The sequence below is a fragment of the Camellia sinensis genome, chromosome 15 (assembly GCF_055761805.1).
Source record: "Camellia sinensis isolate YWXY chromosome 15, ASM5576180v1, whole genome shotgun sequence".
NCBI classification, from domain to species: Eukaryota; Viridiplantae; Streptophyta; class Magnoliopsida; order Ericales; family Theaceae; genus Camellia; species Camellia sinensis.
Window position 1 is genome coordinate 94,289,480 of NC_138975.1, and position 72,089 is coordinate 94,361,568.

The 72,089-nt window shown below is 38.4% G+C and overlaps 1 protein-coding gene and 1 non-coding gene across 3 annotated transcripts; both read right to left on the minus strand.

Moving 5' to 3' along the window:
* Nucleotides 1–24,541: 24,541 nt before the first annotated feature.
* On the minus strand, nt 24,542–29,013 carry LOC114309530 (protein KINESIN LIGHT CHAIN-RELATED 3). 2 transcript variants are annotated; one of them, XM_028255272.2, is made up of 3 exons: nt 28,459–29,013; nt 25,958–27,966; nt 24,542–25,023 (listed from the first exon to the last, which is right to left on the minus strand). In XM_028255272.2, the coding sequence occupies exons 2-3, from the start codon at nt 27,916–27,918 to the stop codon at nt 24,810–24,812; spliced, it is 2,175 nt and encodes a 724-aa protein (XP_028111073.1). In that variant the 5' UTR covers nt 27,919–27,966; nt 28,459–29,013; the 3' UTR covers nt 24,542–24,809. The 2 variants fall into 2 exon arrangements, with proteins under 2 accessions (XP_028111073.1, XP_028111074.1); XM_028255273.2 differs by lacking the exon at nt 28,459–29,013 and having other exon boundaries at nt 25,958–28,442.
* Nucleotides 29,014–52,862: 23,849 nt separating this feature from the next.
* On the minus strand, nt 52,863–52,942 carry TRNAL-UAG (transfer RNA leucine (anticodon UAG)). The gene has a single exon. It is a non-coding gene; the product is annotated as a tRNA-Leu (tRNA).
* Between the last annotated feature and the right edge of the window lie 19,147 nt (nt 52,943–72,089).

Genomic DNA, 72,089 nt, shown 5'->3' on the forward strand with positions numbered 1-72,089 from the left:
GCTTCAAATGTTTTTATACCAACTCCCACTACTTCTTCATTGACCACATTTCTGTGGCCACCACTCGATCCTTGGATCAAATCTCAACCCGTCGAGTTCATACCCAGTATGAAGCAGAGAACCTCATCGATGAATATAATGATTTCAAGAATAAAAACTCTGCACACTGGAATGACTTGGACATGGATGAGATGGAACAAGGGCTGAAGGAAACAGAATTCGAAATAAAGGCCGAGAAACTCTTTTATCAAGCTAGAGCATATCAACTTCAGAAGCCTAGCTTGAAGAATATAGAAGATAGGATAAAGAAAGAACAGAAGTTCATTGACCACAGTTGGAGCAAATTTCATGACCTTGTTATTTATTTTGTTCCTTATTTTTATGAGCTTGAATATGTAGCCAAAGAAGGCCTATGATGTAATTGCTCTTATTTTAATAAAGCTAAGACGTTTTCTTTTTATTTGGCATGGTCTGATTTTACACTATTTGTCAAAGTCAAACAAACTTAAGGCTTTGAAGTCAACAATTTCATCTTTCGAATCTCAATTCAATCATTCCCAATGGCAACACTGAAAAAACCAACTTGAACTTTTCCAACTCATGGAGTGTAATTAACAACTTTTGCCAGTTTCCTTTTAGAATTAGAGCTCTGAATTCACCAATTTTGCCTTTCGAAACTTGATTTGATCATATCCAATTCCCCAACCTATGGTTAACACAACCAAGGACTTTCAAATCAATTTTGTTTCAAACAAACAGTCTATATTTCCCAAAGTATGGAAACCTCTACTAAATACTGCACTGTTTTATTTGGAAATAGTAATTTCTTCTATATACTATCAAACTAGCTATTGGTTTGAAAACTTGGAACAAGCAACTTCCAGCCATAAGGTATTTCAAATTTTGCCTTGAAGGACCTTCCTCTCATTAAGAAACCTAAAACAGGTCTCTAATCTTTTTGAAGTAAACAAATACCTAAGCATTCTTACACCGTTAAGCATGGAATGTGCTTCGAAGTCGGCTTCCTACTTTCGGAGTCGTTTGTTATTTGAATTTCGCGCCAAAATTTGGCTTCGAAGCCAAATATTTTATTTCGAAGCTGACATCAATATTTGAGATGCGTTTCCCTCCATAACTATCAATATTAAGGGAAACTTTTCACATCTGTACCTTTAGCACTTTTACAAATTCCACCTATATAAAACGATTAGATATATTTTTCAGGCACAAAGGTTTTAAAACCCCTTTTATTTCATGCTCTGAACTCACTCGTTTGTCTAACACACAAACCCTTCATCCCTACTGACCCTCTCTTCCTCACTGCTTGTTATCAATGGAGCCCTCTTCTTTGAAAGTGCCAACCGGCGAACGTATAAGCCCAATGATGGCTTTGAAAAGATATGTTGAGGAAGAGATTACTAAGTTTAAAGCTAATGGATCGAGTGCCATAGACGGATGCATTTTTGTCCCTCGCCATAGCGACAAACAAGAATATGTCCTAGGTCCTATCTTTCGAGAGACTCCCGCTCAACTCCCTGCTTTGTATCCACGCTTGGAGGACCATTTTCTTCTCTATGAGGGCTTGACTGGAGAAATTGGAGAATGAACCGCCCTCATCGTTGCTGGTCAACATTGAGTGCTGAGTGGGAGGAATGGTATGACAGGGTTGTGCCTGCAAGAGAATGGGACCTGCAAGAATGTATTCTCGACGCCCTTCATCTTTCCAGGTTTATCATTCCTGAAGACCCTTTTTTGATTCCTTTCGCTCTTTGCTTTTGGAACATGGCTTTTAATTTTTTTCAGTTTTGGTATGGCATGATGGCCCCCACCGTTCTTGATATCTGTCATCTCTTAGGGCTTTCACCACTCGGTACTCCTTTTACACCCAGCTATCTAGACCTTTCTGTTAAGTTTTCCCTTCCACCTTTACATTCTTCCTTCAGTGACTTTGTAAAGGCTAAAAATAAAAGGGAAGGCCCCGTGAGTGATCGAGAACTCTTTTCCTTTATTTTATACTGGTTGTGTAAATTTCTCTTTTGTACATCATCTCAGTGGATCATGCCTGAGTTCGCCCCACTTGTGAAGGCCCTTGTTTTGAAGAAACGAATAGCCTTGGCCCCTTACCTTTTAGGCCATGTCTATAGAGCCTGCTCCTAATTTTGTGAAAGACCTCTCGACATCAATCAGGGAGGTCCTCTCTGGGTGCTTCAACTCTGCCTCTTTGCATACTTTACTGACCTGCATCCAAACTAGAGGAGGCAACATTTAAACTGTTGAAAGACTTGAGTGAGTTCAAATTTACTCCCTTCATCTCCTTCGGCTTAGCTTTAAAGAGATTTCAAAATTGGTGGACAGCTAATATGAAGGTGCATCTAGCAATACATCCTCATGATTTACTAATAGGGCTAGGTGTACCTTCTAAGGCTAAATCAAAAGAAACCGGGACCGTCTCCTCTCTTTCTACAGCTACCAAAACTATTCTTGCAGTCTCACTTCCTCCCTCCAGAGTCACCAGAGCTGCTTCGAAAAAGGGTATGCATTTTCATATTTCTTTTCTTTCAAAATTTTATGTTTGTTTTCTTAATGTTCATACTACTTGGTGTAGGGTCTCCACAAGAAGAATCCCCCAAGAGAGCTGAAGCTCTAGTTATTCTGAAGGATAAACATTAGCAGAAAAAGAAGAGAAAACTAATACTCACTTATGAGGAATCTGAGCGAGAAAGAGACAGAAAAAGAGCAGGAAATACCTTTGCAGAGAAAAAAGAGAAAGAAGATGACCGTCTCTCCTTCTGACTTGGTCGAAGACCCCACTCATGAGGCAGTTGTCAAAGCAGTAGATGAGGAACACTCTAAAGAAATAGTTGTTTTTCAGAGAGCTGAGAAAAGGCGACAGCAGCAACTACTAAGGGATGAAGCAGCTGCCACTGATGCAACTCAAAGGAAAACTGTGAAAAGGCAACACATTGCTGAGCATTATTCCCTCCGTAATTCTCCCATCATTGCCACCACCTCTGAAACCAGTAATTTCCTTTCATGCCTCCACTTTCTTTTCCCAAATTGTTGATACTGAGACTTAACATTGTTTTTGTACTTCTTCTTTTGCAGCGACAACTATTGTGCCTATTCTCCCAATAAGGACTCTTTCAGTTTCAATTGAAGTCGAACAACCTCAAAATGTAGAGCCCATTCAGGCAATACTCCCACTTCCTGGTCCTATATTTTCCATACCTTTCTTGAGGCCAAGTATTCCTGCATCTCTTTCTTTTGGCTTAACTCCATACTTCCCTCATTTATCTTTCAATTCCACTCAATTTACTCCCCCTATAAGCCTTGCTGCCTCTTCTCCTCCTGAGAAAATTCCAACTAATACATTATCTCCAATGATAGCTGATTTCCATAGAGAAGACACTGGTAGCTCTCCAATTCCTTGCTCATTATCTCTGTCTAGCTCCAGTCCCTCCTCTCTCGATTTACTAGTGGCCAAAGCCATAGAAACTGCTAAGGATACTCCACCTTCTCCTCCTATTCCTATGCAGTCATTTCTTCCTTCTACCAGAGCTCTTTCTACACCTTCCATGTCAATGGATGAGGTGGATATCTTCGAAGCTACGCTAGCTAGTCTCTTTGACATACCTTCCACATCTCCAACAGCTAGCAGTGAGACTGAGCCATTAATTCTAGCTGATTCTTTATTAGAAATTTTTGGGGGCTCTTCCTCCAGTGGTAAGACTTCCTTGCCTCCAATAGACTTGGACAGCTACCTGGAACTGCTAAAATCCTTTTCAAGGATTCCTTTTGAAGCCTTACAGAGGCCTATAATAAAAAATGGCTTCCTCCAGTGCTACAAGATTGTTGAGCAATCCGGCATGACTGTTTCAAGTCATTTATCTCAGGCAGCAGCCACCATCGATTTTTACATCAACATTTGTCATGCTGCCAAGGCTGCAGAAGAGAAATTGTTGAGAGATCTGAGTTTTGTTTCCAAAATACATGTTGAAATATCAAAACTGAAAAAGCTACGTTCCTCTGTTTCCTAATTTCAAGCTCAACTGTTAGAAAAGAAGGCTCAACTTGAGAAAGAGTTATCAGTAGTCAACCAAGCTTTAGATCGAACTGCCACCAAGTTGCAAATTACTAATCAAGAGCTAGCTGATTGAAAGCAGGAGATGACCACGGCCATTCAGTTGTTCCTATCTCTCAAGAATAGAGCATCTATTGTAAAAGAACAACTGAAACACTGTACTGATTTTTGGTCCAATCTATGGCTACATGTACTTAACTTATTATGAAATAAAATCCTTATTCATCATTTGAGTGTTTTCATGTTCTTTTACTTACCATTTATTCTATTCATTATGTTTCCCATATGGTTGGAAAATGAGGCTTCAAATATCTGTCATTAATCCTCTTGGGAGGTACATATCCATTCAAATTTTTCAAATGATACGCTCCCGAAGGCAAGACTCTACGAATTTAATATGGTCCTTCCCAGTTAGGTGACCATTTGCCAAACTTGTGGCTTTTAATCCCTATTGGGAGTATTGTCTTCCATACCACATCGTCTTCATCAAAGCTAACGTACTTGACCTTCTTATTATAATTTTTGGCTACTTTCTTCTTTTGGAAAAAAAATGCTATTTAATGCCAGAATTCTAGCTTCATCTATACTCTCTAATTCTAAGCACATACTCTGATGGTATTGCTCAAAATCTAACTGATCATGGCATCTCACCCTCAAGGACTTAACATTAATTTCCACAGGTAACACCGCATCATGCCCATATACTAAGGCATAAGGAATGATTCCTATACTTGACCTTGGAGAAGCCCTATAAGCCCACAATATATCCAACAATAAGTTATGCCAATCCCTAGGATTGTCTTACACAACTTTCTGTATTCCTTTTTTCAAAGACTTATTGGATGATTCAGCTTGACCATTGGCTTGTGCATAATAGGGGGTAGAATTAACAAGGCTAATTCCAAACTCTGCCACAAAAGACCTTACCATTTTCCCATCAAATACAGTCCAATTATCAACAATTATAGTCTGTGGGATGCCAATTCTGTGAATCAGTTCTTTAATGAATCCAATCACTTCGATCTGGTCTACAGCCTTATATGGCTTAGCTTAGACCCATTTAATGAAGTAATCTGTGGCCACTAAAATGAAACAATGATGCTTCGAAGAGGGTAGGTGTATTTTCCCCATCATATCCATGGCCCATCCTCTAAATGGCCAAGGCTTCACAACTGCATGCAGGTCAGTTATGGGCACGTGCCTTATTGTGCCATGCTTTTGGCATGCTTGGCAACCTCTAGCATATTCTATGCAGTCTTTAAGGATAGTTGGCCAATAGTAGGAATGTCTTCGAAACAGCCATCTCATCTTCACACCAGGCTGATGAGCACCACAGATGCCTTCATGAACCTCAGCCATAGCTATCAATGCTTCCTTTGGACCAAAACATTCCAACAATAACCCATCTCCCCCCTTTTGTAGAGAGCATTATCATACATTATGTTTTGCATAGACTGCAATTTAATTTTTCTGTTGGCTTTCGAAGATGGGCCAGCCAGATACTGCATTATTGGATGCCTCCAATCTTGTTCTTGTAAGTCATTATGATTGACTTCTAAGACCATGTTGCTTTTATTCAAAGGTGGTATTACCTTCTGATATGTTGTTTGGCTTATGTTCCTTTGAGTGTTGTCCATTCTCTTGAAATTCAAAGCTTTCTGAGCCACATCATTAGCTTTACTGTTCAAGAATCTGGGGACATTAGTTACATTTGTTATCTGAAATTAAGACAGCAAATACAATGCAACAACATAGTATGGCAACATGCTTACACTTTAACATTTGAAAATCCCTTCCACCTGGTTAACTACCAATTGAGAATCTCTAAATATGTCAACTGCATGTACTTGTAATCTAATAAGTATTTCCAGTCCTAATACTAAAGCTTCGTATTCAGCTTGATTATTGGAATAAGTAATTTCATCCACCCTGAAACCATGTATGGTTTCTACCCCTTGTGGTGACTTAATCACCACACCAATTCCAGTTAGACCATTGGCTTTTGATCCATCGAACCACATTTTCCATGGTTCAATACTAACCATATCAAGTTCCATTATCTCTTGGCTTTCTGTTCGACATGGATAGTCTGCCAAAAAATTAGCTAAAACTTGTCCTTTTACTGCTTTTTGGGGGACATATTCTAGATGAAATTCTGATAAAGCTAGTATCCATTTGCCAATTCTTCCCCTCAACATAGGTCTAGATAACATATATTTAACCAAATATGTGGTTACAATTACCAAGACAGTTGTAGGCAAAAGAGAGTATCTTAATTTCATTGCAGCAAAATATAATGCAAAGCACAGCTTTTGTACAGCTGAGTATTTACATTCACAAGAATTTAGAAACCTACTAAGGTAATAAACTGCTTGCTCTTTGCCTTCTTCATTGTCCAAGAAAACTCACAGTGAATCTTCTGCTGCAGCTATGTATAACTTCAAGGGCTTATCACCCTTTGTTGGCATCAACACTGGAGGTTTGGCCAAGTAGGCTTTGATTCCTTCGAAAGCAATTTGATGCTTTGCTGTCCACATAAACACCTCTTCATCTTTGAGCTTTAATAAGGAAGAAAATACTTTAGTTTTCCCGCAGTGTTAGAAATAAATCTTCGAAGGAAATTAACCTGTCCAAGGAATTTTTGTAATTCTTTCTTACTTGATGGAGTCTGGCTTCAATGATAGCTTTGGCTTTATTCTGATCAATCTGTATTCCCTTCTTGTGTACTACATAGCCCAAGAAGTTTTCAGCTGATACACCAAAAGCACACTTGAGAGGATTGAGTTTCAACTTGAACTTTCTCATTCTTTCAAAAGTTGTTTCCAAGTGAAACAAATGTTCCTCCTTGGATTGGGACTTCACTACAATATCATCAATGTAACACTCTAAATATCCTCCAATGAGATCATGAAAGATAGTGTTCATAGCTCTTTGATATGTAGTCCCAGCATTCTTCAAGCCAAATGGCATTTTAACCCATTCGAAGGTGCCAATATTCCCAGGACATCTGAATGCTGTCTTGTGGATATCCTCCTCTGCAATGCAGATTTGGTTATAACTAGAGTGCCCATCCATCATTGATAAAATTTGATGCTCTGCTGAACTGTCTACTAACAAATCTACTATGGGCATAGGATACTCATCTTTTGGGGTTGCTAAATTCAGGTTTCTGAAATCGAGGCCTACTCTCATTTTACCATTCTTCTTAACTACAGGCACAATATTGGATAGCCATTCAGCGTACCTGGCTGTCCTAATAAAGCCTGCCTTAAGGAGCCTAAGAATTTCCTCATTGACCTTCTGAATCACCTCAGGGCTCATTCTTCTTGGTTTTTGCTTGTATGGCTTGAAATTAGGCCTCACAGGGAGCTTATCTTCTACTAATGACCTATCCAATCCTGGTAATTCATTATAAGATGATGCAAATCAATCTTTATATCTCTTCAAGACCACCAACAACTGGTCCATGTCAGGAGCATTCAACCAAGCACTTATATAGGTGGGCTACTGCATGGAACCTTCCCCTAAGTTCACTTCTTCCAAAGGGTCTTGTATCTGAGGACTCACTGATGCTTTTTTTTTGTTGTTTCTTTTATCTTCGAAGCAATCTCCTTGCTCTGTCCTGCTCCCAGTTTCATTGATTCAACATCTTTGCCCTCCTCCAACATACACAAAGTCTGTCCACAAGGCTTCTTCTTCTTGTATCTCCTGGACTTTTGTTTCAATGTCCAATGCACAGTATTTTCCCAAGGCCAAAACCCTGACCTGTTGCTGTTCCTACTCACAGCCAATTGCCATGGCTTCTTCTTCTTGCTCTTGCATCTTCTGGACTATTGATTTTATATCCAATACTAAGAACTTAAATAAAGCCAAAGACCTGGCCTCCTGGGTTCCATCCTTTTGCCTACAACCAGGCATCATTGTTATCTTTGGCGACAAATTCTTCATCAGCACTTTCTTGGACTAAGTGCTTCAGGTGTGCTAATTCCTCATTAGCCGTCACTTTGGCTGATCCATCAGGTTTCCTCAGTACACTAAGTGGTGCCACTCCTTCAGTATACAATTTGGCCTCTACAAAATCTGCACAAGCTATGAAGGGTTGAGGATCAACATTGGTCTCCTCTGTCTCTCCACTGCCCAAGGCCATCATTATGTTTTGATGTAGAGAGGAAGGCACACACTTGTTGGTGTGAATCCAAACCCTACCAAGTAGAGCATTGTATTTAGCATTGATGTCGATAACGAAGAATGCAGTCATACAGTCCCTGGTTCCCACACTCAGGTTGATAGGCAAAATGCCTTGAGCCATCTGCTTGTCTCCAGCGAAACCAGCAATGGTTGTATTGGTTGAGATTAGTCTGGGGTTTCTCTTTCCTAGTTTCTTCAAAGAAGATTTCAGAAGCAGATGTACTACTGCCCCATTATCCACCAACACTCGGTTCATCTGTATCTCATCGAAGAAGGCCTTGATATACAAGGGTTTGACATGTTGTGTCATGGATGTCGTGGGATACTCAAAAGGGTATAAGAGGTTAATGCTCACATCTTCCTCACTCTCATCTCCAATTTCCATTGGTATTGCCACTTCAGATTCATCTTGCACCATACTCACTTGTGAGTCTTCACTGGAAACTAAAATTGGGTCAATTTCTTGACCTTCTTGGTTATCATCTTCAGCTTGGAATTCTTGTGGTAGTATATGTACCAAATTCACTGATACTGGAGGAAACGAGCCAAATTGGATGACTGGCTATACCTGTTTCTCTTTCTGGCCAACTTGTTCAATTATTTCAGAAGCATCTTCCATGCTTCATTCTGGCACTTTGGTACTAGTAACTTTCTTCAAATGATCTTGTTTCTATTGGTTTTTCAACCAAAAATGTTTGCTCAGCCATGAAGGCTTCAAACATTTCTTCCTTTACCATCTCCTTTCTTTGGCCTAAGCCAACTTCTTCCTCAATCTCACTATCACTTTCCATCAAAGCCTTTTCTAGTCCTGCTAAATTGGATCTCTCTTTGGCTTTCAGTTCGAAATGAACCTTTTCCAATTGCTCTTTGTTGCAACTCCTCTTGTCTTGAAAAGTCGATTTTGGATTATGATCTAACTTTAAACTTTTTTCTCCCTCTGCCTGGGCCTTTGGCTGGACCAATGAGGAGCTTTCTCCACTTTCTTTCTGATCATTCTAGTACTGAGTGTACCTTCATTGAATCTTCCTCTTTTGGGATCTAGAGATCACTGGAACCATATCCGGTTCCTTTGTTTTTGGATGCTTTAGTAACACCCAATTATTTGGAGCTGCCAAAGGGGGTTTGACCATCCTACCTTGGTTTCCAACAACATTTCTTTGGGTAGACATTTCCCTAGGTTTGTTCTGCATAACAAACCAATCTGGGACTCTAGGCACCCACGAACCTACTAGCCCAGTTGTTGAACTATCTCTTTCTTCCTTCGAAGCCGGCTGTGAAGGCCACTGCTTGGCCCTGACTCCCTGCTTTGGGCTCAATTCAGGCCTTCGAGGAGGGTGGCCACTTTCCATCCTGTGAGAAGCTGGTCTAGGAAGCCAATCCCTGGCTTTGATCCCATAACTTGAATCCCTTTCAGGTCTCCTTTCAGGATGATTACTCTTCATTCTGTAATAATTAGGTGATCTGGATTCATGTAGAGGTTTCTTGCCTTTGGAGTGCACTCTAGTGGCTATTGGCTCAACCATTAATGGCTGCTGCCTAATAGCAGTTGGATATGGCCTTTTGTTATAAGCACTGGTTGGTTTAGGACGCCTCTGCACATCTTTGTAATATTGTTTCCCATCGATCGGAAGCCCTTTCAACCACTTGTAGCTCAACTTGTATCTGGGACACATTCTTTGCATGACCGCTGCCTCCAAAGAATCATCATCCAGTGCTTCTTCATCAAAGTCTTCCCTCTGGTCTGGAAAACCTTGTCCACTAGCTGACAGACTTCTAGCATCTTTCTTGACAGTAGTCTGGCTGACAACATGCATTTGCACATTGACCTCTTCCAATTCTTTCAAAGACAAGTTCTGGAAGTTTGGCACAATAACATTGGCTGCCACTTCTCCAATTTCTGGAAATGAATTAGTGTCAATCCCCATGGCCTTTTCTGCCTTAGTTGGGAATTTCAAACTTCCCTTTCGAATCTGCTCTTAGATCCCGTCTCGAAAAACAATGCAGTTTTTAGTTAAGTGAGACCAAGAATTATGTCATTTACAATAAACTTTTCCTTTAAGTTCTTCTGGAGACGGAATTTTGACTCCTTTTGGTAACTTCAGGAAGTTCGCAGCAAGCAAATGATCAAAAATGTCATCTACCTTTGTCAATCAAAAGAGTATTTCCTATGAAGGTCTTTCTTTTTTAACTGCTGGTCTATTGTTGTGTCTTTATGAATTAATGCTTCACAGATCACAGGTTCTTTTCCCACAATCTCTGCCGCATCAATCTCATAATTAGGATCTCTATAATACGTCTTGTATGATGCATTACTTTGATCTTGCTCTTCCTCTAGTAATGTTTCATACCTAGACACCTTATAGGTTAATTCCACTAAGTCTCTAAACTCAGTGGAGTCAAACTTCTTTCGAAGCCTAAACTCTAAACCATTTTGAGCCAACCTCACAAATTCAGGCTCTGGTAAGATGATCCTACATTTGTTTCGTGCTCTTTTGAATCTAGCAATAAACTGAGTAGCCTTCTCATCAGGTCTTTGACTCAATCTTGCCAAATCTTCCATAGACACTTCTAGTTCTGTTTAGAAGAATTGGGCATAAAATGCCTCATCCATTGTTTGCCAAGTTTGGATAGAGTCAGGTGTAAGGTTAATATACCATACAAAGGCTGCCCCAGTTAGAGAATTTGAGAACACTCTTAACTTCATGTAGTCATTATTGGTAAATTCACCACACTGAGCCGCGAACGTAGCAATATGCTCAACCGTTGACTAGTTTCCATTCCCATAAAAAAGGGCAAAGTCTGGTATCCTAAAACCTCTTGGGTATTTATGTACCCTATCTACCCATTCTGGGTACAGTTTCCTGTACACAGGAGTCTGAACCCCCCGAGCCATTGGTCCACACATCTCTCTAACAATATCAGCAATTTGGTCCCTAGGGACCATATTTTGTGCCTATTGGACCACTACTGGAGGAACAAACACAGGATTTGGTGAACAACCTTGTGCCTGGGGTCCTCTTGGTCCATATGGTGGTATGTTTGGAACTGGTTGTCACTATGGCGCTGGTTGTTGTTGAGGGTATGGGTGACCCCTTTGAGCCTGTCCTGCGAAAGGACCTACGAAAAGTGGTAGAACAGGTGTTGTGTCTCTTCTAGTTGCAGGAAACCCTTCCAACCCCTCGGGTATAAATTCAAACAAAGGATTAGTGAACCCCCTTGTGCCAGGTATGGCTTTGAACATGGGATTTGGAAACATTTTACACTATTTTCTTGTGTTGGACCAGATCCACCAATTTGCATGGCTTCACTATTAAGTAAGGAGGCATTTTGATTTGCCACAGGCCTCAAAAGAGGCTCATACCAAGACTGAGGTGATGATCTTTCATGGTTTTGGTTACTAATTTGACCATTAGTATGTTCATTACTCTGCATGGGTTGTTTATCTCTAGCCAATCTTTGTTGAGGGACATTTGAATTTTCTTCTATATGCCTTGCGTTAGTTAGTTGATGAGTATTCATTCGATCCAAAAAGGATGTTGCCCACCTTTCCATTGTATTCATTAACTGCTGTCCCATGGCATCTACTAGGCCACCCCATGGATTCATTGGCTAAGTAGATGGAACAGTGGATGGTCCAATTCCTTGGCCTCGTCCAATATTTTGAACATGTGGCACTTGTTCTGAAGTACTGGTCTGTTCAATCATAGGTTTTGATAAAATAGGTGCTTCCACAGGATGTGTTATCACATTATCCTCTGGATTAGGCATTTCTACCTCTCCTTCCACGCCTTCTTCCAAGCGTTCATTTCCTACTTGTCTCCTACGTCTAGCCATTTCAATTAGTTCCACTGGGCGTGCCAAAAATATATGTTGGCTTTTTTGGCTTTCGAAGGTTATTTTTGTAATTGTGAGCGTGCCAATAAGGATCAATCAGTTCTTACAGAATATTAATTGCCAACCAATTATCAAACGATTGTGTTTTAATTCTTTCAGCCTTAATGAAGAGGACTTTTACTGGTGGCTTTGTTTAGGAGAATTAAGCAAACAATGATTAAGTGAATAACAATTGTAGCATTTCATTAAGCAAAATGAAAGACTTACAAAGATCCAAATCAGCCTTGTAGATGTTTACAGTAACAAGCTACTTGAAAATTACTCCTATAAACGAAATGCAGTGCAGGAATTTGAAGTACAGAAATGTAAAGAACAAGAAATGTAAAAGCTGGAAGGAAAAATAAAGTAGATAAAACTGATTTTTTTGGATCTGAGTCTGACGGCTATTTTCTGAAACCTTCTCTGCTATTTATACTTCTTAATGACAACCGTCGAAATGGATTTCTAACCATCGAACCATCCCTCCATGATCACTATTCATGCTTCCTTGCAGTTAGCTCCACTATGCCATATGCAGTTAGGCTTCTCTCCTGATTTTTGAATTTAAATATATGAGTAACCGTTAAGGCCACGTCATCTTGCATCTCTTTGCTGATTCAGTGCTACACAGATCTATAATAAACCAATGCTGACTGCCACGTGTGTGATTATGATTAAAGATTTAAATTGTCTTCCCGTACTGCCCTCATTCTGTCACATGCTGAACTGTGATTGGCTTGTACAAAATATGTAGCCAACAGAAGTGCTCCGATTGTGGTTTTTCCACATTAAATCTCTTGTGTTGATTTATCAATTGTGAAACTACAATTTAAATCACTCCCGTACGTACTAAATAATTTAGATTGTTAGTTTTAGGATGAGGGGTCACTGCGGTGACCCACTCACTGCTGTGCCTGTCGTGCTGTTTGAATGGCACCGTTTTACGTTTTGTTCATTTTTTTTTTTTTTTTTTAAGGTTTACATTAATTCCTGTAACTAATTAATATTTGGTAAAAAAATAAGGTGGTAACACACAATAATCTACCAAATAATCTAGAGACCTCAAATAATCTGCCAAATAATTTAGGGACCCCAAATAATCTACACATGTGGGTTTGTGTGGATCTCACACCCATATAAGAGGTTTGATAGAAAATTTGAAAAATTATTTGAGATCTATAGCATTTTTTTATTTTTTTTTAACATATCACCTAATATTAATCAGTTACAGGTATTAATGTAAACCTTAAATTAAAAATAAAAATGAAAATATTGAACAAAACTTAGAACGGTGCCGTTCAAACAACACGGCAGACACTGTAGTGAGTGGGTCACTACAGTGACCCCTCATCCTTAGTTTTGTGTGTTTAGAATTTATTGCAATTAAATCTATATTGAATCACGAATCACTGTTAAATTTTTCATTTTCTTCTTGATGGTCAATACAATTAAAAAGATTTTATTTTATTTTAACTTTTTATAATTGGAAGAGGAAAATTTATCTCCGCCCTGGTTTGTTACTGGAGTGAGAAAAAAACGCACAGAAACAAACCGGACAAAGAAAAATTGACATCCTTAGACAAAATCATAATTCGGAAAAAACAATACAGTAGGTTTAGAAGAAAAAAAAAATACAAGTCAGTAATAAATTTACAAATTTCAATAATTAAAATTTTAAATTTTTTCATAAATTTATAATTAGTTTTGAAAATTGCCACTGATTCCTAATTTCCCCATCATAATTTCGCATCGGAAATCAGGCTTACATTTACCACGTTTCTATCTTTTTGCATCCTAGATCCATGCTCAGAAAACAGGGATTGGGGTTGCTGCTGTTGTGTGGCCTGTGAGGGTTATTTCGAGACCTATTTTTAAAATGGGTTCCAAAAGAAATCTCACGAGCTACACAACAATGACTGTTATGCTCCTGTAAAGCAATCACCCTTAGTCCAAAATTAATTTATTTAGACAAAATTTTACTTATTTATTTATTTTTAATTTTGATGGATAAAATAACGTATATATTTTTCAAGATTAAAGTCTTACGTCCAAACTTTCAATTGCAGTTTTTTTTTTTTTAATATATATATATGTATATATATTTAGGTTGGATTTATCTCAAGTTTAAAGATGAATTTGGGAAGCCATGGAGTTTACTATAGAGCTCGTTTTAATAATCTAAACTATTTATTTTGTAAGACCCTATATATATATATATATATCATTCATAAAAAAATTAAATTGATCCGATAATTCTAGATTTTTTCATTTTATTGCATTTGTTTCTAAGAAAAATAAATGGTCTATTTTCAAAAACATACTTAGTTCTTTATTTTTTCAGAAAGGAACACAATGAAATGAAACGGTTACAATTATAGGGCCAACCTTTTTCTTTTTTTTTTTTCCATGAAATGATATATATTGAAAGTTTTACAAAACAAACTATTCGAATCATCAAAACAAGATCTGTAGTGAATCTCATCTACCCCTTAAATTCTCTCAAATTAAATTTAAATTTGAGAGAAACTCAACCTTATGTATCTTTCATTTGCATAATGATTCCAAAAAAAATATTGAATATAACGGTGATATCATCTTACGTGATGTTATCGACCAATAAAAAACTACAACAAAATGGACAAATCTTATCTCCCACTAATCCATTTTTATTATAGTCACTATCGTAAATCTAAAATTATTTATTAAACAATAATGCTGTCACATGATATTAATATCATATTTAATATTTAGGTTGGAGTACAATAAAGAGTACATCAACTCTTGTGGGGAAAGCTCACGAGTGAATAGATGGGTGTGATAATGAGATAGCATAATAGCCGTGCTTCCAACCCCTAGCTGGGGGCACCCTCAGTGACCTCTCAGTACCACGTGTCAATCTGAGGTTGGCTAAAAAAAAAAAAAATTTTTTTTGAGCCAATCACGGACAACCCCAGCACCCCCACTGGGGGTCGGAGGCTTTATTCATATAGCATAAATGTTCCCCCAAAAATGTTAAGAATTGAAGTTGTGTAGAGATATAGTGGGTACACTCAAAACAATGTATATACCCATGTAGGGATTAATCAATTGTTGTAGACTTTAAGCGAAATCAAACTCCTAAGTGCAAAGTAACTATCTAAGAATTTTAGATTCAAGATAGCATTTGAGAATGCTGAAAGGTGTGTAGTTACCTCCTTAAAAGGAGTGACCCACCCACCACTGCCTCTGCCTATTTTGTGTAGTAAAAAGTAAGCATATATCCTCCTTAGGGACCCTATAATCATATAATCAGATCTGAGGTTGGAAGGAGTAGTAGGACAGGTACATTTCAGCTGGAATTGAATTAGACCCATTAGCTTTTCAACTTTGCAACGTGCAAGAGAATGGGACACGGAATACACAAATATAAGGATAAATTATAAATATATTTTTTAATATTTACTTAAAGTATAGATTGTTTTTTGTAATTTAAGAAATTATAAATTTTTCTTGTTAAAAAATTTTGTTTTACAAAATTAATTATAAAAAAAGAATTCTTAATTACTCTTCTATACAAGAATAAAATTACCTAAATTATTAATAAAAATATATTTATAACATCATTAAAAATTAGGGTAATGTTTTGTTCCCCTAATTTCCTCCTCCCGAATCCCCCTAATTTCAGAAGAGAGAGAGAGAGAAGAGAGGGAAGAGGAGGAGCTCCCGATCGTCGTCTCTGCAGCCCGATCGTTTAGGAGGAGCTCCCGATCGTCGTCTCCGCAGCCCGATCGTCGTCTCCGACAGCCCCCGCCTCTGCCTCGCCTCCGTCTCCGCCTCCGCCTCCTCCTCCCCTGTAATTAGAGCCCCCCTCCAGTCCTCCTCCTTCCTTCTCCTCCTCCCTTCTCCTCCTCAACAAAAAAAAAATATGCAAAAACGGCGTCATTTCTGGGATTAGGGGAATTCGGGGAGCTCAGATTCGAGCTCCCTAGCACGACTCTAAAAACTATTAATTGACTTGATGATTTATTAATAAAATGAGACGATTTGTTATGAAATTAAAAATCTTAGAGAGTGAAATGTAATTTTCAGAACCACATGAGATAATTTATATTTTGATCAAATCTCAAAGGGTATATTTACAATTTACCCCAAATATAAAGCAAGTTTACTTTTGTGTATTTTTTGTTCGATTTTTTCTGTGCACTAAACTTTTTTTTGTTAACTTTTTGTTCTTGAATAATCTCTTTCATAAATCTTTTCCTGGCCCAAATCCCATCTCATCCACAACAATGTTTTGTTCGGATTGTGGAATTTGTGAACAAAATAGAAATGGAAATGGAAAAATGTAAAAAAAGTTACTGAAATTTAATTAAAATATAGATCGTCCTGTAGTTCTAGAAATCACATTCCACCCTTTGAGATTTTAATTTTATAATAAATCGCCCTTTCATAAATCTTTTCCTGGCCCAAATCCCATCTCCTCCACGACAATATGTTTTGTTTGGATTGTGGAATTTGTGAAGAAAATAGAAATGGGAAGAGAAAAGTATAAAATAAAGTTAGGGTAATTACAAATACATCTCTTGAAATTTGATTAAAATATAGATTGCCTCTTGTAATTCTAGAAATTACATTTCACCCCTTGAGAATTTTAATTTTGTAACAAATCGTCCTTTCATTAATAAATCATCAAGTCAATTAACAATTTTTAATAATATTAGAAATATAATTCAATTAATAATTTATGTAATTTTATTATTATATAGAGAGCAATCATGAATTTTATTTTTTTAGTTGATTTTGTTAAATAAAAAATTCTGACAAGGGGTCCTTGTAATTTTCTAAATCACAGGAGACAATCTGTACTTCAAACAAATCTAAAGAGGTGTATTTGTAATTTATCCAAAAACTTAACTTTGGTTTTTTTTTTTTTTTTTCTCTCTCCTCACATTTGCCTACAATTTTCCTTCCTCCTCCACAAATTCAACATCAGCCTCGATAAATTTGTAGCCAAACTGCAGAAATTCCCATGGATGCTCACCCAAGAAGGAAGTAAATAAAGAAAAATCTCATGGCACAACAGTCCATTGAGCCCTTGAGCTTCTAGCAGGGTAGGGCTTGTGTTGGGATTGGCACTAACCTATTCAGTAATTGACTAATCCGATGGTGGTTATCAGAATTTTAAGCTTATTCACCTATGGACTTTAATCAGTAGCGGCTCAAATTATTTTGAAATATCATATTAAACATTAAAATGAGACATCTTATTAGGACTTATAGATGATTGGGGTTTTTGGTAATTAAAAAAAGAGTTTTTTTTTTTTTTTGGTGGGCCATAAACAATGAGCTAAATGTGGTAAAAGTTAAGCCACTCGTGTGACTTTAACAAAGCCTAAAAATATAAATTGGATAAGTTTGTGCACCCAAAAAGAAATAATCAAAAATTTATTTAGAATGCAAATCTAAAGTGTATATTTGAAGTGTTTGTTGTGGGACTAATCTATCAAGAATGACTTTCAGTCTTTAATTGTAAATTCTGAGTAATTTTTTGGGTAGGTGGCACTGATATATATCTCAACCTGCTAGATTTAATATGCTAATCAATCCTTTATACCTATAACTACTAAACCCAAGCACCCAGAAAAAAAAAAAAAAAAAAAAAAAAAAAAAAAAAAAGTACACTTTGCTCCTTTAAAATTTCACTCATTTCTTACTTTAGCCCTTCAAGTTTGATTTTTTCTATTTTGGTATTTCATGTTTACAATCCTTTCCATTTTGACTCTTTAATTTTAATTTTTCTTACTTTGGCCTTCATGTTTGTAATCTTTCTCACTTTAACCCTTCATATTTGTAATCATTATCACTTTACCCCTAGACTAACTTCTATTTAAAAGACTAACAGAATCTGCGACATCACCAACACATTAGCTCCATGTGATAAAAAATGAAAATAGAAAACATAAAAATTGAAATTTTTTTTGTCTTTAGTGAACTTTTTTTTTTCAAATTTTTGCATACACATTATTACATTATAGATGCATCTAGATTAGATGCACCTAAAAAAATAACAAATTTCACTAAAAACAGAAAAAAGTTTATTAAAGACGAAAAAAATGAAAATATACTGATTCAAACACTTGTATTTTCAATTCTAAAATGAAAGTTTACTATCGTTTTTTTTCGTCTTTAGTGAACTTTTTTTTTCTTTTTTTAGTTAGTTTTTTTTATTCCTTTAGATGCATCTAATCTAAATGCATCTATAATGTACTAATGTTTATGAATAAATTTGAAAAAAAAAATACTAAAGACTAAAAAAAATTCTAATTTTTTTGTTTTTTATTTTTCATTTTTTGCATTTTAGTGAATTTTTACATCACACATGGAGTTAATGTGTTGATGATGTGGCAGATTCTGTTGGTTTTTTTAATAAAAGTTAATCTAGAAGTAAAGTGAGAAGAATTGCAAACATGAAAGGTCAAAGTGAGAAAAATGAAAGTTAAAGGGCCAAAGTAAAAAATGAGTAAAACTTTAGAGGGATAAAGTGTAATTTACCCAATATATATATATATATATATATATATATATATACATATATTTGCATCCAAATTCTAGATTTGTATAATTCATCAAGTCATAGTTCATAATTTTATTTTCTTTCCACCGTAGTTTTATTCAATCAAATCAATGCTCATTAATGTATTTTTATGGGTTATTTACATCAAAATCCTCTAAACTATTGAAAAATTATCACTTTGACTCCCAAAACTATAAAAGTGTACAAATAAATTTTCAAAACTATTGAGAAATATCATTTTGCTTTCTACATTATAAAAGCATACAAATGTTTCGAAATTATAAGAACGTACAAATTAAATAGTTAATGGAATGAGTCAAAGTGAAACACGTCAACAATTTAGGAGGTCCATTACACGTTTTTATAATTCAATTATGATAGAGATCCCACACATGCATGACCCCCACAACCCCTACTCTCATCCCAACCACTCATAATGTAGGGCTCACACATTTTTGAGTGGACCCCACACACACATCAAGTAGGGGTGAGCATGGTCCGGATTGGTCCGGATTGAGAGAAAATCAGGACCAATCCGTTATCTACGGTTCTTGAAAAATTAAAACCAATCCAATCCGTTTAAATTGTGGAACCAATCTGAACCAATCCGTTGAAACACGAATTAGATCGGTTTAGGACCACGGATTTAAATAATTAATACATATATACACAAGTCTATTCATTTATCAATTCAAACAATACCCAAGACTAAAATTCAAACAAGATCTTAGTAACACCCAAGACTGAAATTCAAAGCCAAATTGCAAAACTGAAATGCAAAATTGATTATTGAAATTCATTTATCTTAGTACTTCAAAACTCTTGCTCCCCTAATAGTACGGAAATTCCACAAAATTGATTATAAATTTTGGAATGCTATGATTCTTGGAACTCAAAACTCAACACCAAGAACAAGCCTACAAATCCAAATCCTAAAATTAGCTGGAATAAAGAAAATATTTCCGAAACCCAGAACCTAGAAGTGTCGGTTTAGGATTATCAAAACTTAAAACACAGCATAAGAATCAAACAACTACATGAATCCAGAGACCTAGCTTGAGTTGAAGTACACATAAAATTGCAAAATTGCCAATAGAATCCTAAATCCAGAAAAAGCAAAAACCCATAAACCAAAAGCAAGAAATCCATGAACAGTTACATCAAGAAAAGAACAGATTCCAATAAAGCTCTCAACTTTTTCTCAAGAAAAAACACCATCACCACCAAAAACAGAGGAAAGAAGAAAATGGAAGGATAAAAATAGAAAACAGAAAAAATAAAAATAAAATCTCTTACTTACATTTACCGAATCCATTGTAGATGACATGAAAGAGAGAGAGGAGCAACACACCGATGGATGATCTGGAAACAAAGGAACAAAAATAGTGTCATCGAGAGAGAGAGAGAGAGAGAGACCTCACCGAGAGAGAGAGACGGGCGGCACATCGATCTGATCTGAGATGGATGAGAGTGTGAGATGAGAAAGAGAAGAAAGACAGAGAGACACCATCGACAGAGAGATAGATGAGATGAGAGTGAGAGACAAAGAACTGAATGAGGCGTGAATGAGTGAGGCGTGAATTAGGTTACATTTTAGTTTTATAGGAGACAAGAAATTATATTGTGTGGGAAGGTACATAGTATAAATATAGATTATTTCTAGATGGTCCGGATCGGTTCCAATCCGGAACCGTGGAGTTCAATTCGGAACCGATCCGTGGCCTACGGATTTTGAGATTTTCAATCCGGAACCGAACCACGGATTCAAAAAACCAATCCAAACCTATCGAATTGGACTGGATCGGATCGGATTACAGATTTTACGGATTCCTTGCTCAGCCCTAACATTAAGGGTCCAGATCAAATTGGGGGTCATGAAACCCCAAAAAAGGGAGTCCTAAACATTTCTCTTTGTAATTTATGGGACAAAATAATACTTCTCAATAATATAGAAAATCCATTTGTACACTTTTAAAATTTAAAGGATCAAAATCATACTACTTAATAATTTAGAAAGTATCTTGCACAACCCTATTTTTAATTCATTTAATCATGCTGAGTAAGATTGTATACATTCAACCTTTCTTGGACCTCACAATGAGGGCTCCACATAAACAAAACTACCCGCAAGCTCAGCTTGGCTCGTAATGTATATATGCGAACTTGCCAAGTTTTTAAGCCTGTTTAATAAACAAGCTAAACTCAAATTAAAATTAGCTTGACTCTTAAAACACGATTCATTTATTGTTTATTTTAATAATAAAATAAATATATTATTTATATAGTAATGACACAAAATGTATTATATTAAATATAATATAATAGTTAACAAGTTAATTGAGCTTAAACCCTATAAAGCTCATTTCATTTGTAACCCTACTACCTAGCATGAATTTCGTGCGCTGGACTGTCCCTCCGCGAGGGGTTCACAAGGGGTTCACGAGACAACTCTGTAAAGAAGTGGTGGGCACATACATAGTATAGTCACGTATTTCCAACAACCTATGATTAGGGATGGCAATGGATAACCTACTCTATGGGTATTTATGGAGACCCAACCTAAATACATGGGTTTTTTCCTTTTTTTTTATCTATTGGGTAGGGTAAGTGATATTCTTTAAATATCCACAAGGGATGGGTTGGGGATGGGTACCCACTAATTTCCCTTTTTTTTTTTTTTTTTTTTCTTTAAGATTCACAACCAAAACTAAATATACATTCAATTTTTTTTTTAATTTATTTTTTCAGGTTCACAACCATTTTTTTTTTGTTTTGTTTTTTTTTTTTTTAAGATCCACAACCAAAGCTAAATATATATCCAATCTTTTTTTTATTATTATTTTTTTTAAGGTTCACAACCATTTTTTTTTTAATTTTTAAGATTCACAACCAAAACTAAATATACATTCAATCTTTTTTCTTTTGTTTTTGTTTTTCTTTTTTTTTAAGATTCACAACCAAATCTAAATATATATTCAATCTTATTTTATTTTATTTGGTTCAACAATAAAATCAAATACACATTAATTAACATTGTCACATTATTCTTGTCAAATTTTATGCATATCTAGAATTTTTTAAATTTATTTAAAAAAATTAAGGACACTGTCTAGTGTAGGTTTCGGTTTGCTTTTCTATGTTATTTTATTTTGTTATGTATTGTAATTTTCAGAATAGTTTGCTTGTTCTGAAATTTCAATTAACGAGTATGAATCTATTTGTTTTATGTTATCACACAATTTATACAACATATATATATATATATATATGAATGTATTTGAAAATAAGGAAATTGTAGAGAATCAAAGCAAGCATGAGTCGTGATTGGTTAGAAATGATGGGTACAAAGATTTATTTGCTGGAAAAACAAAAAGGGGATACAAAATCTTACTAAATAATTTTTTTAAAACTAATAGAATTTTTCTTAGTTATGAACAGATTTAACTGAAATCAGCTTGTTTCCCAATGTTATGCTTCATTTATTTAGATAGAAAATATTTTTTAATGAAAAATATTTTTTATAAAAAAATTAAAAATATATTTTTTTATATTTGGTGGTGGTGGTGATGGAACGAAGGTGAAAGTAGAGATTGTTACATAGTGGTGGGGTGATAGCGGCAGTGATGATAGTAGTTGCTATGGTGATGGTAGTGTGACAGTGAAAGTGAGAATAGTGGTGATGGTGTTGTGAAATTAGTAAAAATTTATTTGAAAAATTATTTTTTGTTTTTTAAAAGTAACAAATAACAAAATTCGTGGAGGACTAAAGGAAGAAGATGAAGGATGGATTGGGTGTGGTAATGCATAGATATCTTAAAATGAGTGGTTCAGATTTGTTAAAGGTATAATTAGATTTTGGATAAATTAAAATGAATGGTTCAAATTTGTAAGAGAAAGATGGTTTAATGTCTAAAATGTCTGTGGCTAAGAAATCAACAAACAATTCCTTGTTTATGCCCTGATGCAATTTAATATGGGTCTTATAACATTTTCTTCAAACAGGTTCTTTCATATTTTATTTCTTCAAACAGGCTCTTATAACATTGTAATCAGGTTCTTATAACATGTAGGAGAGAGAGTGAGAGTGAGAGTGAGAGAGAGAGAGATGGTTGTAATTTTTTTTTAATCTTCCACGTTCTTCCACATTTTTTTTTTAATTACTAAAACTTATTTGATTGTCTCAAAATTATATATTTGATAATTATAAAACAAACTTTTTAATTAATTAATTAATGTGTATTTGATTTTGTTGTTGAACCAAATAAAATAAAATAAGATTAAATGTATATTTAGTTTTTGTTGTGAACCTTAAAAAAATAATAAATAAATAAATAAATAAGTTGTTAACATTAAATATATTTAAAAAGAAAGTAAAAAGATTGAAGGTATATTTAGCTAAAACTTTTATCAAAAAAAAAAAAAAGAAGGTTGTTAACATTAAATATGTTAAAAAAAAAGATTGAAGGTATATTTAACTTTTGTTGTGAACCTTAAAAAAAAAATTTGTTAACATTAAATATATTAAAAAAGAAAGGAAAAAGATTGAAGGTATATTTAGTTTTTGTTGTGAACCTTAAAAAAAAAAAAAAAAAAAAAAAAAAAAAAAAAAAAAAAAAAAGAGTGGTTGTTAACATTAAATATAAAAAATAAAAATGGGGATTAAAGTGGGTTGGGAAAAATCCATACCCATTAAGAAATGGGGAGGGTGGTACCCATGGGGAATGGAGAATGGGGAATGGGGAAAATTTATTATAGAGTAATGCTAGAGACCCCAAATATTCTACCAAAAGTTTTACCAAATGTCTCACATGGGTGTGGGACCCACACAATGTGGGTCCCATGTGGGTCCCACACCCATGTGAGGCATTTGGTAAAACTTTTGGTAGAATTTTTGGGACTTATAGCATTTTTGTTTATTATAGGGGAATGGGGATGGAGAATTAATATCCACCCCATTGCCCCCCATTGCCATCCCTACCTATGATTTCATGATAGAAAATGTGATGGTATGTTTGGTAATTGTTTCGTTTTTAACTTTTAGTTTATATTTATAAAAATTTTAAAAATTATTATAAAAATTTGTTTGATAATTTTTTAGTTTATAAATGATTGTGTCAGTTTATAAATTTGAAGAAAAAACATAAACTCATTTTTTGGGTTTATGTTTTCAGTTTTTTATTTTTTTTTTCAATTAATTTTTTTTAATTATTTTTTTCAATTAATTTTTTTTTTCAATTCATTATTTATTTTTTCAATTAATTTTTTTTCTAAAAAAAAAATTTCAATTAATTTTTTTTTCAATTGTAATGTGTGTGATCTCATTGTCATAAATAATAAAAATAAATATAAATATAAATATTTTAGTCCTGAACAAATATATTTTTAGTTTATATTTTAATATTTTTTAAACATTTTTTTCAAACCAAACGCGTTTGTAATTATGTTTTTCTAAAAATAAACAAAAACCAGTTTATAAAATTTTTGTAAACATAAACCAAAAACGTAAACATTACCAAACGCTACCTATGTGCTTCAAATTTTTTATCAAATATCACACATAGGTATAAACCCCACACCCATGCAAAACATTCGGTCATTCTTTCATGATTTCATCTCATCCTCATACAAAAGTACCAAACATAAATGATCCCAAATTATACCCCAGTGTCGGCTATTAAGGACGAATATCTAATCTAACAAAAATAAATATATTATGCAACTTGAACGCGCTCATCAATCACAAATCACTCAAATGCAGAGATATTCTATGATTTTGAGAGGCACAAGCCAGTAAAAGTAACAGCAAGTAAGAACATTGAAATTCCATCAATCATTGAACATAAATATACAAATAAACACCAAGAAATTTTTTACAAAATATTTTAAACAATGCAATACAAAATAGAACCACCTTTGACAAGTATAATGATCATATAAATCAAATATTACAAGCATAAGCATAACCCCCACTCGGTTATTTAATTTGATCCCAAAACAAGAATCTAATCAACACACCAACCACCTATACTTTCTCATCTTTCTTATTTCCTTTTCTTGCTTAAAAATTCTCTCTTATATACACAATTCCCAATAATAAAAACATCCTTATTATCATCATACCTTAATGCCATCTTTGTTTATAGTAAGATTATGGTTGGCATCAAGGAGGTTCTCTAATGATCTGGATTTTCTACTCCGGACCCTTCCTGCTTCTTTTAGTAACTCACCCAACCGCTTCTTTTCATCTTCCACATCAGGATTTGCTGTCCCAAGCTTTTCCTCCCTCATCCCAACGACACGTTCCAATATTTCAATTGCATCATCCAACCTATATAACAAAACAAATGCATTAAAAGAAGGACAATACAGACTGATCAACTAGATATAATTTGTAAAAATGCATAACTCAGCTTTGCATAGCCTAACACATTGAGTGTGTGCAAAATCAAATAGTGGGAGAGGTGGTTTATGGAGAGTGTGAAACTGAAATATTTTGGGATGTGGTTTTCTGCCATTGTTGCCCAGACAATTGCTAATTGGAATGGTTTAAACAATTGTATGTAAAATAAAAATAAAAATAAAGTATTGTTTGGATAATTTTGGAATAAGAATTAGCATTAAACTGGGCTGTTCACTTTATAATATATTTTATATTTTTATTTACATATAGTGTAAGATAAAATCTTTCTTCCCTGAACTTTCAAGTCATCGGTAACCAGAATCTCTATGTATATTTTAAGACCACCCTATCCGGCATCCCAGATGACAGCACAACAATAGATGATGACCTTCTTTATGATTTTTTGGTTTTTCGTTTGTTATAACACAAGTCTCTGCAACTTTAACGTCGCTCTGATTTATGCAATTATCTAGTCGACAAAATTCATGACAAAGTGAACAAATTCTACCCTTTTGAATAAGTCCGAGTATTGCTTTATACCAAAGGTGAAAAAAAGGAATGAAAAAGCAAAGGACAGCTTTATCATTTATTTTAGTCCAAAGTTTGATATGAAAAGGGTGAAATATAAAGTAAATCTAATCCCTGAATTTAGTAGGTCTAAATACTACTTGGCATGGCCAGTGAATCATCACAAGTCCAGACAGATTGGTAAATCACTAAGTAGTTTATACAACCCTCCTTTGCATGAAGAGAAAACACTTTCCAACTGTCAATTATAAAACAATAATATCATGATTTTAAAAAAAAATACAGAAATAAAAATGATACTAGAGAAACTACAGAAATGTAAAAGGGTGCATACCTGCCAACAGCATCATATGTGCCGGCAAGATTGCTATATACCCCAAGCGTGTCGGGATGATAAGGTCCATACTCATGTTCTAAAACACTCCTCGCCTCTTCAAACAATTCCGCAGCCTCATTTATAGCATAACGCTGCACGCAAGCAAGCCCCATCTGATTAAGAGCGATCCCAAAGAAGGCAGATTTCTTCTCCCCACTTGCCCGAAGCTTCAGAATCGCGTTCTTAAACGAGTTGTAAGACTCAGAGTAGTTTCCCAACATATAGTACATGACTCCCATCTGGGCTTCAATTCCTGCAATCGTGCTTTGCTGCCCCGGGGCATCATTATATATCTTTAACGCCTTCTGTAACAACTTCAGCGCCTGTTCGAGCTCATTCATTGATTCATAAATAGCAGAAACATCAGTGAGACCACTGGCAATCTCTTCTGGAGGAATCCCATGAATGGGCTTCGTATAAATGCGAAGGGCATTCTCACAATATGATTTTGATTCCCTCAATTTGCCCGTTTTGTTATACAAATCAGCCAAGCGCACAAAAACTGAAGCAACTGATGGGTGATTTTCGCCTTTGGAGGACTTGAAAACTGTCAACGCCTTCTGATATGCGAAAACCGCCTCATCATAGCGAGTCAGCGATAAGTAAGTGTCTCCGATGCTGCAATCCACAGACGCCACCTCCGTTTCCTGCCCATTTGCCACCATAGCCATGCTGGCCAAAACAAGGTGCTCAAGAGCAGCCTCGTGATTGCCCTTAGTTTCACATATAAGCCCCATGAGCCTCCTATCTGCTGCCTCTTCGAGCGAAGCGGGTGAACCGTTCTCTTTGTGAATGTCGAGAGCCATTCGACAATACTTCTCTGCCTCATCGAATTGCAATGCTTGGACATGAGCTTCAGCTAAATACCTACAAGTCTCACCAACTCTTGGATCTGTATCTCCCAAAACTTGTTTCTGAACTTCCAAACCTGTTGTGTAACACGCGATAGAGTTCTCAAGCTGCCCCAGCATTGCATATGTATCACCCAGTTGCATATGACCCGCAAATTTAGCTAGTGAATGATCTTGGCCATCCTCAATCACTGGAATTGCGATTGAATGCTCAAGAACTGGAATTGCTTCGCTATACTGGCCTAGATTACAGTAGATTGCTGCAGTAACATGTAAGCACATGACCAAGTCTAAACTGGGTTTTCCATTCGCACATTTCTCAAACGATTTTGCTGCTCGAAAAGCTAATTCGAGAGCTTTCTGGGGATTATTATCCCCAGAAGAAATCAAATCCCTCGCTTGCTTAAGCAAAAATGGTCCAAGATCCGGATTTTCTAACCCGGACTCCGATGAGTCCTCGGTCCCATTCTGCAACTTCATCCCTCCCAACGGTTTTCTTGATTTTCTTGAAACCTTATCGTTCCTCTTTTCAATAGGAGGCTTCTCTTGAGGGCTTTTGCTCTTTGGGTTTGATTTCAACGATGATTCTGATTCCGAATGCAATTGAGGAGCTTTCTTTGATTGGTTATTATCCAATTTCCCCAATTTCTTATCCACGGACGAGCTTTCCTTCTTAAAACCCGAATCACTATGACTTTCATGATCTCTACTTTTTTCCACCTCTACTACTTCCTCTTCCATAATCTCCACTTCTCTCATCTCTCCACCGACAAGATGGCGTAACTCTGAATCAATCCTTGACTCATCACCATCAGATCCAAAGCTAGCCCTAGAAGGTGACTGATCAGAACTCTGCATCTCACATACATTATCATAAAGCTGCTCAATTGAAGTGTCAACAACTCCATTGAAAGGGGCTTCTACAACAGCAGCATTCTGAGGACTCTGCAGACTCAGAGTACAATTAGGGGGTTTATTTTGAACTGAATTCTCTTTACATGGTGTAGAATTTCCATTTTCATTCACAAACCCATCTTCAAGAGTTCCCTCCACAACAACTCCAGGCATTTTACACGACCTCAATTAACAAATAACTTAATAATTCAAATAAATTATCTGCAACAGATGTTCAATTTACAAAAATCAGACCTCCACTCTACATATATGTCCTATCTATCTATTCCCAATTCAGATCCAAACAAGAATGACATATATTTCTGACAAATTTGCAAAAAAACATTACTATCCACAAACTTTGATGTTTTAAGTTCCAAGACAACAGAACAGTTACATATATACATATGCACATAATGTAATAACAGAGGTGATGATTTCTTAAATAGATCTTTGAACATCAATACATATTGGCTAAATTAGCATAACTACTCAGGAACTACAGACTTAACTACTATGAAATCAACATAAAAACCCAGAAAAGAAATAGAAAGAAAGTTTGTAGTTGACTTCATAAAACTGATCCAACAATGGAAAAAGGCCATATATATACTATATAAGAAAATGGGTAGAAAAAGGAAATGAATTGAACATACATGAAACAGAAACAAAAACACAAAAAACAAAAACAAAAAATGAGAAGAAAAGTCATACCTCAAAGACAACCTATGAAAGAGGACACCCAAGTGTGGTGTTCTGTCCTCTGAGTATTGTATATATATAGAGAGATGGATAGAAATGAGAAAATTAAAAACAAAAATCTACCCTGTGGCTGTGGTGGGTCTCTGTATATACAAAAACAAGTTTGATGGGGCACGAAGGAGATGAGGGCAAAATGGGAACTCTGATACAGATGATGGCCCTGTTTGGCTAGTTGGGATTGAGATTTTTTCCCATTAAAATTTATAAAAAAATAAAATAAGTTAAAATAATTAATAAAATAAAATATTATATTATATTTATAATTATTTTATTTTTTTTCTTATAAATATCATATTTAATTAAAAAAATTAATTATTTTTTTAAATATAAATATTTTAACTTATTGAAATAATTAAAAATTAAAATATAATCAATTAAAATAGTTAATTTTTAAAAGAGGTCAATATAGATATGATTATAACAATGAGGATTAAGAAAGTAGGAATAGGAGATTTTAGAGGCAGCGGTGGAATGTCAGAGGAAGGAGGAAGATGACTTCTGGCCGAACACTGAACCCACGCTTGCAACCGCCGATTTGTTTTCTGTCTGTTTCTACCACTCTCAACTTGCCACGTGTCAATCTATCTTAGGGTTCGTAATTTTTTTATGACGGATATACCCTGGAGTGTTATGTACATTGACTGGTAAGTCACCTTGTTTTTATTTGGAGGAAAATAAAGAAAAAAAAAAAAGAAAAAGGTGATAAAATAATCTGAAATTTATAAAAATATACGTTATTCATGTACTAATTTATACACAAAAAAGAAAAAAATGGTATATATTCATGTATTTGAAATTATAGAGGGTGAGAAATTAAGGTCCAAATTAAATATGAGATTAAATACTAAGGTCGCCCCTTTTAAGCGACCAACAATGATTAAAGGAGTAGGGACTAAAATTCAAGAGAAATGGATCAATAGTGAACCGAACCCTTTCCCTAGAAAAATTATTTTACTATTTTTTATTTTTTAATATTTCCCCTATTTATGTCTAGACTTCGAACCGAGACTCGGTTTATTGACTTTTTAACTATTGAGGGTGGTTTGCGTTAGCCTTTTTTATGATTTGTTGTGAATTTAAAATAAAAAATAAAAAAATGATTGGTTTAGAGAAAAAAAATTTTAAATATTATTTTTTTTGTGAATAAAATTTTTTATTTTTTGGCTTATGACAAATAAATTTTTGACTTTTCAACTCAACAAACCTTGAAATTAGTGATTGATACGTGGATAAGGAGTAATATTATATAAACAAAATTTACAAAGAAGATCTTTTACAATACAAATCTCTTTTTAAATGTGTATTATATACAAATTATGACAATTTTAATATTCATATCATAAAATGTCATAATCAAACCACTTCAATCAATACCTAAAAGAATCACAATAGACTAACATTACTCATGGCATAGACCTCCTCAGCCATGACAACAATACATCATAATAAAGTCATGACCAACACTAAAATTTGTGATAACTAAACATTATTTTAGGCATAAATAATGAGTCCTTAGATCATAATTAAAATAGTAATTATAATAAATAATAACTAATACTATAATACGTCATATTATAATGAACACTACAATTGATCATAATCAAGAACCATAAATGTCGTAAATGGATATATGTGTGTATTATAGTCTTACATAGACCAATATATCTCATTTATATTCATTCATAGAAAGTCAAAATGTATGTCGTTATGTTTTATAATTGCAAAAATAAATAAATAACCATTATCACATCTTTTTAGTCTTAAATTTTGTATGAATATCATTTTTCCTAAATGAATCACTTTCATACTATTGTGGTTTAAGTCTTATTATCATGTGATATAATTTTTTTTTTTTTCTTACAATTTCTCTCAGAGAGAGAAGTAAAAAAAAAAAAAAAAAAAAAAAAAAAAAAAAAAAAAAAGAGGAAGATGATTTGGGTAAAATGTAAAATATCAAATACAAACCCAAAGTCCCTGTCATGAAGGTTTAATTGCTTCCAATAGATGGTTACAAGGATGCAGTGAATGCATAAATGTGTATCACACAAAAGCTAAATGATGTTTATTGGTTCTCAAAAAAACAAAAAAAAAAAAAAAACTAAATGGGTGGAGTATGTGCATCAACTATAGTATGCATGTATATGAATTTTCATAACTCCAAAGTTAAATTCGAGTTTTCTGTGGAAAGATGGGTCTGGGATTCTTTGTCTTAAAAAAAATTCATTCTGTTTCTATTCATTTATAAGAATTTTAATTTTGAGATATAGAATCTCAATATATAATCAAACAATTATAATAAATCAACACGTAGAATGAAAGTAAGACTAAATATGTAAATATGTAGGTGCATCTCTAATGATTCAATAGCTAAATAACTAGTTATTATTATATTTTAATAATGAATAGTGTACGGGAGGAAATAATTCTCCTTGAATAATCCTGTTGACCAAGTCCACGCTCCTCCGTACGACGTCGCTTTATCATCTGAAAACACAAACGTGAGCTAGCCGGCGGGTGTGTGCCGGAAACCTCTCCGATGCCTAAGTCAGTAAGCTTGACAAATAGACAAAGTTTTATGTTCTCAGAAAGAATTGTGTTCAATTACCTCCTCCAATGTGGTGCTTGTGAGCTTTTATAGGTTTCGAGTGGCATAATCCTAGTATGACTTTTATTTCTCCATGCAGAGTCCTCCTAGGATTCATACTCCTAAGGATAATGCTTATCCTTTTACACCCTCCCCCACTGCTTAAACCAAGTGGGATGGTTTTCACTTTGGCCGAACTACTATATGACTGAAATAAGCTTGGCTACGCAGAGCCACAGAGAAGGCCGAACTGTCCTTAGCTCGGTCTTCTCCTCCAACTCCTTATCTTGGCTTTCCCCTATTCAACCATGGTGTGTTTAGATCAAACTTCCAAGTGGCAAGTTCTGACCGACCTAACCATAATATGTCACGACCGAACTAAATGCAAGGCCGGACTCACTTCAAACTGCCACCAGACCGGAGTTGCTTTACACATTCTCGAACCGGAATAACCACACCTCTCCTGGGCCGGAATAACTTCACTTCTTTTGGGCCGGAGTATCTATACCTCTACTGGGCCGAAATAACATTACGGCTTCTTACCGATTCCTTTACGCTTTGGGCCGCAGGGCCCAACTCACAGCTCGGCCCAATTCTTTCCCAAAAATTACCCTCTCAATTGCCCCTTAATTTCATCTGCATAGCATGATGGAGATTACAAATCCTTCAACCGAGCTGAAGTTCTACAAGCCTTTCCAGCCGAGATAAAAACCCTTCAGTGTATCCAGTCGAGCTAGTTTTACTCCGAAAAACGTCTCTTCAATCACGACTGTAACGCTTCCCTTTCCCTTGCCACGTGGCGGGCTCTGATAGGCCGTGAGCTGTTATCACGCCGCCTTCGTACTTCGAACTTTTTGAACAGTCCCGCCCCTTTTTGCCGCTTTTTTCTCTCTCCTCTTTCACAAAATAACATTTCTTTCTCTTGAATCATTCACCTTCCATTCTTCATCTTATCTCTCTGTGTTCTTGCTGTTCGTGTTCTTCCTTCACTTTTGAGAACTGATTTTGCTGCCACTTTCCCATCATCAGATCCCTCTTCTTCCACCTGGTAAGTAGACTTACTTTGCTTCCTTTATTTTGCTTTCGAATCTGTATAGTTTTGTTTTGCATGTTTTTTGCAAACATTTTCTTTCATTTTTGACGCTTCGCTTCTGTACTTTTATGAAAAAATAATAGCAGAGCTCATACGTGTATGAACTTCTGTAAAAAACTTGCTTTATATCCAAAATTAGGTAGCAACCGAACTAGAATCCTGTTTGCATTAAATAGGTAGATCACCGTAGTCAATAACCGAACTAGAACTTGAAAGTTTCAAAAAGTTACCAGAGCCTGACTCACTTTAGCCGAAATAAGATCATCGAGTTTTGAATATATCAAACTAGGAACCTCGGTTTTCAACCGAACTAAGCTTTTGGGGCCAAGCAGGCTTTCTTAGTTCCTAAACCGAACTCAGAAAGCCGCCCCTAGAGGCTTAACCGAAGTAACTTTATTCATACTGCAACCGATTTAGGCCTTGGGGCTAAACCAGCTTTCTTAGTTTTTTAGACCGAACTCAGAAAGCTGCCCCTAGACGTTAAACCGGTCTACCGAGCAACCTGCCCAAACCGAGCTACCAAACCTTTTGATGAACCGAGATAGAACCAGTTTTTTGAGGCCGAAGTAGGGCTCTTATACCTTGCTTTTAAATTGTAGCACGGTCCAACGATCAGTGCTTTAACCCCCTCTGTTTTCTACTTTGCAGACTTAGGTTACCCAGGCACTCCTGCGTGCGCTCAACCGAGCTACTGAGCACGATTTTTGCACCGATATAAATTATAAGTAAATTATACATCAGATGGGTAAGTATAGGTATCTAGTTGAGACCCCTGGTGGTATGGCCAAATTTAGGAAAGATTACCATATTCCTGAAGACGTCCATCTGTTGTTAGCCGAAAAAGATGTTATTCCCTGGGAAAAAGAAGGCTACGTCCCTTTTACCCTTCAATCCATAATAGAAACCGGACTACGGTTTCCTGTCCAACCGCTGATCTGTGAATTTCTTAGGCAGACTAGATTATGCCCCACCCAACTGTCCACCAATACATATCGCATTATAATGGGAATAGCCGCACTGAACCACCAAACCGGACTAAACCTCGGCCTGGCCGAAATTTTCCATCAATACTCCATCGGCTCAAAAGATGCTGGGTGGGTCTATTACCTTAGGATTCGCCACCGCCGAGAGAAGATAGTTAAACACACACCGGACAAAGATCTTAATGACGATGATTTTTTCTGGGTCTCTGGGAACTTTGAGGATTTTCAAGCCCAAATTCCTGGCCGACCTATAAATTGGAAAAAGGGAGAGCCCGGTAATTTAACTTCGGTCTTCTTCCTTGTATGTTATTTCGGTTTTTTTTAGTCTATTAACCGAACTAACACTTCTCTTTTTGCAGATTTCGCCCACCTTCGTTCCCTATATAGCTATCCCAACCTTGCGATTTTGCGAGCCGCACTACGGTGTAAAGAAAGGAGTTGGGCCAAGCTTCTAAACTTTGAACCGACCTACCGATATAGCGGTCGTCGAAAGGCCCGAGTGACCGATTTCCTTCTAGAGGAAGCACCTGAACCGGACCCAAACTTGCTCGAAATACGACTTGTCCCATTAACAGCTGAAGAAGAGATGGCGAAGAAAAGCAGAGTGAGGGCCCTTCTGATCGCAACAACCAGGGCCGAAGTGCAACCATCCTTAGAAACGCAGCCTGCCGTTGTGGCCCTCCCTTCTCAGCAGCCTTCTTCATCTCGTCCTTCCAAACGTGCCCGATCTACATCGACCGAACAGTAACTTGTCGATGAGGTTGAATCCATCCCCCAAAGTCCTCAACCAGCCCTCTAACCGGAGCAAACTGACCGAGCTGAATCTCCGAAATGGGCTCCGCCGCTGACCTTCAACGACCGAGACATCAAAGCTACTGACTCGGTTGTGGCTGAAAAAGATCACCAATTGGCCTTTAACCTGGCCAAAAGTGTGTGCCTCCCCAAGGACATGGGGCACCACTTAAAGCAATTAAACACCGAAATGAAGTCAATCCGGTCCACATCGAAGTCCATGATCTTGGTAAGTAGCTCTGTCCGTTTCTTTTGTCTAATTTCCAACTTTTACTTCGGCTTAAGAGAAGTCTTTGTTGTGTCAGGCCTTACAGAAGAACAACATTACTTACAAGAAAGTCCAAGAACTCAGAAAAGCCACAAGGCAGGCAATGGTTGAAGCCGAAGCAAAAGCAGCCGAGCTAGAAGAAGCCGAAAAGAAAATGGCCGAACTACAAGCGGAGAACGGCCGTCTTGCCGATCTGGTTAGTTCGGCGGAGGCAGAAAGGCAGAAAGCGGCCATTGCTATGAAGGACAAATACCTGCGTGAGCTGGTAAAACTTGAAAAGAGAAAAGATACCGAAATAAGCCAACTAAAAAAGAGCGTGGAGGAGGCCGAAAATGAGGGGTACAAGCAAGGTTGCAAGAAGGCAGAAGACGCCTATGTCAAACAATGCGACGCCGCCAAGGAGCTGTTCTTCAAGTGCGGCTGGAGGGCGGCTGTGGAGAAGCTCGGTCATGATCAACAGACCGAGGTCTTCGACCCTCCAACTTACTTTATACCGAAGTCCCTTGCGGAGTATGCAGACGCCTTGCAACAAGAGTTTCTGGAGGACTCAGATTCTGATGACTCCTCTGCTCCTAAAGACATTCTGGTTGCTAGTGCAGACCCATCACTTCGGTTGGAGCCCATGGTAGAAGACCCACCTGTTGATCAGCCAAATGAAACCGTGGTTCCAACCGAAACCATCCTGGCAACCGAGAGTGAACTTCCTCCTGAGACCGGTCTTCAAGTTGATGGAGATGCGGCTTTTGACGCCGAAATTGAAGAACTTTTTTCCTGATTGTGTATTTTTTCTTTGTTGCTTTTTGCCATTGTAACCGAACTATGAACCTCCTTTGTAATAGTTTCAATGAATGAAAAAATTTTGCTACAACTCTTGTTCCGGTTCTGATATGTATGTCTGTACTTTGTAATGCCTTTTATTACTCCAACTTCTATTTCGGTTTTGGCTTTTTAAACTATGCTTACCAGCCAACCACTCCTTAGCCGATATAATCACTTCGGGTGAGGAGTACAAAGTGCTTAATCCAGTCAATCCAATTTCAGCCATACCCTTACTATGGCTGAAGGGTAACAAGTGTTGGTTTATTCCAGCCAACCACTCTTCAGCCTTGTACTTACTTCGGCTGAAGAGTAACAAGTGTTGGTTTATTCCAGCCAACCACTCTTCAGCCATGCACTTACTTCGGCTGAAGAGTAACAAGAGTTGGTTTATTCCAGCCAACCACTCTTCAGCCTTGCACTTACTTTGGCTGAAGAATAACAAGAGTTGGTTTATTCCAGCCAACCACTCTTCAGCCTTGCACTTACTTCGGCTGAAGAGTAACAAGTGTTGGTTTATTCCAGCCAACCACTCTTCAGCCTTGCACTTACTTTGGCTGAAGAGTAACAAGAGTTGGTTTATTCCAGCCAACCACTCTTCAGCCTTGCACTTACTTCGGCTGAAGAGTAACAAGTGTTGGTTTATTCCAGCCAACCACTCTTCAGCCTTGCACTTACTTTGGCTGAAGAGTAACAAGTGTTGGTTTATTCCAGCCAACCACTCTTCAGCCTTGCACTTATTTTGGCTGAAGAGTAACAAGAGTTGGTTTATTCCAGCCAACCACTCTTCAGCCTTGCACTTACTTCGGCTGAAGAGTAACAAGTGTTGGTTTATTCCAGCCAACCACTCTTCAGCCTTGCATTTACTTCGGCTGAAGAGTAACAAGTGTTGGTTTATTCCAGCCAACCACTCTTCAGCCTTGCACTTACTTCGGCTGAAGAGTAACAAGTGTTGGTTTATTCCAGCCAACCACTCTTCAGCCTTGCACTTACTTCGGCTGAAGAGTAACAGGTGTTGGTTTATTCTGGCCAACCATCGAAGTTAGTTTTTCCAGCTAACTTATAGTATTTGGTTATTCCGACCAAATGTCCTGCAGCCTGGATCCTTATCCTGGGCTTAGGAAGGGTGTTGGTTTATTCCAGCCAACCCCTAAGTTAGTTTTTCCGGCTAACTTAGAATAAAATGCTTGCAATGCGCCTAATCTTTACTAAAGCTAACTTTTACAAGGAACAACTTCTGCTAAAAAGAATTTCTCATTTTATTGAAGGAAGAAAAAATTACATATGTTTGAAAAAGAAAAGCTAAAAGTAAAATAACTTGAGATTGGCCGTATTCCATGGCCTAGGGATTGCCTTGCCATCCTTGTCTTCTAGGTGGTATGCCCCTTTGCCTGCTAACCCAACCACCTTATAAGGACCTTCCCAATTTGGGCCTAACTTGCCGTCTCCTGGGATCAAGGTGTTTCCCATTACTTTGCGTAGTACCCAATCCCCAATCTTGAATTGTCTTGGATGAACCTTTTTGCTGTATTTTCTGATTAACTCTCGTTGGTATGAGGCGATGTGGACTAGTGCTCTTTCTCTTCTTTCTTCTGCAAGGTCGAGTTCTAAGGCTATGGCTTCTCCATTTAAGTTTGGATCAAAATTTTCGCTTCGAATTGTGGGGAGGCCAACTTCTAGTGGGATCACTGCTTCCATTCCATAGGCTAAGGAGAATGGTGTTTCTCCAGTTGATCGCCGAGGCGTGGTGCGGTAAGCCCATAAGACGTGAGGAAGTTCATCTGCCCACTTGCCTTTTGCTTTCTCTAGCCTTTTCTTTAGTCCATCCAAGACGACTTTATTTGATGCTTCAGCTTGCCCATTTGCTTGAGGATATGCCGGTGTAGAATTGTAGAACTCTATCTTGTACTCTTCACAAAAGCTTCTAAAGATTCTGCCGTCGAACTGAGTTCCATTGTCTGAGATCAGTGCTTTTGGTATGCCAAACCGAGTGATGATATTCTGCCAAACAAACTTCTTCACGTCTTTTTCTTTAATTGACGCCAATGCTTCTGCTTCCACCCACTTTGTGAAGTAGTCTGTTGCTGCGAGAAAGAATTTTCTACCCCCGGGCGCTGTTGGAAGTGGTCCTACTATGTCCAAGCCCCATATTGCGAAAGGCCATGGGCTAGTTAATGGTAGGAGTTCTCTTGCTGGTTGATGTATTTGGTGCGCGAATTTTTGGCATTTCTCACACTTCTTCACATATTTCTCTGAGTCTGCTTGCATACATGGCCACCAATATCCTTGCGAAATAGCCCTGTAAGCGAGCGACCTTCCCCCTTGATGACTTCCACACACCCCTTCGTGTATTTCGAACAAGAATGCTTCTACTTTGCTGGGATGAACGCACTTGAGGTAAGGCCCAGAGAATGACTTCTTTTATAATGCCAAAGATGGAGATAGCCAAAATCGCTACGACTTTGCCCTTATTCTGTTGGCTTCTTTTTTCTCTTCTGGTAGGATGCCGTCTTTTAGGAATAGGATGATGGGATCCATCCATGAAGGGCCTAGTTTTGTACAACATACTTCTTCCACTTCGGGGTCTTCTATGCTTGGTCTTGGTAAGAAGTCGATGAGTAATGGATGAGGGATTGATGTATCTGCCATTGAGGCAAGGCCTGCTAGTTCGTCCGCTCGGCAGTTTTCCTCTCTGCCAATTTGTTCTATTCTTACTACATCAAACTTCTTGATCTCTGTTCTGACTAACTCTTGGTACTTGGCCATTCTGTCGTCCTTTGCTTCGTATTCGCCAGAAATTTGGTTTACCACCAGCAGAGAGTCACTGTATACCATTAGTTCGGTGGCCTTCATGTAGTATGCTGACTTAAGTCCTGCGAGAAGCGCCTCATACTCCGCTTCATTGTTGGATGCTGGGAAGCCAAGGTTGATTGCTTGCTCTACAACCAGGCCGTCTGGAGAGATGAGGACTATGCCAAGCCCTGCACCATGTCGGTTGGATGCTCCATCCACAAAGAGCTTCCACATCTCTCCAACGAATAATTTCCAGCAAGTGGAAGGATCAGATGATGTCGTGGGGTCAAGAATGGTGTTTTCCTCAAGGTCCATGTTGGCTATCTGCCCTTTGTCCTCTGTTTGAACTGCTGGTGAGCCTTTGCTTGTCTCTTCCTTGTTGTCCTTAGTATGGTCTGCCTTGGTGCTTGATTGACTACTTTCCACTAGGGGTTGCGTTATTCCGGCGTCAACTTCCGTCCCTAGTTCGGTTGTGTCGGTTAAGTCGACTGGGCAGATATGATGACTTCCAGGAGTAAACTCTGCGACGAAGTCTGCCAAAGATTGGGCTTTTATTGCGGTCTTGGGTTGGAACTTGATGTCGAATTGTCTTAACTCTACTGCCCACTTCAAAATTCGCCCGCTAAAGTTCGCCCTTTCAAACAGAGCTTTTAATGGAAAGGCTGTGAGGACGACTATGGTGTGGGCGTGAAAGTAGTGCGCCAATTTTCTGGATGCCATCATTAATGCTAATGCTAGTTTCTCCAAGGGCAAGTACCTTGTTTCGGCTCCCAACAATGTCTTGCTGACATAAAAGATGGGCAAGTGTTGTATTCCTTCTGCACGAACCAACACTGCGCTGACTGCGTGCTGAGAGACTGCCAGGTACAAAAAGAGTTTTTCACCAGGTACTGGAGTAACAAGTAGTGGTGGGGAAGACATGTACTCCTTCAAGCTTTCCAGAGCTCGGTCGCATTCTTCATCCCACTCAAACTTGGCTTTTAAAGCTTGGAAGAATGGTCGTAGTCTGTCTGATGACCTGCTTATGAACCGGTTGAGCGCAGCTGCCATACCAGTGAGATGCTGCACTTCTTTGACTGAGTTTGGTCTCTCCAATTCCTGGATTGCTTTAATCTGAGAGGGGTCTGCTTCTATACCTCGGTTAGTCACCAGGAAGCCCAAGAATTTGCCAGATCCAACTCCGAATGCGCATTTGGACGCATTGAGGCGCAACTTGTGTTTCTTCAGGATCTGGAACATCTCGCCTAGATCTTTAAGATGGTCATTCTCATCCTTGCTTTTGACCACCATGTCGTCGATGTAAGCCTCCATTGTTCTGCCTAACAATGGTTCAAACATCTTGGTGACCATCCGTTGGAATGTCGCCCCTGCGTTCTTTAGGCCAAAGCGCATGACCTTGTAGCAATATAACCCCCTTGGTGTTGTGAAGGATGTGACCTCCTGGTCTGGTTCATGCATGGCGATCTGGTGGTAGCCTCTGTATGCATCCAGAAAGCTAAGTCGGTTATGCCCTGCCGTTAGGTCCACCAGTTGATCTATCCTTGGTAGAGGAAAGCTATCTTTTGGGCACGCCTTGTTGACTGTTTTGTAGTCGACGCAGACACGCCATTTACCATTCTTTTTTGGCATTACGACTATGTTGGAGATCCATCTTGGGTAGTGCACTTCTCTTATTGCTCCTGCCTCCAGCAGGTTGCCTACCTCTTCTGCCACTATTTCGGCGTGGTGGAGTGCCGATCTGCGTGTGCGTTGGATGACTGGTCTGGCGGATGGGTGGACATTGAGTTGGTGACTGATGAAGTTTGGATCAATACCTGGCATGTCGTAAGGCGTCCAGGAAAACACTTCGATATTAGAGGTCAAGAATTCCAAGACCTCTAATCTCTCAGTGCTGGACAACGATGAGCCAAGCAAGAAGAACTTATCCGGGTTCTTCTCATCTATTTTTACCTCCACCAAGTCCTCCACCGCTTTCTGATCAGCCTCTTTGCCGACGTCCGCGAATAGTTCATTACTTTCTGGTTCTTCCACCGAATGAACGTATCCTTTGGCCGCTCGGCTTCCATTCGCTGTGGCGAAGCATTGTTTTGACATGATCTGATCGCCATAGACTTCTTCAATTATGCCGGTGTCATTGGGGAACCGCATTACCTGATGGTATGATGACGCTACCGAACGCATGGCATGCAGCCATGTTCTGCCCAAGATGATGTTATATGTGGAGGGGACCTTCAATACCCAGAACTCCACTTGTTTTGTTACACTCCCTGCTCTGACTGGGAGAATTATTTTGCCGACAGGCCACTCTGGCATGGAGTTGAATCCAATCAAGGGAGAAACTGCAGGCGCCAAGTCTTTGTCTTGCAGCTTCAGTTGTTTAAATGTGTCGTAGTACATGATCTCACATGAACTACCCTGGTCAATCAGAATCCGCTTGACGTCAAAATCTTTGACTCGGAGAGTGACAACTAGAGCATCATTGTGAGGACAGTATATTCGATCCAGGTCCTTATCCGAAAAAGACATGACGTTTGTTGCCTCTGTCTTCCCCTTCTTGATGGCAGGTTGGGCACTTAATACTTCCCTAAAGTGCTCAGCCTTCTTGATTGATCCTCTGAGCTCGCATACACGCTCAGGTTCAAAGACTCCATGTATTACATTGATGATGCCTTGTGGTGGGGCGTCGATCGGCATCCCATTGGGATGGTTATTATGATCTTGGAGGGCTGGTTGCGTCCCTCCTTCAATATATTTGTCCAAGTGGCCTGCTGCCACCAACTCTTCCAAGTGTTGTCTTAACGGTGTGCAATTCTCAGTTCGGTGCCCCTTTTCTTTGTGGAAGGTGCAACGTGATCTGTCGTCGTAATCTTTCTGAGCTTCCCCTAGCTTGGCTGACCACTTGACGAAAGGCTCATCTTTTATTTCGCTCAGAATCCGATATATTGGTTTTTTGAACACCGTTGTTATGGCAGTGCGGATTCTCAACCATCTTTTGTCTGGGTCTTCTCCGTTATCTCGTCTGCCACGCCCGTTTTTATTCTGCTGATCTACTGTATTGACCTTTGCCGAGGTCTTTTTTTATGGTACTGCGGTTGCACTAGATTTTGCTTTTGCACGTGCGCCATCCTCTTCTACCCTGATGTGCTGATGCACTCTTTCCATCAGGGCCTCCATGGTGAGGGGTGGCGTCATGGTAATCGAATCCCTTAGTCTGTTCCCTACTGGTAGGCCTCTTTTATATTGTGCAATGGCTAGATTGGTGGGGCAGTCTCCAATCTGGTTGAATGTCTCCCAGTAGCGACTGTTGTAGGATCTGAGGGTCTCTTTTTCACCCATGTCGATGGAGAGTAACTGGTCTATCTCCACCGGTGTTTTAGTGTTTGTTCGAAACCTCGTTACGAACGCTTCCGCCAGTTGAGCCCATGAGGCTATGCTGCCTTCTGGGAGTTTCTCGAACCAAGTCAAGCCCAAGTCGCCAAGGCTCGATGGGAAGAGTATACACATTAAGGCCTCGTTTCGTCTGTACACAGCCATGACTTGGCGAAAGTGGCTCAGGTGTGAATACGGGTCCGTCTTCCCTTCATATGTAGTGAATTTCGGCTGAAGAAAGCCTGATGGTAGGGGCGCGTTTTCGATTGCTGGAACAAACGGCGAAGTCTGTAGTCTTGCCAATGCTTTGTCCGTTGGTTCGTAGGCCGGTTGCGGTATTGGCATTCCAACCTCGACGCTTCCATGCGTCTGAGGAGCCAACCGTTGTAAGGCCGAGACTCGGTGTGGATCCCTTGCCCTGGCATCCTCCTTGCATCGTGCTTTTTCTTCGAGCACGATTCGTAAGTCGGATGACCTGGTCAGCTCTGTTTGTCTAGATCTGGTTTGGTGTGAATGTGAAGGCCAATACGTGCTTCCTTCAGTGTATGATCTTTCGGATCTCGTCCTCTCAGACCTGGAGTGACGAGTCCTGGAAGATAAGGAATGAGTGTCGCCTGTCCTGAGGCTTCTGCTCCTTCCTTGGGAGGGTGTAGTATTCCTACTATGATTCTCTGAGTGGCGAGGGGGTGTCTTGTGCTTGCGCCCCTCTCCTGTCGCCACATCTTTAGTCTTCATCTGGCGTTTCAAAGCCTCCATGTCCGCCGCCATCTTCCGAATTAGTTCATCTTGCTTCTTTACGCGATCTTCCAGGGCTTGAGGATCAATCCTCCTCCTTTGCCTGTCAGGACTTTGAGAGTGACGAGGGCTGTTATTCCGCCTTTCCCTGTCACTCCTCCTGGAGTTATGTTGTTGGGGCTCCAGATCTGCCATAGGAGGGAGAGAGGGTAATCCTTCTCGCCTTGCGCCCCCGTCTGGAGTTAGCCCATCAACGGCGGACTGCGATAGTTCTTCAATGTGTGCCATTGATTGAAAAAAGGAGAAGCTTAGTCAAGAGGTTTTTGTTCTTGTCTGTTTCTTCCCACAGACGGCGCCAATTGTACGGGGAGGAAATAATTCTCCTCGAATAATCCTGTTGACCAAGTCCACGCTCCTCCGTACGACGTCGCTTTATCACCTAAAAACACAAACATGAGCTAGCCGGCGGGTGTGTGCCGGAAACCTCTCCGATGCCTAAGTCAGTAAGCTTGACAAATAGACAAAGTTTTATGTTCTCAGAAAGAATTGTGTTCAATTACCTCCTCCAAGGTGGTGCTTGTGAGCTTTTATAGGTTTCGAGTGGCATAATCCTAGTAGGACTTTTATTTCTCCATGCAGAGTCCTCCTAGGATTCATACTCCTAAGGATAATGCTTATCCTTTTACACCCTCCCCCACTGCTTAAACCAAGTGGGATGGTTTTCACTTTGGCCGAACTACTATATGACTGAAATAAGCTTGGCTACGCAGAGCCACAGAGAAGGCCGAACTGTCCTTAGCTCGGTCTTCTCCTCCAACTCCTTATCTTGGCTTTCCCCTGTTCAACCATGGTGTGTTTAGATCAAACTTCCAAGTGGCAAGTTCTGACCGACCTAACCATAATATGTCACGACCGGACTAAATGCAAGGCCGGACTTACTTCAAACTGCCACCGGACCGGAGTTGCTTTACACATTCTCGAACCGGAATAACCACACCTCTCCTGGGCCGGAATAATTTCACTTCTTTTGGGCCGGAGTATCTATACCTCTACTGTGCCGAAATAACATTACGGCTTCTTACCGATTCCTTTACGCTTTGGGCCGCAGGGCCCAACTCACAGCTCGGCCCAATTCTTTCCCAAAAATTATCCTCTCAAATAGTATTAAAATGTTATATATTAATAATGTTGCTTTAATAGAGCAAATGTTATTTCTTTTATTTTTTTCACAAAATATCAAATAAATTATTATGTTGTGGATCCCACTATTAGAGATGTAGAGACAAAGAAGGTAATCAAATTTTGACTACTAAACCTCGTGTCAAAGTTTAGTAATGTCAAAATATAACACGAGATTTAGCTAATTATTGGAAAGTTCCAAATTGAAATACATTTTTTTTAAGGAGCTTATATGGTGTGCACCCTTAAAGAGAGTATACCTTTGCATCCTACTACAACATAGAAATATAAACACAATATTTTGTAACAACCGTTAAAACATTTTGTATATTTTTTTCACGAAGAGGTTTGTAACATATTTTTCATCACAAATGAATCGTAACATTTATCCTATACTATTCATAACATAAGCATAATGTTCGCAGTGGCAGAGCCTGGAATTTAGTGAATGGGAGCACAAATTAATGACAACATTTAATTTTTTTTTTTTTCATAATAAACAACAATAAGACATTACTAAACTTAAATAGTAAGAGTCCATTTGGATAAATATAAATTTCAAATTAAGAAATTTGATATTGAATTTTGCAAAAATATTAGAGAGTAACTATAATAGGTGGGTTGAAAAAATATAAAAGAGGATAAGTCGAGATAGGAAGAATAAATTTTAGTAGGAAAATTCTATAAAACACAATGTAAAAAAGGTGTTGGTTATAAGTTAGTTATGATTTCTTGTGCTTGTTATTTTGTTTATGACGAAAGATATCTTTGATCATGCCTCAAGTGGTATTTGGTTATTTATGACTATTGGTAATGACTGTTTCTAATGTTAGATATGACCTATTGTGGATGTTATTTTTTAGTTATGACCGAAAAGGTAATGTTTTGTTTTAAGTTATTGAGATTTTTTTAGTTATGACTGAAAGTGATTTGATTATGACATTTTATGGTATCAACACTACAAAATATCATAACTTGTATATGATACATCGTTTTTTGGAGTGTATGGTAGAATAATCCATAATAGCAGTATCTTTGTAATTAGAAGGAAAATCTTTAGTAGATGGACACTATTACAATTTTAAGCAGGGACACTAATACAATTTTATAGAAGATATTGTAAACATTCAAAAATTTTGTCAAATACAAATTGTCAGGTGCTACTATAACTTACTTACACAATTATTGACAAACCAAATCTTACCACGTGTTTAAGTGGTCTCAAATCAAGATTACATGGTGGTTAAATTAAATATTGTCACCTGTTAAAATGAAGTAGCAAGTCTTTGGCTAATTAAATTAAGGTACAGTGATGCAAATTAAACAACTTGTCACATTGAGATGGTCAAGCCAATAAAATTATAGAACACATTTAAAGTGATATTTTGATATTTATCTCTACATAAATCAAAAATAATTATCAAAAAAGTTGAAATATATTAAATTTCTCCTCTTTCCATGCCTATAAAAATCGGTGATTTACAACAAATTCTACACACAATTCTATATACACAAATCATGTAGAGAGCAAAATCTACGTCAAGCCAAGGAAAAAAAGCTCCATCAAATTCAAGCCTCTAAAGTCCCCAATGGTCTTTTCATCAAAACCTAAGCATAAAGCTCAGAGGATCAAGGTGGGGCAGGTTGTCCTAGTGGTTAGGGCGTTGCCTGGGTTGTGTGGGTAAGGCGCACGTCCCAGGTTCGATTCCCCACTGGGTGAGTGTCTGCAGCAGTTTGTGCAAAGGTGTCCGGCTTCCCACCGGCTAAATACCCCTCAGAATTAATCCTGGCTTCCCTAAAAATCGGAGGGTTGGGGATACCTGAGTTATCAAAAAAAAAAAAAAAAAAGCTCAGAGGATCAAATCAAATTGCCCGTGATAAAGCTCATTAATCTCCGTCATGCTTGAAGCTTAGAGATTCAAATCAAAATTCGTCATGAAACTATACAAAAAAAAAAATTTCTTCCGCTAAATTGATGAAGATTCTACAAACCTAATTTAGGAATAAGCTTTCAGTCCCGCAAGTCAAAATCTTAAAAATTTGTCGTCTTCTTTACGTTACTTGAAGGAAATTTCGCCATTCAATTCGGGAATAAGTTGTTAAGCTCTTTGGAGAGAATAATCAAAGGATTATTTTCTTTGATTAGAAAATTCATCGGAGATTGTAATTGCCTAATTTAAATTAATAAATTTATATTTTGTCACTCTATTTTATATCTTCATTTTTGCAGACAAAAATTTTGTGTGTACAAATTTTGGCACTCCAGTGTGACAATCTTTATCTCTCATCTCTTGTCTTTGCAAATCAACTGAAGTCTACACATATTCTTCGACATGTTAGGGGCAAAGAAGAGTGTTTTGCTCATGACGTCAAAAGACAACGACCTTCTCAACCTTAGTGGGGATAAAGGAGGGCGTTTCTTCTACAATTAAACAAGCGTCAACACACCCAACCATCTCTCAAGAATCTTCAACTCCTTCTAAAAGTCTGCAATCTAGGTATGAAAGGACAATTGGTTCTTCTAGTTTTGATGATTTTAACGTCATAAAACCGAAAACCTTCAAAGAATTGGCTACACGAGCCCATGACATGGAGCAAACTACGTCGATATGTGGAGAATAAGAAATCTCAGCCGCAAAAGAAACATTATATGTATCTACGAAGATCTTTACACCTTTGGAATTCATAGCTATACCAAATCAACAAGTTGATCTTCAACGTGCATCAAATTTAGAAAAGCTCCTAGATACAAGCCTATATCTTATGTCATTTTCTAAAAATTGAAGCTTTCACAACATTCGTTGCTGCATGAGTCTAAACTGTATGTTACTCTTTGTCCACATGAGTTAAAACTGTGACTGACACAATATTGCTTGATCTTTTTGAGGTACGTAGGCAACTAGCACTCATGTTCCAAGTTCAGGCGACCAAATAATAATAATAATAATAATAATAATAGTAATAATAAAATCAGCACATAGTGAGGTTCTGAAGCGGTGATCTGAAATCGAGACCCAAGAAGGGCTGAAGCGTCTACAAGGTTTTGAAGCGATGATCTGAAATCGAGACCCAAGAAGAGCTGAAGTGCCTGCAAAGTTAAGATCTAAAATTGAGACCTAAAAAGAAGCAAAGCAGCAATGAAGCTGAGGTCTAAAATCAAGACCCAACAAGTTTCTGCTAGATCATCTAAAAACAAATCCCAAGAATTCAAGTTTTGAGACTCGTTCACTCTTTACACTTTTGGAACGTGTACCCAAACAAGTCCCGAGGGGACATTTGCAAGCATGCAAAATTTAGTCAATTACAAATTATCATGTATTACAAAAGCTTACAAAATATGGCACAATTAGTGGCAAATCAAATCTTGCCACGTGTCTAAGTGGTCTCATAGCAAGATTACATTATAATCAAATCAAATATTGTCGTGTGTTAAAATGATGCAGTAAGTCTTTGACTAATCAAATTATACTATAGTGATGCAGAAATAAGTCTTTTACTAGTCAAATTTAGCCATTTGTCCCATTGAGATAGTCAAGCTAATAAAATTATAACATACCTTCAAAATGATATTTTGATATTTATCTCTACATAATCAGAGATAATTATTAAAGAAGTTGAAGTGTATTAAATCTCTCCTTCTTCCAGGCCTATGAAAATGGGTGATCCCCAATAGAATTCTACACATGATCTATATACACAAATCACGTAGAGAGCAAAATCTACATCAAGGCCAAGGAAAAAAGCTCCATCAGATTCAAGCCTCTAAAGTTTCGATGGTCTTTTAGTCAAAGCCTACAATCTCCCTAAAAGAGGATCAAATTAAATTGCTCATGACAAAGCTCCATCAATCTCTATAATGCTTGAAGTTTAGAGATTCAAATCAAAATTCGTCATGAGGCTATACAAATTTTTAGTCTTCTTCTGCTAAATTGATGAAGATTTTACAAACTTGATTTGGGAATAAGATTTCAAGCTCTCAAGTCAAAATATTACAAATTTGTCATTTTCTTTACGCTACTTGGATGGGATTTCGCCATTCAATTCAAGAATAAGATGCTAAGCCTTCGAGCCAACTTTTTGAAGAGAATAATCAGATGATTATTTTGTTTGATTAAAAAATTCATCAAAGACTGTAATCGCATAATTTAGAGTAATAATTTATATTTTGTCACTTCATTTTCTGTCTTTATTTTTGCAGATAAAAAATTTTATGTGTACTGATATATAAGACATAATTTACATATAGAAGTACTAATATAATTATTAAAAGTTTAGGGGCATGTGACCCCGTGGTTCATGCTACATCAGTCATTGTTTATTACTTCGGAAGTGATTGAGACCCCCTCTTCCCCCACTCCCACACACACGTGGGGGTTGGTGATTGGAGGAGGAGGAGGAAAATAAATAAATAAATGGCCAATCACAGGCCAGTGGAAGTCGTGGAGGTCCGGATCATTTTTGTTATTACCTCTAGGGATGTATACTGTAGATTCACTATTTTTTACTTTTTACCACAAAATGACATAACACACTCATAATTTTATGACAAAAGCAAACTTCTCATAATAATATGGGTGTGGATAGTAACATTTTTTACTGTTTCATATGACTTCAAACTTGGGTAATTCCTTTTTTTTTTGTATCAATTATCTGTCAATTATTATATATGTGGTGCTTGAGAACCAAATAGTTGATATCTTCTCTCTCATGCAGAAGTTCTACTTCTTTTAATGTAATGTAAATCTTCTTTGTCTTCATCTTCATATCTTCTTCAATATCCACATGCCATTTGCGTGCCATGTACACTGTTGTTGCTTGAGCTCCTCCATTTCTGAAAACAGACTACATTTATTTATTAACACAGCAATTGATCACAAGAACCAATGACTTGCTTTGCATTGCATTTCCTAACCCATATACACGGACTGATAATATCTTTTTTAGTTTGGCAAGCCTATGCTTAATCAACAATGCTAAAAACACATAAACCAAGCATAACATTGGATACAAAAAACATATGAATAGATAAAATTTTACAAGATTTATTCATAGGGTCCAATTCTCAAATATCATATTCATCTGTTTGTTTTCTTTTTGTGTCCGGATACATGTTTAGTTTTTGTGTTTCTAGATTATTGATACTTACCATAATCATCTGTTTCAAATTTATTTCTCTCTTGGTTTATTTGTAATCATTTGATCATGTTTTAAAATTTTCAAATAATCTAATGATTTTGATCAAATTAAGACCAAAAAAAAAAAAAAAATAGAAACATCCCTGGCAAATTTACTTCCCATATATACCATAGCCCGTCTCTCCTTGGTCCCTTCGAATTGAGAAATCCACTCACAAATCACAAAAAATTTCAATGCACACTATTTCTATTGTTTGGATATAAATTTTTAAATAAAAATCAAATGTCCGGACATAAACTTATAAACAAAAATGAATTGTTATAATTTTGTTCAATTGATTATATCTTAACAACTCTTTTTGTTCATAAATTTATGTCGAAACGTTTGACTTTTATTCAAAAATTTATATTCAAACCACATACATAATGTACTAAGAGCATCTCCAATGCACTAGGCATATAATACTTGTTAGTTAAAATGCCTAGTGTGATTCACTTTTTTCAATTCCAATGCACTAGGCATATGATTAGGCATTTTAGCTCAACTCATATTCACTAGCTACATGTAGCTAGCCTTCAACGCTAGGCAAAATGTATTCAATCATTAGGATCATTTCCCTCCATCTTTGTTGTTGACGTGGCATTCTATAAAATTAATAGTATTTGGATAAATAGGTAAAATAAAGAGCATGGTTGGAGTAAAACCATAAAACAGTTGATAGGCAAAATAAAATATATACTTTATAGTAATATTTAGATAGGTAAAATGCCTACTACCGTTGGAGATGCTCTAAATTTTTTTATGGTGTACGAATAGAATAACCCTTAGATTTTTTAAAGAAAAAGCTTGACACGTGTTGAACCATTACATGTTAATTACTAACTCATACAAGAATGAAGGAGATGGATTCCCTCGAGTCCGTGATCAGATTGGAGGGTATTATTAAATCCGTGGTGGCCCATTACGAGTCCTATTTTGATAATTTGAACTGTTCAATGTGTAGAATTCGTCGAGTACTATATTCACATAAAAAATCACATTAATCGGATATCGATAACTACGTGATCAAATCAATTTTGTATGAAAAAAAAAGACGATGAAAAAATAAACAGTTGACAAAAATATGCTCCAATGAAATAACTATCGATATTTAATCAACGTAATTTTTTACAAGTATATAATACTTGACAAATTTTATACATTGAACGGTTCAGATTATAGAAACAAAATCCGTGATGGACTCCCACGAGCCCAACAGTACCCTCCAGTCCGATCATGGACCGGAAGGGAGCCATTCTTAAGAATGAAACACTTGTAATATAATCCCTTACCACATCATATTGAGGGGTTGTTTTGAGAAGTTGATTAAAAATTGACTTTTTGATTTGTATTGAGTTTTTTTTGAAAAAAAACGTGTAAAAAATTAGAGAGATGATAATCCAAAATAGGTTAAAAATGAAATTTTGACTTTTAATTATGTTCCCAAATTAGCCCTTTAGAATCTCTAAGTAACTTTCAATGATTGTGTTTTGAAGGGTAATGGCACACACCCTTATGCAAGTTATGAAATTTATGAGTTTAATTATCACAAATGTCATAATTCAATTTTATGGGAAACTAAACAAAATGAGTTACAATCAAAAATCACTTAAGGTATAATCAAAGAATTCTTGAATCATAACCAAAATAATATCATAATAATCAATATCAAACTGAGTCATAATTAACACTATAATAAATCATAATTAAATATCACAAAAAATCATAATCATATATGCCTATGATACACACCCATTAAAAATCCCTAATTCACTTCCTACTTGTCTTTATTTATCTATTTGTTGGATTGAACTTTGAGTAATATTGGGTTTTACTCACCAAATATATATATTAAAATGGGAATTGGAAGATCACTGTCCCATACCAGTATGTATACAGCTGTTGATGTATCCATAAAAATAAAAATAAAAATAAAAAAAGTATTTACACACGAGTGCTAATTTATGAACTTATACTCCATTAAGTTCTAACTAAGATTTTTTGAACATTCAAATCCCATTAAATTTTTAATAGTTGGAATTACCTTTCAAATAATGATTGTTCATCATTTATTATTATCTATGAAGGAACATGATGATTTGACATTTATTTTGATTTTCAAAACTTTTAAAACATCAACTTCCAAATTAATAATTAAAAAAAATTATGTGCAAAAAATTTTTTTTTTTTGGAAAAAATTGAAAAACCTGAATTATTTTTTTGTGCAAAACTGAAAATTTTGTATCTATAAAGGAGCATGATGATGGAACATTAATGTGCAAAACTAAAAAAAAAAAATGAAAAATGAAAAAAATTTATAATATTCTCAGTTTTGAAATTGTAAAAAACTGTTAATGTTCTCAGTTTTATTGAATAGTTGAATCACACAAACAAGTAGAAGGACAAAAACATTTAATTTCATACTCTGTTTTTTTTTTTTCATCAGTTAGTGAAACAATTATCTAGAATATTACTATACAAATTTGATAATGTTCTTAATTTTAAAAATTGATAATATTTTCAGTTTTACTAAATAGGACTTATTGATTAAAAAAATTTAAATAAGATCTGAACTACCATAATATTTGTAAATAAAATTTTAAAATAATTAACTCAAAAAATAATAACAACTCTCACATATTCATAACCATATAAAATTATAGAAATGTTGAGCACACGCATGCCACTAAGGATTTTTTTTAATAAAAAATAAAATAAAATAAAAATGGGAAGCATAATTAGATAGATAGTGTAATATCAACCAACAGATATGACGAATCGGGCATTAAAAATAAAATTTTAAGGTACAAGACCCTAATCAATAAAATATGTAAAGGGATATTTAGGAGACCAAAGTTGCAGGACTTTTTTGTTGAATTATTATTATTATTATTAAAGGGGGTAGTAAGTGAGTTTGGGATGCTCAATCAAGGTTGGACTGATTTTTGGTATCCAATGATTTTTAAACTTACTACTAATTAAAAATAAGTAATCATGATTAAAAAAATATAATGACACTTCCTAGTGGTTGCAAAAACAAAAGAAAAGTTAAGTCTCTTATGCCTTAATTTGTGGAAGAGGAACCAACTAGGGTAGTTTAGTTGACCATTACCATGATTTTCTTTAAGGGTTTAGTTTCTAGAGAAGATTATGGATTAACTCTCTTTACGAGTTTTGTTAAATTAAGGAGGCAAGCACGCTTAATGATTTGCAAAGGATGAGGAGATTAACTCTCATAGTTGTTAATCTAACAACTGACAACTAAATTTCGCCGATTAAAATAAATAAATAAACTTGTGCAAGAGGCAAACAAAAAATATTTCAATAAGGTACATACTGTGTTTATGTTTTTAATTGCATCATAATAATCTGTAATTAACACTACAAAACATCATAACAAAATACACCATAAATCTTATAACTATGCTCACCACAAAGCCTCCTAAGAATATCACCTAAACCTCATAACTAAGATTTGTTATATGATAGCTTTATAGAAATATTATATTGGTTTGTTTTTAACACCTTATTTAACCCTCGTTTGAGATGGGCTAATTTAGTCTGGTTAAAAATGTTAGTGTTTGAGATAAATATTTTAGTTTTAGGTTTTTCCTCATCAAATTAGTTAAATTTTTGTTATATTTTAGTTTAAAATTACTTTTTGTATTTTGACACCATGCTATTTAAACATTAATTCTTTTAATTTCAATTTAATATTATCTTTAGAAACTCTACCCCACTAATTCCAATCAAAAAAAATATTATTTTAATGTTTAACTACTCCAAGCCACTACAAGAACTAGAATAGTTAACTTTAATAGCATTTCAATTAATTAAAGTAGGACATCATTTTATATCTATGTTTGATTCCATTACAAAAATCCATATACATTACAAAGTAAGGTACAACTCCTAATGATTTGTTTTTAGGTAGGTCAACAATTCACCAACCTTTCTTCTTTGATACAAATTTAAAGACCACACAGATGCCATTGCTTTTCTCATTAGTTATAATTTCTTAAGCGGCACTTTGCTCATCATAGGCAATGAGGAATCATTTCTAATTCCTGGATAGATTCTCTCAACGGTACATGGAATCATTTGGTGATGGTAGAGCCTTTTACTAGTAGGGGCCCTAAGTGAGATGTGAATAATTTACTGGATGAAGTTGTTAAATTGCTATCTGAAAATTAATAAGTAATATTCGTCTTATGATAAGAGATTCATTATTTTTCTCCTTTCAATCCAACCACGGTATAACACCCAATCTCAAAGTTATAATCAAATCAGATTGTATTGAATCTGTTCAAATTTCACAAATCCAACCGAGCCAATTGCACTTTGTTTTTATTTAACCAACATACCTACCTTCTTTTTTATAAGCAAAAGTCATCAACACACATACACAAAAAAATCAAATCAAATCCATTCAAATTTCACAGACCCAATCAAGCCAATTGCACTTTGTTTTTGTTTAACCGGGCGTCTTCACACACACAAACACTAAAAAATAGCACACAAACTTAGCCAATTGCGCCAAAAAAAAAAAAAAAAAAAAAAATTACACCATGACAGCTGTGGGATTTGAACCCACGCCCTTTCGGACCAGAGCCTAAATCTGGCGCCTTAGACCACTCGGCCAAACTGTCTACTTGAGTAAGGCAATGCATTGATAATACTAGAACACTTGTTTTAATCACAGGCAGAACACCCCTTTCTAAATCTTGCTACTCCTCTCCTAAGGTTTTGAAAATATAATAAGTTTCATGCATTTTGCGTAATTATACCAACTTTACTTTTAATAAAGTAAAAGCGATTGAAATTAATACAGATAGTATGAAAATACAAGAATAAATAATATATAATATAGATTTCATTGTAAAAAAATAAAATAAAATAAAAAATAAAAAAGAAGAAGAAGAAGATAGTAGCATCACTTTTCTATCAATGCAACTAATAAATTGCTGATAGAAATGAGAGCGTTATACGACAATGTTTTCAAAACCGAACCTGTGAGCGAACTGGAAAAGGGACTAGGTGGACGGATCACCGGTTCAACTGTCGGGATCAAAGGAGTCGAACCGTGATGTCATAATTAATATTATATAATTAAAAAATATAACTATAAACTATAAATAAATAAAAATATATATAAATAATTAAATAAAAATAAAAATTGTTGCATAGAATTTATTAATAATATTTAATAAAGTCATAATTGATAATAAAAAAAAAAAGTCACTTATTTTAAAGAAATTAAATTTTTTAAACATTCCCTCCAAACAAATTTATTGAATGCTAGATTTAATTTCGGAGGGAAATGAAATTTTCAACCCTCCCTCCGATCAATATGTTTCAAATAATTTGATTGAATCCCATATAGAATTTTGTAGGTTCTCTTTGAAAAATCTTTTCCTATAAATAGGAATAGACTTTCATAATCTTCTCTGTGGGGGCCGAATAATGGAAAGATCAGATGGTGTGTATCTTTGGAAGACTGATATTAATTGGCTATATCCTACGAGAGCGGGGAGCCGAATAGAATATATGTGCCGAATAAAGTATAAGTACTTAGAGCCGAATAAAGGAAAGGACAATGATTAAAAAGTAGGCCTTGGCCCCGAGGATCAAGAAGAACAGGTATAAATACAGGAACAACGGTTATAAAAAGGTATGTAAGAATCACTTCACCAAACTGGTAAATAGGCTATCCTGAGCGTCTGAACTAACTTGTCCGTCGGAGTGCTAATTCCGGCACCCCCGACCGGAGTGCTTGTATCTTTTCAGGTGACTAGCTGAGGATCACTAGCGCCTCCCAAGATCCGAAGAGTATTTCCAAACCACTTCCCCATAATTGGCGCCGTCTGTGGGAATACTCAAATACATCTATGGTAAGCGTGACTGAAGATCCTTCGGTAGCCATTGACGAGACCGCACTGGGAGATGACCTCACTCCAGCAAATATGCTCGGAAAAGAAACCATCGTTGCAAGACGCGCCTTGAACTTCGACTCACCAACGACCTCAGCGCAAGAGACAATGCAAGCGATCATCGAACAAGCAAAGCAGAATGAACAAAGGCTGGAGAACATGATCGCTGAAAACGAACGTCTCCGTTACGATTTGGCCCTCGAAGTCGCAAAATCGAGAGAAGCCATGTGCCAAGATCCTGAACGACCTCCGAGGGCTGGTGGACAACGACCTCAAGCCCGACCAAAGGATACCGATAACGACTCCAACTCATTAACCACGAAGCTCAACAAGAAGGGACGATCTGAAACTTTCAGCTCCTCCGAAAAAAGTCTGTATACAAGGAACAAGCGTAGAATGAGCAATTCAGACGAAGAGGACCAGCACGATCCTTTTGTCCGACGGATTTCAAGGGCGACCTTGCCTAAGAAGTTCAAAGCTCCGTCATTCACTCTTTACGATGGAAAATCAAACCCCACTGATCATATCCGTCACTACAAGCAGGCCATAACATTGCATTCAGACAACGAAGCCCTCATGTGCCGAATATTCCCTAGCAGCCTGGGGCTGTTAGCTGTCAGGTGGTATTACAAGTTGGAGCCGGCCTCGATCAAAAGCTTCCATCAATTACAGAAATCCTTCAGGGCCAGGTTCATCACCAACAAGGTGCAGCCGAAACAAGCCGACTCTCTCTGGGCTATGCAGATTCAGTCAGGAGAAACGCTCAGAGCGTATTCAGCGCGCTATTGGGAGTGCTTCAACCTCGTCGACGACGCTTACAACGACTCCATGGCCATCACCGCCATCAAAATGGGACTACATCTTGACAGTCCCCTTCGCAGTTCCCTGACCAGAAGACCCCCCAAAACAGTCTGGGCGTTGATAAAGAAAGTTGAAGAGTATTGCAAGGTGGAAGACGATGCCTTGAGAATAAAAGTCGGCCAAATGTCCAACAAAACGGCCCCCCTTGAAATTGCTCAACCAATAAGTTCCGCGCCACCTCCTAGTCCAGAGCCTCAGCAACGCGCTAAACGAGACAAAATAAGGGATACTCGTCGATCAAGCGATCAATGCTCCCACCGGACGAATGAACAACTGCAAGTCGACAGTAGGAGTTCGTGACGTGCCGACAAGAAGTACACAGAGTTGTCAGAATCGATCGCCGCAATAATGACCAAAGTCCAACACCTTCCATTCTTCAAATGGCCGTCAAAGATGGTGGGGCCGCCCGACATGCGAAGAAAGGATAGGCGGTGCGAATATCACAAAGATCACGGCCACGAAACGGAGAGTTGTTACGCATTAAAAGATCACCTGGAAGAACTGGTGCAAGACGGCCGACTGCAACAGTACGTGAGAGAGGGAAAGCCAACCACGGCACTGGCCTTGAGGCAGGACTCACCTCCACTTGGCGTGATCCATATGATCTACAGCCTGCCTGAACCCCCAACCGTGCATACAATTCAATCGCATCCAATCCCCCAAAAGCAACGTATTCCGACTAAATGGCCCAAAGAAGCTTCGACAATTACTTACAATGACTCCGATCTTAGCGGCACAACAGCTTCCCACATCGATCCGTTGGTCATTAAATTACGCATAAATCGGTTCACTATCGAATGCATTCTCATAGACCCGGGGAGTACTTCAGAGGTTATGTACTACCAAACTTTCATCAAACTCGGCCTCAACAAGTCAGATCTGACTCCGTCACCTTACCCATTGTTCGACTTTAATATGAATCTCGAATATCCGTTAGGGAAGATCATACTACCTATTCGAACGGGTTCCAAAACTGTCGAAGTAGAATTCCTGGTCGTAAAGCTCCCTTCGCCGTATAATGTCATCATGGGGCGAACCTGGATACATATGATGAAGGTTGTTCCAAGCACTTATCATCAGCTTGTGCACTTCCCGACAGCCCATGGCATTGAAGAAATCTGTGGCTCCCCCCAATCGGCACAAGCAGAGACTTAATGAAAACCCTATCACTGACCCGATCTATGGGCCTTGATACTTGTATATGTATCACTTCTGCAATGTAAAATATTTTTCTTTGTGGCTTCATTCATCTCTCAAAGTCTCCGGATTCAGAGCGCCCTTCGTGGATATCACGATTGGCCAAACAAAGTCTCCGAATTCGGAGCCCTCTTCAGTGCAAGACACCTTAGGGCCGATTAAAGTATCCGGATTCAGAGCCCCCTTTGGTGCATGACACCTTAGGGCCGAATAAGTCTCCAGATTCGGAGCGCCCTTCGTGGATATCACGATTGGCCAAACAAAGTCTCCGGATTCGGAGCCCCCTTTGGTGCATGACACTTTAGGGTCGAATAAGACTCCAGATTCGGAGCACCCTTCGTGGATATCACGATTGGCCAAACAAAGTCTCCAGATTCGGAGCCCCCTTTGGTACATGACACCGTAAGGCCGATCAAAGTCTCCGGATTTGGAGCCCCCTTTGGTGCATGACACCTTAGGGCCGATTAAAGTCTCTGGATTCGGAGCCCCCTTTGGTGCATGACACCTTAAGGCCGAATAAGTCTCCGGATTCGGAGCGCCCTTCGTGGATATCACGATTGGCCAAACAAAGTCTCCAGATTCGGAACCCCGTTTGGTGCATAACACCTTAGGGCCGATCAAAGTCTCCGGATTCGGAGCCCCCTTTGGTGCATGACACATTAGGGCCGATTAAAGTCTCCGGATTCGGAGCCCCCTTTGGTGCATGACACCTTAGGGCCGAATAAGTCTCCGGATTCGGAGCACCCATCGTGTATATCACGATTGGCCAAACAAAGTCTCCGGATTCGGAGCCCGTGCATGACACCTTAGGGCCGATCAAAGTCTCCGGATTCGGAGCCCCTTTTGGTGCATGACACCTTAGGGCCGATCAAAGTCTCCGGATTCGGAGCCCCCTTTGGTGCATGACACCTTAAGGCCGACTAAGACTCCGGATTCGGAGCGCCCTCCGTGGATATCACGATTGGCCAAACAAAATCTCCGGATTCGGAGACCCCTTTGGTGTATGACACCTTAGGGCCGATCAAAGTCTCCGGATTCGGAGCCCCCTTTGGTGCATGACACCTTAGGGCCGACTAAGACTCCGGATTCGAAGCGCTTTCATGGATATCACGATCCGCCAAACAAAGTCTCCTGATTCGGAGCCCCCTTTGGTGCATGACACCTTAGGGCCGATCAAAGTCTCCGGATTCGGAGCCCTCTTTGGTGCATGACACCATAGGGCCAATCATAGTCTCCGGATTCGGAGCCCCCTTTGGTGCATGACACCTTAGGGCCGACTAAGTCTTCGGATTCGGAGTGCCTGTCGTGGATATCATGATTGGCCAAACAAAGTCTCCGGATTCGAAGCCCCCTTTAGTGCATGACACCTTAGGGCCGATTAAAGTCTCCGGATTCGGAGCCCCCTTTGGCGCATGACACCTTAGGGCCGAATAAGTCTCCGAATTCGGAGCGCCCTTCGTGGATATCACGATTGGCCAAACAAAGTCTTCGGATTCGGAGCCCCCTTTAGTGAATGACACCTTAGGACCGACTAAGACTCCCGATTCGGAGCACCCTTCGTGGATATCACGATTAGTCAAAGTCTCCAGATTCGGAGCCCCCTTTGGTATATGACACCTTAGGGCCGATCAAAGTCTCCGAATTCGGAGCCCCCTTTTGTGCATGACACCTTAGGGCCGATTAAAGTCTCCGGATTCGGAGCCACCTTTGGTGCATGACACCTTAGGGCCGAATAAGTCTCTGAATTCGGAGCGCCCTTCGTGGATATCACGATTGGCCAAACAAAGTCTCTGGATTCGGAGCCCCTTTTGATGCATGACACCTTAGCGCCGATCAAAGTCTCCGGATTCGGAGCCCCCTTTGGTGCATGACACCTTAGGGCCGACTAAGACTCCAGATTCGGAGCACCCTTCGTGGATATCACGATTGGCCAAACAAAGTCTCCGGATTCGGAGCCCCTTTTGGTGCATGACACCTTAGGGCCGACTAAGACTCCGGATTCGGAGCGCCCTTCGTGAATATCACGATTGGCCAAACAAAGTCTCCGGATTCGGAGCGCCCGTCGTGAATTTCACGATTGGCCAAACAAAGTTTCCGAATTCGGAGCCCCCTTTGGTGCATGACACTTTAGGGCCGATTAAAGTCTCCAGATTCGGAGCCCCCTTTGGTGCATGACACCTTAGGGCCAATCAAAGTCTGCGGATTCGGATCCCCCTTTGGTGCATGTAGAGCCGATCAAAGTCTCCGGATTCGGAGCCCCCTTTGGTGCATGACACCTTAGGGCCGACTAAGACTCTGGATTCGGAGCGCCCTTCGTGGATATCACGTCACGATTGGCCAAACAAAGTCACCGGATTCGGAGCCCCCTTTGGTGCATGACACCTTAGGGCCGATCAAAGTCTCCGGATTTAGAGCCCTCTTTGGTGCATGACACCTTAGGGCCGACTAAGACTCCGGATTCGGAGCGCCCTTCGTGGATATCACGATTGGCCAAACAAAGTCTCCGGATTCGGAGCCCCCTTTGGTGCATGATACCTTAGGGCCGACTAAGACTCCGGATTCGGAGTGCCCTTCGTGGATATCACGATTGGCCAAACAAAGTCTCCGGATTCGGAGCCCCCTTTGGTGCATAACACCTTACGGCCGATTAAAGACTCCGAATTCGAAGCGCCCTTCGTGGATATCACGATTGGCCAAACAAATTCTCCGGATTCGGAGCAACCTTTGGCACAAATAAAACAAAACTCGCCAACATCGCAAATAAGGTGCTTAACTAAGCATAAAAAAATAATTTTCAGAATAAGACGCAAATGTTCAAAATAAAGCTTTTTGTTCAATCAACCAGTTGTTACATAAACGCAACCCGCATTTGAGCGTTACAATTTTTATTTAATCACACAGTTGTTACATAAATGCAACTTGCATTTGAGTATTACAATACCCATCTCCAAACTTAAAAGCTAAAAAAGGGAGAAGACGCATTAGTAAAGCGGCAGCGCCGAATCACCTCCCGTCACCTGGAAGTCCTCCGCGGTTTGCAATGCCTTGAGCCAACTGTGCCCAAGTCCTCCACTAATACCATTGACAATGTCAAGGCAAAGATCCAGGACAAGGAAGGATAAAAACCCGACGGTCGTTGCCTTTCCTTTGGGGGTGATCTGCTTCGACGACTCGAAGATTCATGCCAACGTTTGGACGCCCTACTTCCCATACGGATGCGTCCTCTGCCGCGCTCCATGGCAACACCAAGATCGGCTGAACTTCAGTCTCTCTAACTAACATCCCCACTTATTCCACCACACATGAGTGATTGTTTATCTGCGCGAAGCGCCCACTCCTTTTATTTTCAATACTAGCAGTGATCTCAAGGCCCCAATCCCGAGGCAATTTCACTAACACTAAACTCCATGAGAAAAACGTCGGTTGACATTCGCCACGGCGTAGTTATCCAAACGACTTTTTGAAGCACGTGCACTGACCAAAAATCTAGGCCCCGAGCCGAGTTGAATTTGCCGCAGCCACCTTACCCACTGGCTTTTGGCTTCCTCAAGTTACAATAGCCTCATTCAGGGATAAACGGCTATCACGTATGGGTCGACCCTGCCGATCAATGTTTATACATTCATTCAAACATATACAGAAACAAAACGCATACATACTAAATACGAACTGCAACAAAATATTTATCATAGAACGCTTTTTATTTGATAAAACAGGCAATATATTACATAGTTTTCAACGCGATCTGCGTTTCAACCTTACAAGAAGTACACTTATATGGCATCACCCTCATCCTTACTCTTCTAGACCTCAAAAGAAGAAAGCGGAAAATGTTTACTGTGGTAGAATGGCGATGCCGAATCAATGCCCGACGCTTGAAGAGCTTCTACGACTTGAGATGCCATGATCCAACCGTGCCTAAATCCACGATGTTCACATCGGCAAACTTCTTCGGCAAGTTTTTCCTTTGTCATTTCGATTCCAACTTTTCGGCCGTCATGAAAGCCTTTCTCATAGGCCCTCCCCTTCGCGTTCTCCAGTGCGAACATACTCGCCGTCTCACGATCGGCAAGCGCGGAACTGATAAGCCGACTGGTAACCCTTTCTTCCACGATTGGGTTTCCGTGCCCGGCGGTTTGTGCCTGGGCCGCCTTGGTGGTCCTTAACTCACGCTCATTCGCCTCCGCACGAGCCTCCAAACTTCGAATACGTTCCTCTTTCTTCTCCATCTCTCGGCGGGCAGCGCGCAACCGCATGCCGATTTCATAGGCAGTGTAAAGCCCCTTCATTGCCCCGTGAATGCCTTCGCGAAATACTTTGTAGTCCTGACGACCTACCATCAATTGCTGAACCTCAGGAGGAAAAATTTGTCGAGCAAACTCGACCGCTACATTTGGGTCCCGCACGATCGAATCTGCCTCTGTCATGGGTTTATTCCTCACAAATACCGCAAAGCTTAATGGGCACGGATTCGAGTCAGATCCCTTCTCAGCTCGAGGTTTAGAAGACCTGCCCTGCGACTGCTTGTCCCACCTGGGCAACCTGTTCCGACATCGGGGAGACTAACGCCTCTCTCGATCCCTGGAAGTCCCACCACCGGTGCGCAACTACTTCCCCTCGAGGTTTAGAAGACCTGCCCTGCGACTACTTCCCCTCTGCTGTTAAAGAAAAGTCTGTTCGACATTCACACGATTCCTTCAAAAGCTGGAGTCAATTGTTTAATGTATTCATAAAAGTTGTACCCATAATCATTTATCCTTCACAGAGGCAGCACCCTCGAGGCAATTTCATTAATTATGAAAACCTCAAACACCCAGCGCCGACTGGATAGACCCGCCGGCGCCCGAATGATCATGCCCAGCCTGGGGCAAGGACGTGATAGATTAATCAATCTATTCAGCTTATGTGCCCCAGTCGGCTCACGAATCGACTTCAGAATGATCATGCCCCGCCTGTGGCAAGGGCGTGATAAATTTATCAATCTATTTGGCTTAGGTGCCCTAGTCGGCTCATGAATCGATTTCAGAATAATCATGCCCGCTTGGGGCAAAGGTGGGATAGATTAATGAATCCATTCGGCTTAGGTGCCCCAGTCGGCTCACGAATCGATTTCAGAATGATCATGCCCACCTGGGGCAAGGGCGGGATAGATTAATGAATCCATTCGGCTTAGATGCCCCAGTCGGCTCACGAATCGACTTCAGAATGATCATGCCCCGCCTATGGCAAGGGCGTGATAGATTTATCAATACATTCGGCTTAAGTGTCCCAGCCGGCCCATGAATCGACAACAAAACTAAGTTTGCCTCCTCAAGCGCACGAATGATCATGCACCGCCTGGGGCAAGGGCAGATTAATCATGATATTCAATCATAGAAAGGTCAACAGAGTAGTCATTCTAACTAAAATAGCGAAAGGCAAACATTCTACACGAACATAACATCACAAACTGCGCATTAGTAGTGACACAAGAAGATAATTTTCATTAATAAATTGAGTGCAGACAATAGCCAATTTATACATGAAAACTACTCGGAACCAACAAAAGTCCTAAAAACAAAAACATACATTAAATGGGAAAGTATTTCATAAAATTCGACTGGCTCCCAGATCAATCCTCGGGGTCAGACTCAAGTGGCTCAACATCCACCTGCTCATAAGGAATTGGCAAGGCCAATGTAACCCCAGTGGCACCAAGGGCCTTGAGCCACCCATGTTTGAACCCTCGATTCTCAAACCTGGGGACTTCATCTACGTATTCTTTGAATGCGGCGCCTTTTCCTTTTTCGAATGCGGCAGAAGCCTCAGATTCTGCCTTTTCCTTGGCCGCCTTCAACTTTGCTAACTCAATCTCCATCCTAGTAAGCGCCTCATCGGCTAGCCTAAGCGATTCTTTGCTCACGTTCGCCCTATCTTCGGCTTCAGAACGGTGCTGATCGGCAACCCGAGCCCGTTCCGCTTCGGCTTCGGCTCGCGCAACCTCCATAGCGGCCCTCATCATCTCAAACTCAGCCCTGCTCTTTTGATCGACCACTTTCGACTGCAAACGGTAAATCCTCTCAAGGGCGTCGTGTAGGCGGCGGCCCAAGTCGACGATCTTGCCAACCGTCTGCAAAACGAGTTGCGATTGTTAGATGCCATAGGCAACCAAAATCAAAACAAGTCAAAGTTCTCCTACCAAAAGGGCCGACTGCGCAGATAGAGCTATGGCTACCAAATCCGGCACGGCATGAAAAGACGCCTTATCAGCTGGTAGGGAGACTGACGCTGCTAGGCTCAAGGCTACCGCCGAGTCGGTAATGATAGATGCATCAGAAGGAATCGACGTGTCTCTAATCTTTGGCTGAACAATAAAGGAACAACCACGTCTGATTCTTCTAAGCGAGGCCTTTTGTCGGCAAGACTATCTTCTGGACCGGCCTCTCCCTTGGCGCTACGCTTCTTGCCCCGCTCTTTCGGAATCAACCGTTCATCAATGACCGGTTGTTTGACCTCTTTCGCCTTTTCGGCCTCAACAATCTTAGCCGGCTCTTCAATAACGGGTTCGGAAGACTCAACCAAGGCGACGGGCAGCCTCGGCCTTTTTCCGGGCGGCCATACGCTCGGCATTTTTCTTTTGAGCCATTTGCGTGAGGCGTTCCCCAGCTATACCTTCAAAAAAATCGCTGGGTAAATCTCTCAATCCTCTAAAAATATCTCCAAAAGAAAACTCGGCCCAACCCGAAGTGGACAGTGAGGTAGGCTGACTACGTCTGGCTGCCTTAAACGCCGAGTTTAGGGCCTCGTCAACCTCTTCGGCCTCCTCAGCGAACTCTCTGTCTGGTTCGGCGACTACCTCTACCACCGGCTCGACGTCTTGCCCTGAGTTAGAGGCCTCGAGACCAACTTGTCTGAGACTCTTGAAGCTAGGGAAAATAAGAACCGCAAGCTGTCGATCGCCGGATGGAATTGGAATATTGTCAACGGCCAAAAAGGTAGTGTAAGTAGGCTCGTATCGAAGAAGTATGTGGGCCGCTCTCCCTTGCTTCTGTAAGTTTGGACGGCCGAAGTATCAGAGTGCAGTCGCAACCTGCGAAAGGACCGCGTCATTGGCAGAAACCAGAATCTTCTTCAAATTACTGCCTGCAAAGGCAAGGGGTTAGACACAAGGGGAAAGCCAAGTAAAAGAAAAGTTCAATAAAACACAAGGAGGCACACGACAACCTGGTTCACCACTCTGTCTGGGAATAGGGTCTAAGCAATCCTCGCCTTCGCCAAATTTCCAGTTCTCTCGGATATTGACCATTACGTCATCCACACGCTTGCCAGAACTAGCGAGCATGGTTACCAAATGATGGTCAGTATCCTTGACCTTAAGAAAGTACCGCCCAAGCCGACCGGAGGATTTGGCTAAAGCATAGCAGTGCCGAATGGCCGGAACCCCAAGGTCGATCCTGAGGCACCGGTTCAACTCTACGATCCCCAATACGATCCGAAAAAAGTTCACGTTGGGCTGAGAAGGAATCAGACCCCAATAGCGGAGGACGACCCTAAGGAACGGATGTAGGGAAAAGCAGACCCCGCCCTCTGCAATGGATAGGAGAGGAAAGACGATTAAATTTTGATCCTCTCTCTCCATATCCAGACTGTTATCTGTCACTAGAGATAGATGAACATCGTCAGGGATGGAAAAGTGTCGCCGGAATCCGGAGACACGACCCTCAGAAAGGAGGTCTTTCAAGTGTTTGGCCATTTTCACGGGGAATAAAGGGTTCACCAAAATGAAAGTGATAAACGAAAAGTAAGATTGCAAAGAAAAGAGAAGATGACTTACGAGGAACAAGGGAGACGAGGGTAGACGAAGAAGAGTTGCAGATAATGCGAGTCAGAGAAGGGATATCTGCTGGCGGTCCAAGAGTCTCGAATACTCGACGAACTGTGCATTCAAAAGGACTGAAATTTCAAATCACAATAAATGCGAGACGAAAGGTTGAGGCAGGAAAGCGTAATGATGAACGAAAAGGTGTGCGCATCCTGACATCTATATTGGGGTACGCGAAGCCGCCTGACCTATTTTAACCTTTCCAATTCAAGACCGAACACGCCGATTAACTTCCGTCAATGGGGAGTTCGGGGGGCAATTATGGGGGCCGAATAATGGAAAGATTAGATGGTGTGTATCTTTGGAAGACTAATATTAATCGGCTATATCCTACGAGAGCGGGGAGCCGAATAGAATATATGTGCCGAATAAAGTATAAGTACTTAGAACCGAATAAAGGAAAGGACAATGATTAAAAAGTAGGCCCTGGCCCCGAGGATCAAAAAGAACAGGTATAAATATAGAAACAACGGTTATAGAAAGGTATGTAAGAATCACTTCACAAAACTGGTAAACAGGTTATCCTAAGCGTCTGAACTAACTTGTCCGTCGGAGTGCTAATTCCGACACCCCTGACCGGAGTGCTTGTATCTTTTCAAGTGACTAGCTAAGGATCACTAGCGTCTCCCAGGATCCGAAGAGTATTTCCAAACCACTTCCCTACATTCTCATCTCAAACTTTCAATGAGACTCTTCCTTACGAGAGGAGACTCTTGAAATAAGAATTTTTAGTCAAAATTTTGAAATATTTATATATATATATATATATATATATAAGAAAGAAAGAAAGAAAAAATATATATAAAAAAAAAAATAGATCGGTCCGACCCTCCCTACCTGGTCCGGGTCACCAGTTCTTTCCGATCCGACCCTCCCGACCCGGTTCGGGTCATTGGTTTTTCCGGTCCGACCATTGGGTCACCGGTTTTCATCGGTTTTGCTTCCACTCCGGGTTTAGGGGGTTGATCGGACCGGAACAAGGCCCAGTTCCTGGTCCAACAGGTCCGACCGGCCAGTCCGATCTGGGTTTGAAAACATTGTTATACTTGTTAATACTTTAAGAGAATTTAATATAATTATGTCGAATTAATGAGGTTCACCATAAATCTCAAGGGATTTACTCAAGTTCGGCACGTAAGCAGTGGCGGAGAGACTTAGGGACTAGGGAAGTTACGTGCTTCTCTAGATTTTGGGATTTTTTTTTAAAGAAAATATTTTAAATAAAAAAAATTACAAAAATATTATTAGAGTGAAAGTCAATGACAATTTAAAATTTATAAGAACAATAATGATTGTTTTGATTGAAAATGAAGAGACTACTATAAACTATATTATCTATGAAAATTTTTGAATGTAACGATGATGTCATTATTATTGACATGCAAGTATAAGTGATCTCACAATAAAGATATGAAATTTATTGGATTATTAATTACATTTGACATGTGAGGTTTACTCTCTATATGTTTATTTACTATTAGTTGGTGATATCACATACTAATGATAACGTGGTATTATCATTATATTGAATTTTTAATCAAATTTTGTATAAAAAATAATTTATCATTATATAATTTAGGATAAATTACAAATGCATCCTATGAGATTTGCTTAAAATATAAATTGCCCTTTGTGGTTTGGAAAAATATAAATACCTCCTTGTTAATATTTTTTATTTAACAGAATTAATTAAAAAAATGAAATTCAAAATTACTCTTCTATATAATAATAAAATTACCTAAATTACTAATTAAAACATATTTCTAATATCATTAAAAAATATTGATTGACTTAATGATTCATTAATAAAATAGACGATTTGTTATGAAATTAGAAACCTCAGGGGATGGAATGTAATTTCTAAAATCACAAGGAGCAATTCGTATTTTAATCAAATCTCAGGAGGTGTATTTGTAATTTACCTTATAATTTATTATAAGACTTGTATCCATATTTTTTTTATATTGTCAATGATACACTAGTTATAAATAACATTATTTTTCGATATTTCTCGAAATCAATCGTAAAAACTTATATAAAATATTTTTATAAAATTTTTTAATATTATAATTAATAAATATCTCCTCTAATTTAATTTTCTGACTCAGTCACTGCACATAAGAGACTAACTTATGCATGGTTATCCTGTGAACATGGTTAATTTATGAAGAGCCAATCATAAATGCCACATCGTCTTTATTTATTCCATTAAATAAAATTGGTACACATACATGTACGTATTCTGCCACACTTCTCTCACTTTCCTTCCGTTTATCCCAACAATCATCTACCAGCCTATCAACACTTCTCTCTTTACTTTCGCTCTCCCAACCACGGCTGGAAAATGGTTTTGAAAATTTTTTATTTTTTGTTAATTTTAAATATTAATGAAAGTGAGATCCGAGTGTTATTTTTAACGTTTTTTAATTGAATTTATGTTTAATGTCACGTAGTGAATAAAATCGTATATTTAATTGCTCAAAACTATTTCCGGATGAATAATAATTTAACGCGCATTTTCGAGTTCGTGAAAATGTATTTTGGTAGGTTTACTAAATATTTGTGAAATGTGCTTGTACCACATTAGAAAGGCTTGATAAATTATTTGGATTTATATACCTTAACTTGGGATACTTGGGATGGGCCCTAAGGGGTACCGAAGTTTGTAGAAGAGTGAGATTATGGGTGTAGTGGGCTAAACTCATTAGACCCAAAACAAAAACAACACGCGCACATCACCATTCGGTCAGGCAGACTAAGCTTGTTCGGCCCAATACTCGATTATTTTGGGCAAAAAATATTTGAATTTTATTTATTTATTTTATTTTTAGTTTCAAAAATTAAAATAAATTGGTCCATAATTTTTTCCTTTACCCAAACAGGTTCATACCAGTTCATTTCAAACTGAATTTGTTGGATAGATTCAAATCTGTTTGGTGCCTATTCAATCTGTCCGAACAGGTAAACCTGTTCGAAAAAGCCATAAATTCTTTTATTTAAGGCCTGCCATCCAGCAATTCTTGGAATCAGATTTTTTCCAAAAAATTTTCGCTCTTCTCCTTTTGTTTTTCTTCTATCTTTCTGCATCTTTTCTGTATTTATATTTTAAGAAAAAAAAGAGAGAGTTACAACAGAGTTGGTTCGTCAGGCTGAAATTTGTAGTGTTGCAAATTAAAGTGATAGTCGTTGCATCCTAGGAAATAGACGCCGGTAAACTCGAAACACCAGAACGAGAATAAAATGCACTTTAAGGAGATTACATCCAACACAAATCTCGACATTATTTTCTATAAAATTTTAATTCAAAAAATAATTTATATAATTATTTTTCTGAATTATTTTATTTTATTATTTATTTAATTTATACATTTAATTTACACACACCACTATAGGTATAACAACCACCACTACAACCTAATCCCTTTTCTAGCCATTACCACCGCTACCATTGACCAACAGCAGCCTTTATGCCAACACCACCAAACCTAATCCCACCACTGCATCTTCAACACCATCAGCACAAGTGGTGGCCCAATACTTTCGAGATTTTAAACTCTCAAATGTAGGCTTTTTTATATTTAAATATTACTTTTTTTTATTGTAAAACTGTTAATTAGGTATCATAAATGAACCAAATAATTTGAATGTAAACTCATATTCGGTTCGTTAAAAACTCGTTTAAGCTTAGTTAGCTAAGTAAATAAATCAAACTTAAATATATTTTTAAGTTTGTTAAAGATTTCAAACCAAGCTTAAACAGTTAATTACTCGGCCAACTCGTTAAAACTAGATAAAAATACCAACCTATTTGAACTTGGCACGACAAAAGCTCGTTTGAGATCGAGTCTAAAGTTTAACAAACCAAACTTAAACAAATTTTGAAAGTCATTAAAATTTTCAAATCAACTTAAACATTTAATCATTCAGCTCGTATTACCCTACTGTTAATTTAATATCTATTTTCTTTACATAAGGGAAGTTAAATTTGATAATAAAGGTGTGGCCAGATTGCTTAATGGTATTGAGTTAGGTAATAAGAGATGTGACTGTCAATCAGACAAGATCGTGGTTAAGGGTATAAAATTAATTGGGAATGTTCAATTGGGACAAGATGCTAAAGATGAAGCTGTGGTCCAGCACATATTGTTTTTCATCATAAATAATAATAGTCCGTCAGATTCCGTCCCCACACCTGACAAGATATTTATTAGAGTTGGGGAGGGTAATCCTGAGACCTGGATTGTTGATTGATCCTGACCAGTCCGACCGGTTTCGGATGCTAAAGAAAATGAGATTCAAGCTCGTTGATGGCAAGGACAAAAAGTACGTTCATCACGGGATAGAAGTTGTAGACCGGTTCTTCTCAATTGATGTTTGGACGGACTACAAAGATACGCTGTTGGGAAATGTTGGAAGTATTCAAAAGGGTGTCATATATTTAGTGGCTGCTACTGTTAGTGGAAAGGAATGCAAAATTACTTTAAGGAGTCAAATGTACTTTAAAACTGTTTAAGAATTGTAATTTTATGTATTTTATTTCTAATGTTCAGGTTAATGGAGGTGGATGATATAAAAACTGGGATTGTTGAAGGTGTTTCAACAAGTGATTTCAATAATAAATCAACAAAAAAGACAAAAAGAAAAGGAGGGACGAAATAAGGTAGCAGAAAACAACTTCACCACAATAGCTATCCCACTGCAAAAGCATATTCCTCTATGCCATAAAATATTTTCTGGTACCAAATATATAGCAAAACTGGCCTGCGTGTAAGGACGAAGATTCCCCATTCAAAATAATTCAAACGCATTTATTTTCCTGCCTTTGCTTTATGTCTATCATTCTGGGGAAAATATTTTCTTTACAGCCATGCAAACCACCAGAAGAGCGACACGTGTATAGCAATATCTGGCAAAGGAATCAAAAGTACTCGCACCACTCACACCTGGGCCCGGGTGTGACTTCCTTTTTACTACATCCATACACGTGTCCATAAGTACAGCAATGGACGGCTCAGATCAGCGGGAGGGGGGGCACTAGTAATATTAATACAGCACCCCCCAGTCACACCACTCACACCATTCACACCAGGTTTTTTTAACTAATAGGGAGGCTTTGTACGGCTGGTGTGAGTTCACTGTTTACCACTACAAAATGCCTCGCCAAGCCTCTTTCCGTTTTTATGCCAAAAATGTTTTCCTCACTTACCTACAATGCCCATGCCCAAAAGAACAACTCCTAGAACTCCTACAATCTCTCCTCCAACTAGCCTGTCAGCCATACCACATACTTGTCGCAAGGGAGCTCCATGAAGATGGAAACCCTCACCTTCATGCCATGGTTCAATGCATGAAGAAGATCCAAACCTCAAACCCGAGATTTTTCGATCTCACTGGAACCAACAGGAGGATCTACCATCCAAATATAGAAAAACTCCACTCCCCAACAGCAAGTAGACAGTATATATAGAAAGAGGGCGAGTTCGTCGAATGGGGAGAATTTTCAGCTAAGGGGAAAAGTCCTTCGAAAAACAGAGACGAACTTTGGAGGGGAATACTTGGCGAAGCAGAAACGGAGGAACAATTCTTTGCTCTCTGTAAAGAAAGATGTCCCACCGATTACGTCACAAAATATCCCCAATTAAAAACATTTTCGAGGGATCATTACAAAAGAGAGAGGCCCCCATATATTAGCCCCTTTAATTCATTTCCTTTCTTACATGAAGAAGTAAAAAAAATGGGCAGAAAATAATATTTTGTTTGTAAGTCGAAATTTTGTTCAGTACGAGTTATGTCAAAATTGTTGTCTCTCCGTTCGGAGGGAAGGCGACTTCTTTAAATTAGGGATACACAAAAACAATATCAATAATTTATATACTGACGAAGAGCTCTCCTCCTCCTCTGATAACAGGAACTAGAGCAGAGGCCTATCCGCCCAATCTCCCTCTACCTCGAAGGACCCTCAAGAATAGGCAAAACTAGGAGTGAAAGAATAACCGGAAGGACCGACCAAACCGACCGAACCGACCAAACCGAACGATTTTCGATCGGTGTTTTAAGTTTTCAATCGTTCGGTTCGGTTCGGTTCGGTTTATGTTTTTCTGTACATTCGGTTCGGTTTACAATTTTTGATTTTTTGAACCGAACAGCACCGAACCGAACCGACTTATATAATATTAATAGGCCCAAAATGTGAGGCCCCAAACCTACGTAGGAATTACATGGCCTGAGCCCAAATTTTATGCAAAATGGATAGAAATATAAGCCCAAAATGTGAGGCCCAACTAGGAAAAAAAAAGGCCAAAAAACTGAAAAACTGAAAAAATCGCACCGCACCATAATAAACCGAACCGCGCCGATTTATGTCATTTTTCTGGGCGGTTCGATTCACAAATATGAAAAACTGAAATGATCGGTTCGGTGCAAAACTAGTGAAAAAACCGACCGAACCGAACCGAACCGATTTCATCCCTAGGCAAAACTGCCCAATCTCTGATAAACCAACAGACTTAGTCTGTGTCAGAATCGGAATGGCCTTCGTTGGAGGGCAATGCCAAACATTAACATTATCATTAGTATATTTTTTAGATAACACAACAATAGAGGGGGCCCTCATTTGCGAATCTTCTGGCATGTCACTCGTAGAATACTTCAGGTACCCCTTCATTTTACAATACGTAACCCCCCTTTTAATATTTGAATTTTCAAGTCGATACTTCACCATCCATGGCACCTGTTTGTCGTTAATTGAACAATAACCACTCTCATAATAGACTAACTCGCATTAACAATCCACTGGAAAAATAAACCACGCCTGCAAACTGTCATTACCGTCTAATCTCTAATCATAAATATTTACTCTGACCAACCCACTAGCATTGGGTGCGCTAAGGGGGGAATATTTTATCAATATTATATCAACCTTAATACTTTTTTGTTTGTATCTTAACCTCAATTGAGAAAATAAATTAGGCAATGCAAGTTCAATACAACTGAAATTACTTGTTGAAACACCTTCAACAACCCCAGTTTTTATATTGTCCACCTCCATTAACCTGAACATTAGAAATAAAATACATAAAATTACAATTCTAAACAATTTTAAAGTACATTTGACTCCTTAAAGTAATTTTGCATTTCTTTCCACTAACAGTAGCAGCCACTAAATATATGGCACCCTTTTGAATACTTCTAACATTTCCCAACAGTGTATCTTTGTAGTCTGTCCAAACATCAACTGGGAAGAACCGGTCTACAACTTCTATCTTGTGACGAACGTACTCTTTGTCCTTGCCACCAACGAGCTTGAATCTCATTTTCTTTAGCATCCGAAACCGGTCGGACTAGTCAGGATCAACAATCTAGGTCTCAGGATTACCCTCCCCAACTCCAATAAATATCTTGTCAGGTGTGGGGACGGAATCTGACGGACTATTATCACTTATGATGAAAAACAATATGTGGTGGACCACAGTTTCGTCTTTAGCATCTTGTCCCAATTGAACATTCCCAATTAAGTTTATGCCCTTAACCATGATCTTGTCTGATTGACGGTCACATCTCTTATTACCCAACTCAATACCATTAAGCAATCTGGCCACACCTTTATTATCAAATTTAACGTCCCTTAATTGTTCATCGTACAACTGCAACTTCCTTACTCCCCTCTTAGTCTTCTTAATATAATGCAGAATATTCTGAACGTACCGTCGGCGAATATACGTCCCGCCTTAAAAGGTGCACGACCATGGTAACTCTACTTATATCCACTGACCGCCGGTGTCCATGACCTCCGGTACGCAAAGGGGGTACGATACTGGCTACTTCCTATTCCTTCTATTTTTTTATAAAACACTCCAAATCTTTTATCCTACAAATTCTGTTGATTCTCTTACCTCTGCTAACCCTTCTATTCAGACACCTTAGCTTTGATATATTTGCCATCTGCTC

What these genes read in the sequence shown, in the direction of transcription:
- LOC114309530 (XM_028255272.2), bottom strand. Translation starts at nt 27,918, where the DNA reads ATGCCTGGAGTTGTTGTGGAGGGAACTCTTGAAGATGGGTTTGTGAAT. An exon ending in ACATATGATGCTGTTGGCAG is followed by an intron (nt 25,024 to 25,957) that starts GTATGCACCCTT and finishes TTTGTTATATAG; the next exon opens with GTTGGATGATGCAATTGAAA.